The following is a 61,821-nucleotide window of genomic DNA, read 5'->3' as shown; positions in this document are numbered from 1 at the left end:
TAATAATTTAAAGACTTGGAGTGATGTCATGTCTCCAAGTACATTTGGAATCGGACCATACAACATGTTGTAACTAAGGTCGAGGTATTTGAGGTTTGTTATGTTCCAAAACCAACAAGATTCCATAGAGTGGTTAAAATCGTTCTGGGAGAGATCGAGCTTCTCAAGCCGCATGAGGTTTCATTGTGAAAGTGATTGACTTGCACTCGTAAGGTAGCAATTAGAAAGCTGAAGTGTTCTTAGATTGTGATTCATGTTAATGACATGAGGCCAATCGTATATTGTGATTAGGTTTACCCATGATAAGTCAAGGTACCGTAGCCAAGGTAGATGTGATAGCCATGATATATCTGTCGAGAGCATACCTTTTCCATAGGAAAGGTCAAGACATTGCAGCTTCGAAAGATTATCGAGTTGACGAGGCACCATAGTTATGAATGGTACTACAGACAGGTTGAGATATCTCAGGTTCTTGAGAGATCCCATGAACTGCGGCAATCGACCGGCTAGCCCGGTGAGGTAGTTGTAGCTGTAGCTGAGGTCGAGGTGCTCTATATGCTCGAGAGCGTGTAGAGGTGCAGTTATCTAGCCAGCCAAGGCCGTCACATCAAGATGTGAAGGGTCAGCGTTATCATTCTGAAGGTGGAGGGCGAGGGCATGGCCGGTGAGGTTGCTGCACCGGACTCCCCTCCACCAGCAGCACTCATGGTCTTGTTTTTGTTGGTGTTAAATTATCTAGTAAAGTAAATTGGAAGCAAAGGGAAAAACCAGATTTATTTGCTTAGTGTTTTGTGGAGAGAAAAGTTTGTGGTGTACTCTATTGTGCTTTATATGTTGGGTGTCATTCACTTGGATGCAATCAGTCTTTCACTCACCACACACGCATGGGACTGCATACTACACAACCGACATAGCAAGAAGTCTCAAGAAAATACTACTACCTCCTGGCTAGCCATGATTACTACTAGTACTAGCATCTATTAGACTTGGGAGGCCATGGTCTAGCTTAGTCTAGAATTTTTAACCTTATACAGATGTTACTACTTTGAGAAACTACATTAGTAGCTATCTAGAACTACAAGAAATTAATTAACTCCAACAAACTCCCCCTTAATTCATTTTTTGCAGACCCTGATCAACTCTCTGTTGCAGATGAATTTTTCCTTCTATAGAGCTTTGGTAAATATGTCCGTCAATTGTTCATCTGTGCGACAAAATTCCAATTTAGCTTCTCGGCGATCCATTGCTTCTCGAATATAGTGATACTTGATAGCAATGTGTTTTGTCTGATCCACTTACTATCGCAATAAATAATTGTTGTCTCATCCTGCTTTTCGTCTAGGTCTTTCATAATTCTTCTTAGCCAGATAGCTTGTGATATAGTTTTTGATGCCGCTACATATTTTGCTTCTACGGAAGATAAAACAACAATATTTTGTTTCTTTGTAGACTAAGAGCACATACTTGAGACAAGTGAGAAAGCATAGGCAGATGTGCGACATCCAACCCAATCACTATCGGTATCGGTATCGGTATAGCCAATTAATTTTGATTCTTTGACTGGCTTATACCATATGTCATAATCTGAGGTCCCTTTGATATACCGCAAAACTCTTTTTGTAGCGGTAAAATTTAACCGACTTGGGCTATATATATACCTTGATAATAAGCTGGCGGCAAACATAATATCTAGCCGTGTTGCAATTAAATATAAAAAAATTCCAACTAAGCTTCTATAAATTGATGGATCTGTCTTTTCAGGTCCATCTTTTACCATTTGCTTTTCATTTGGTAACAAGGGGGTTGTGACTGATTTGCAATTCTCCATTTTAAATTTCTTCAAATTTTCAGTATAATTTTTATGATATAAATATTCCTTCGTTACTTTGATATACTTCCATGCCTAAGAAATAATGCAGTAAGCCCAAATCACTCATTTCATATCTATTCATCATGTCTCTTTTAAATTCTTGCATCATCTCCTCACTATTGCTAGTATAAATTAAATCATCAATATATAGTGAGATAATTAAAATACTCGTACCTGATTTCTTGACATAGAGAGTGGGCTCACTTATATTCTTGGCAAATCCTTTCTGAATAAAGTATTTGTCAATTTGACTGTACCATGATTCTGGTGCTTATTTTAATCCATATAATGCTTTCTTTAGTCTGTATACTTTATTTTCTCCCAAAAAACTTCTGGTTGTTGAACATAAATTTCTTCTTCAAGATAGCCATTGAGAAAAGCAGATTTAACATCAAGCTGATAAATCTTCCATCTCTTTTGGGCTGCGAGTGCAATTATTGTAGGAATTGTCTCTAGCCTTGCAATAGGAGCATATGTCTCATGGTAATCAATGTCAGGCTTTTGCTTAGAACCTTTTGCCACGAGCCTTGCTTTGTAATTTTGAACTGAGCCATTCGGATTTAATTTTGTTTTATAAATCCATCTAACTCCAATAACTTCTCAGACGATCAACCAATTCTCAAGTATTATTTTTCTCAATCATATAAATCTCATCTTGCATTGCTTTTACCTATTTTTTATGTTTTTCAGCCTCTTGATAACTTTATGGCTCAACAACAGAATAATTGCAAAACTCATGTTGTTCTAATCCTTTTTTGTTGAGAATTAGATTGTAATAATTCAATCATACTTCTTACCCGTCTTGGAGGTGATTCTGTTGTAGATATAAGTTCATCACTGACTGGGGTTGAGTGTGAACTAGAGCTTGAACTTGACCTTGGACTTGATAACCGTGGACTTGGTGTATGGTCTTCTACTTCATGATTATCATGCATATCTAGTTGGCCTAATGTGATGGTAGTGGTTGGCAATGATGTATTACTAGCATCTTCTAGAGCCTTCCAGTCACATCTAGTATTTTCATCAAAAATCACATCTCTATTGATAATAATTTTCTTTTTTCTTCATATTATAAAGTCTATAGTCGTTGATACTATTAGCATAGTCAACAAATATGCATCTATCACTTTTATTACCAAATTTTACTCTCTTTTGTGCTGGCACTTGAGCATAACAAATGCAACCAAATATTCTCATATGACCAATGATAGGTTTTTTGCCATACCAAGCTTCAAATGGTATACGATTTAATACTGCGTTTGTAGGACTTCTATTTAAAATGGTAGACCTGGTATTATCAGTACTATTTAGTATCAGATGATACCAAAAGACACTATGAGATACCAATGATACCGGAGGTCGGGTGCAGCAGCAGGTCGAGGAGAGCAACGCGGGGAAGCCGGCGCCGACGACGAAGCAGGTGGATGGGAGCAACACGTGAAGATGCCTGCGAGGAGGGGGCAGAGCAGGAAAGGTTGACACCGATGAAGCAAGCGGATGGGACGGGGTGCATATATAGCTGGAGGGGAGCGGCGCGGGGGAGGTTGGCGCTGGCGGCGAGGCAAAGCGGAGGGGATGGAGGCGGAGCCACGGATAGAGAAACAACGGAGGGGCGGCATTACTTGATCCTGTCGGAAGAAAGGACGCTCCGTAGACTTTGTGTACAAAAGAAATCGCCCCGTTGATTTCCTGCCTCCGACACGGCCCAACTCTTCACCCCCTAATTGATGGCCTACCGGCCTCATGATTTAGGCCCGGAACAGGATTGCCGGATCGTGTTCGGACTATCATAGTTGGGCCACAAGGTTAATAGCGGTCTTGGCAGGACCATGCTAATATGGATTATCTAAGGTTTTCTTTCTTTTTAAAAGCGTAAGCTTAACGCTCTAATGGGTCCCAAAGGTACCACCGTATAAATCAGACGTGTACAGCCAATGTGCAGGCGTGAGTGTGTGCGCATGTGCGTCCTTTTCACTCCTAAAACTAAAAGTAGATAACAAATATTTCAAAAGAAAAACAGAGAAGAGCATTCCATTCGATAGGGAAAAGAATCCAAAGGAGAGTTGAAAAATGCACCGATACATACGGTGTTCCGGTATCTTTGGCAGCTAGTGAAGACTACCTCTGGTCAGGTTTATTTGATGTTTCGGATAAATATTTTAGCTCGATTCCTCTATAATTTGTTTGACCTAAACGATAGTTAATTGTGTCCGAAGGGAGCAATAGCCGAGAAAACGGAAAATATGTCAGTTTGTACCATTTTATTTGCAGTTTTTTTTTATTTTCTTCTCTCCCTCGCACGCGAAATGACCTAAATGTCCCTGGATCAGATCGTTACTTTTGGCTGGCATAGACGCGCACTGTTTCTCTCACTTGTTCCTTTGCCGAGCCTTGCCAGCCGCAGCCGATGGTCGCCTCCCAGCGCTCCCTCCCCCTCTCCACCTGCTGGCGGGCGCCTCCATCGTCGGGCTGCTTATTTTTTCTGCTCTTATTTTTGTGCACTCATTGGTGAGAGAGAGAGTCGGCTGCACGCGCAAACCTGAATGCCTGATACATTTGATCTGTTTAGCCAAAAGCATCGATATGATCCAGGGGCATTTAGGTCATATCACGTGCGTGGGAGAAAAGAAAACAAAATTGCAAATAAAATGTCGTAAACTATTTGGAGTGATAAAGTAACCGGATAGTAATATATCAAGTGACGTTTAATTCGGTTCAATCTACTAAGTGTCATTTTATCTAAGCTATATGTAGGATCAAGTATGCTGACTAGAGGGGGTGAATAGGCATTTTAAAAACTTTTGGCTAAACCGAGATTTATATACGGAAGCGTAAATCAAAACAGTTTTGCACGATTCAAAAACCTAAAACAACTAGTCTTAACTAAGTGCACCAAGAAGCTATCCTATGTCGAGGTTTGCAAGCCTAAGGTGATATTAGCACAAATAATCTCTAGTATGTAAACTTGCTCAAAGTAAATACAATAAAGTAAATGAGACAAGAGATAAGGAATTTTTCACCGAGGTTCGGAAACTCGCCGGTTTCCTAATCCCCGTTGAGACGAGCCCAACTCCACCACTCAACCACGAAGTCACCGCACGCCCCCTTCATTAAGGGGTGGGCAAGGTGGGAGCTGGCCCAAGAATAGAACTACCCAAGCATCGATCACTAGGGATAGTTCTTCCTTCACTCCGAAGGTGGTGAACTCCAAACCACTCACAAATCACCAAAACCAACTTAATAACACTTGAACTTGCACTATACGAACTAAGTGATACATTGTCCGTTTTCTTGTACTGGCTGGACTTTTTTTCTCACTTTCCACGGGCTATTGGTCAATATCGTCTTGTTTGTGCCGATGGATGTCTTGTTCTCACTAGGGCCATGTTCGGCACTCTAATGGTGATTTCTATTTTAAATAGGTCTCTGGATAACACTACCGTGATACAAGGGTTGTTTAGATGGGGCTAACCTTTTTAGCCACATGTCATATCAGATGTTTGAATATTAATTTAAAGTATTAAACATAGACTAATAGAAAAACTAATTTCATAAATGAGAGCTAATCCGCGAGATGAATTTTTTGAGCCTAATTAATCTATAATTAGCAAATGTTTACTGTAGCATCACATAGGCTAATCATTGTTTAATTAGGCTCATTAGATTCGTCTAGCGAATTAGTCCAATATTATAGATGAGTTTATTAATAATCTATATTTACTGTTTATACTAAGTGTCCAAACATCTGATATAATTAGTGATTAAATTTTAGTCTCTAAAACAAACACCCCCCGTAGTCGCATCCTCTAGATAACCTATCCCCGGGGCGGACGCGGCCCGAGACTCAAGCTCGATTAGCGGGACGAACCATGACAAAATGGAGCCGGCCATTTGCTCTCACATGTGTTGTGTGAAAAGGTGGTCTGGATTGGTTATTTTTGACCAGGAAAATGTAAATTATAATTAAAAGCATAAAGCATGAGTTATAATACAATTACGAGGGGAGAACTGATCCCTCAGTTGCGTAGCAAAACAAGGAATAGAAGGATGATCTAGATGAACATCATTCTGACAAAGAAAAGTGGCATTAGAGTAGGTCGATTTCCTTCCTTCCTTGGCAAGATTATCCGCGACTTTATTAACCTTCCTCGAGATCCATTTAACCTGCAAGGGCTCAGGGAGATTTTGTTCCATTTGGAGTAACAAAGGTCTTAGGCTCCAGTGACCTGGTTCTTGGTCAAAATTTCTTTTCTCCATAGTGTTAGCAATTATTTCATTGTCTATGAGGAAGATAGTATTGTCTGGATTGGTTAGGTCTTGATTAGTTTACAAAAAAATTTTACAAAAATATTACATCAAAATTTTAGACACACATTTGAAGTATTAAATATAGTCTAATTACAAAACAAAATTTCAGATTTCGCCTGGAAATTGCGAGACGAATGTTTTGAGTCTAATTAATCCGTCATTAGCACATATTAGTTACTATAGTATTTATGACTAATCACGTCCTAATTAGATTTAAAAGATTCGTCTCACGATTTTTTCCATAATTATGTAATTAATTTTAATATTTATATATATATTTAATACTTTATTTAGATATTTAAAAATTTAATGTAATATTTTTAGAAAAAGTTGTTAGAAACTAACCATGGCTTTAGCCATTGGCAGGCTTGGCAGCAGGGCCTCCCGCTGCAGCGGCACACATGGAGCATAGCGCCAATCAATGCACAGTCTGCTCGTCGCTGGCTCATCGATCGGTTGGTTGCTGACGGGCACCAATCAATCCTCAGTCGTCGCCGCGTCACTTCAATTGCTTTGACTTGACGTCTTCAGTACGAGACAAAAGATGACTGGTTTAGCACTCCCAACGTGGGCAGATTATACCGGATTTTGATTTTTGATTTATAATGTTCAACTACTCGTCTTATTAAAAAAAATTTAAAAGTATTATTTATTTTTATTATTTTCTTTATTATTAAAAGTAGTTTAAATATTACTTATAAATTTTTATATTTACACTAAATTTTTAAATAAGACGAATAGTTAAAAATTATAAGTGAATAGTCTAAATCCCTTATAATCTTGAACGGAGGGAGTACTAAGGTGGTGTCTGGGACATGAGACTTTTTTTTGTCACTTGGCCTATCAAATATTTAGACACTTATTATAAATAGTAAACATAAACTATTAATAAAACTCATCCATAATTTTGGACTAATTCGCGAGACGAATCTATTGAGCCCAAATTAATTTGATTAGCCTATGTGATGCTACAGTAAATATGCTCTAATTATGGATTAATTAGGCTTAAAAATTTCGTCTCACGGATTACCACTCATTAATAAAATTAGGTTTTTTTATTAGTCTATGTTTAATACTTCAAATTAGTGTCCAAACATTCGATGTGACATGGTGCTAAAAAGTTTAGCCCCATCTAAACAACCCCTAAACCTTGCTCCTCTCTCCGGCCCACAATAAATCAATCTTTCAGTTTTTATATGTACTCCCTCCGTCCCATATAATATGGGTCGTCCCATAATAAATCAATCTTTCAGTTTCAGTTTTTATATATATATATATATATATATATATATATAGTAATGTTTAACTTTGGTTCTTATTTATAATTTTTTTATGATTACTATTTTATTTTATTAGATGATATAATATAAATAGTATATTATGTGTGACTAATTATTTTAATTTTTTTAAAAAATTAGATAGATAAGGCTGGTCCAATATTGGACATGAAAACCAAAATTCTCTTCCTGAGACAGAGGGAGTATGCATCATGCACATTTGATGTAGTATATGTAGGCTACGTCCTTTTGTTTGATGAATTGAAAAATAAATATTATCTAATTTTTGTTATAGTTATTTTATAGTATAAACAATAAAATTAATTATTGTAAAGTTGACAATATACTTTAGTAATAAAAAATTATAGAAACCTTTCATAAAAAAAGTACATCGTTTAGTAGATCGCTAATCTTACGCAAAACCCGAAGAATAATCTCAGAAAAAGAATATAGCTGTAGTTGTGCCCATAATGTACTAAACGTGATTGCTAATTAATAAGATTGGAACTAATGATATTTCTGTCAGGGCGTTAATTTGTTCCCCAGTGCAATACTACTCGCTCCAATTCGATAATTCCTATTATTTTAGAATGAGCGTGCAGCCAGCAACAGTTAAGGGAGTTTTTGATTTACGGATGAGATTGGATGGGATATCCATATTACTAGCACAAATACTTATATTTGTAATATGTCATCTATGATATGCATGGATAGCCGTTACAGATAAATATAAATATAGTTGTAACGCGTAAATGATGGTTAGTATAGATAAATATAGTTGTACCTGCCTAGAGCGGTCACTGATATGCACTTCTCTGTGACTGCTAAAAGGATAAGTCTTTATACATATGACTCTAATCATCTCTAACGACACTTAATATAGAGCTGTTATAGATGTGCCCCATAAAAAAGAGATTAGCACGATATCGTCTTGATCCCTACCATACGAATCTTTTCTCTCCCCTCATGGCCAACTCTCTCTCCTCTCTTTCCATCGGTTGCTTCCTCGGTCGCCACCGTCACAAGACCACCACCTCATCTCAACGTCGACCCTCTATGCCTTTTCCTCAGTACTGCCAGCACCACTGTGCCTCTTCCTTCGCCGCGCACGGATCTAAAGCTCCTGAGCTTGAGGCACTCAAATCTGAGAACCCTTGAGCTCAAGGCAGCTGGATCAGATAGACCTCTTCACTGAATGCTGAGATCCAATGTTCCTGAGCTCAAGGCACTCGGATCTGGGGACCTCCGAAATTAAGGTGGCACCATGTGTGTTGCCATCACCAATGAAACCCCATTATAGATCACCTGCATCTATAACGGCTAGGGAGACATTATATAAGACACCATATCTATGACTAATTGATTGTAACAATTGTTACAACTATGGGTTTTGAGCCGTCGGGATGAGGGGATATGTGCTATTATCTTTTATTGGATAGGATGTTCAAGTTGGTTGTTTGGTTAGGTGGACAAATCATATGGGTTAATCCAATCACTTGTATCGTCTCCTATTAAGAGAGTTTCTATGGAAATAAAAAAATATGTACTTGCTAATTTGAGACCGTGCCGCTGCCGTCGTCTCCTGGCCGAGTCGAGCCTGTGCCACCGCCGTGGCCGAGCCGGACACCGCCCGCCGCCCGCAACCACCACCGCCTAATCCGTCACCGTGGGAGACCCGGTCTCCAACTGTCGCCCCGCCCTAGCCGGCGCTGACCCCCTATAAAGCCTCGGCCTCTCCGCGCCGCCACCGCCGCCTTTTTCCACCCGCCGCTGCGCCACTGTCGCCTCCATCGCCGACCGATCTCGCCGCCAGACGCCGCAAGCCGCCGCTCGCCCACGTCACCCCCTGTTCTGCCTCCTCGTTGATCTCCCACTGCCTTCGCAACCGCTGGTGAGCGCCCCCTCTTCCCTATCTCCCTCTCCCTCATCTTCGTCGCCGCCGCCGGGTTACCCCTGCCGTCGTCGAGCGCCATGGGACGCCGGTCGTCGCAGCCGAGTCGCCACCTGCCCCCGCCATTGTCACGCCGCCGTTGCGCCGCTCCCGCCTTCCCACGCGACCACTTCACGTCGTCCCCTCCACCGTGCGTCGCCTCCCGCTGTCTCGCGCTGCCTTCGCTCGGTCGCACGCCGCCACGTCGGTCGCGTCGCCTCCGCGCCACCGCACCGACGCCCTCGCCCGCATCGCCTCCCCTCTGCGCGTGGGTCGTTCGCCGTCGCCTCCGTGTGTCGTGCTCAGCCACCGCTCTCGCTCCGCCGGCCGTCGCCATCGGTCGCCGTCGCCGCCGTCGCCGGAGTCACCGTCCACACCACCTCTCCTGTTCTCTCCCTTTGCCAGGCAGGTCCCGCCTGACAGCCGGCTGCACCCTCTCTCACCCCTCTCTCCTCCCTCTCAGGCCCACCTGTCACCCTCTCCTCTTCCTCCCTCACCAGCCGACAGGTGGTCCCCACTCGTCAGCCTCCTTTCTCATCCGCTGACGTCAGCAGCCCGCTTTATTATGCATTAAATGTTATTTAGGACTTTCTATTTTGTTAAAAAACCCAGAAAACTTCTAAAATTCATAACTAATTCCGGTCTCCGTTTAAGTCCATTCAAATTTCATTAGATTCATAAAATTGTCAAGAATCCATTAATAATACTTTCTTTTGCTGTTTCAATAGAGTGTGTGCATGTTAATTTATTTTTGTGCTTTGTCGCTTAGATTCGAACCTCGTCGAAGCGCCGGTTTACTTTGAGATCGTCGCTGAAGTACCCCAAGGACCAGAGCAAGGCAAGTGGCACTCATCTTGATCATATTGAACCCATTATTGTAAATTTCCTGCTTTATTTATTCAAACGTGCATTGTTTTAATTAAAGTATTTATTGTATTTATTTTACGGGTAACCTTTATTATACCGTTGTTTATCCATCTTTATTCATGTTATACCAGGGGTAACTTGAGTAGAGTGAGGCCTAGGTTAATGCTTAGCTTTGCTTAGAACAAGTAGCTTATGAGATCACACTTTAATCATTACTAGTTCTGAATACTTGTTAATTATGATTCATTATCTGGTTCGAGTTATTGCCAACTAAAATATTGATAATGGTGGGTTGTGGGTGCATGGTTTTGAGAGTCGCAGCCATGGCAATTAAGGACCGGGTCATGGAAAACCCTGAAAGTAATTTGGTGCTAACCACATGTCGAAATATTGATAAAATACTGACTTTCATTTGGGGGCTACTGCAACATGGTGTAACGTTGAGTAGTGGTTGGGCCGGTCGCAGCGTGGTGTAACGCTGGACAGTGATATGGTATTTTACAGCTGTTATCTATTTATTCTTTTATTTATCCAATTATCTTTATTTAATTTAATCTCTGTTATTTATTAAATGTTGCTTTGTTGCAACTAAACTTAGCCTACCCTTGATGATCCCTTGCATCATTTATTACCCTCTTTTTTGTGCTACTTGTTGAGTACGGTGGTTTGTAGTCAGCCTTGTATAATTTCCCCCTTCAGAGCTAGAAGTTGAATCCGATGAAGGTGACTCTCAGGAGTGAGCTGTTCCGCCGTTAAAGTGTTGCTTGTGGACTGGAGCCATGCCCGCGGGAGCTAGTCTATGTTATCTTTTCCCCTGCATTTTTGTTAGATTAAATGTTATTTCAGTTGTTTCTAAGAATGAATGGTTATGTAATCAATATTGCTTTTTTGTGTATCCTAGCTGGTCCTAGATAGGGAATTTTAGTACTTAGTTAAGTTCAGAAATTCGTGTGAGAAATTTCTAGGCGTGACATGACAGAGACCAAGCTATCTCCAACTTGACTTATTGTTAGCAAAACACTGTACACTATACCCATACGTTAAAAAATAATCTAGAAGTCAAATCCACGAAAAATAAATTCGAAACTAAAAAGATCATCTAAACCGAAACCGTCGGTCAACCCTGCTAGTCTGACCGTCTACATACTCGACCGCAGGTGTCTGAACGTGGTCTGACTGTCCATATACCCGTGGTCTGACCGTCCGGTCTATTTATCCCAAAGATATTTATTCATAAACACAATTCACCAATTGTTTATTATTAAAACATACAGAGCACTCCTTGATCTTACACTTATATGTTAAAATTTAAATTTTTAGCCTTAAATTTAAATTAGTGTTTATTTATTAATATTTACTTTTAGATGGTTAAGGACAATTTTATTCACAAAATATTTTTTATTTACAAATATATTATTTGATAACTCCCTCCGTCATTCTTTTCGGTCAAAGAATCAACCGACGAGTCCAGGCAAAATGCAATTTGAAGAGCACCAACTTGCAGTTGCATTTTATATAAGCAAGATGAGTGCCAACTTTCGGTTAATAATTGGCTCCATGTTGATGTATACTACGTAACACTCCGATCCTAGCGAGCAAGCTACCACACTCGTCGGAATGCAGGGTTCAGCTGTCCAATCGCTCGTGCTGCTCGTCACGGCCGCAGCTGCTGCTGCTTTCACCGTCTCCTCGCCGTCGCCGGCGGCGGCCGCCGCCGATGCCGCGGCGGCAAGCTGCTCGCCGCGTGAGAGGGACGCACTGCTGGCCTTCAAGCAGGGCGTCACCAGCGACGACGAGGGCCTCCTCGTGTAGTGGCGCCGACGAGGAGGAGGAGACTGCTGCCGGTGGAGAGGCGTCACCTGCAGCGGCAGCGGCAGCCACACCGTCACCGGCGGCGGCCGCGTCGCCGTCGTCGTCGAGCTCCGTCTCAGCAGCGCAGGTCTGGGCGGCCACATAAGCCCGTCCATCCTCTCCCTCGAGCATCTGGAGCACCTCGATCTCAGCCGGACCAGACTTTACGGCACAGATGGTTATGCCATCCCAGAGTTCTTTGGTTCGTTCAAGAATCTCAGGTACCTGAATCTCTCGCACACGTCCTTCACCGGAGCACTGCCGCCTCAGCTGGGCAACCTCTCGAGCTTGGAATGCCTCGACGTCTCCGGCACGTATGGGCTGTGGGGTGAGGTGCCTCCTCAGCTTGGTAACCTTTCAAACCTGCGCCGTCTTAACCTCGGTTCCATGTACGCCACTGAGAGGTACAAGTATGCAGTAGATCTGTCATGGTTATCGCATCTGCATCTGCTTGAATATCTAGACATGAGTAATGTGAATCTAAGCATGGTGGTTGATTGGCCTCGTGTGTTCAGCTCCATGCCATCTTTGCAGGCACTCCATGTCTCTTCATCCTCACTTCCCGGCACAACCCGGTCACTAGCACAGGTAAACCTCACAAATCTTGTGGAGCTTGATGTCTCCTTCAACAATTTTGGCCGTCCAATTGAAACCAGCCTTGTCCCAGAGTGGTTTGGTTCAATGAAGAACATGAGATATCTTGATCTTGCTCAGACATCCATATTGTCAGGTAGAGTACCTCCTCAGATCGGTAACCTTTCAAATCTACGACACCTTGACCTCAGTTTCATGCATACCGATATGTACTCCACAGATATCTCATGGTTAACCCATCTACATCATCTTGAGTACCTTAACCTGAACAGTGTAAACCTGAGTGCAGTAACTGATCAACTACCTCTTGTGGTGAACACAATTCCATCCCTTAAGTTTCTCATTCTCTGGGGTTGTTCACTTTCAAGTGCAAACCAGACGCTAACACACATAAACCTCACGAAGCTCGAGGAGCTTCATCTCTCTGGGAACAACTTTGGCCATCCCATCGCATCAGGATGGTTTTGGAAATTAACAAGCATTGAGATTCTCGACCTTGCTCAAACCTATCTCTACGGCCCATTTCCTGATGCACTAGGAGGAATGGTATCTCTTCGGGAGCTTTATTTTGACGGAAATGGTAACGCAGCTACAATGACCATAGACCTGAAAAATCTGTGTCAATTACGATACCTGACTCTTGATGGGAGTCTATCGTCTGGGACTATAGCGGAGTTTGTGCAGAAGCTGCCACGATGTTCTCCTAGTCCATTGAAATTCTTGAGTTTGCAAGGCAATAACCTGACCGGAATGCTACCAAATGATTTGTCTCGCTTAAGCAATATAGGCATCCTTGATCTTAACAACAACAGCATTAGTGGAGCTATACCAGTAGGTCTACAGAATTTGACTTGGTTGGATGCTTTTTTTGTCAGTTCCAACCAACTAACTGGACAGATACCAGAGCTGCCAAAAAGACTCCGGGCATTGGACGTCTCCATGAACTTCTTGTCAGGGAATTTGCCATCAAATTTTAGTGCTCCTAATCTTGAAGTACTAATTATGTCCTACAACCACATTGCTGGCCAAGTTCCTGAATCTGTTTGCCAGTTGCAAAACATCAAAATATTTGATGTGTCAGATAATTTTCTTCAGGGAGAATTTCCCCTCTGCTTTAGGATGTCAAACTTACACTTCCTAAACTTAGGTGGCAATGGATTTTCAGGAGAGTTCCCATTATGCCTCCAAAGCATGCTGTCATTGACTTTCCTAGATCTTGCACAGAACAGTTTCCACGGAACATTACCAGAGTGGATTGCAGACTTGGAGAACTTGAGGTATCTGCAGCTAAGTCACAACATGTTCTATGGGGATATTCCAAGCAATATCACAAATCTTGACAGCCTTCAGTTCTTGCATTTAGCGGACAACAACATATCAGGATCAATTCCTGAGTCTTTGGTAAGATTAAAATCCATGACACTGAAACGTCGGTCGAGAATTGAAGTTGGTTGGGGTGAAGATCTTATAGGAGAATATCTGCCCACAGAATATTTCTCTCTAGTTATGAAACATCAGGAACTTAATTATGGTGCAACTGGGATATCTAATATGGTCAGCATTGACCTATCACTCAACCACTTAACTGGTGGAATTCCAGATGAAATTACTTTTCTTGACGGACTGTTAAACTTAAATTTATCATGGAACCACTTGAGCGGAAAAATTCCAGACAATATTGGTGCCATGAAATCATTGGAATCACTTGATCTATCAAGGAACAATATTTCTGGTGAAATTCCAGCAAGCTTGCCAGACTTGACATACTTAAGCTCCATGGATTTGTCATACAATAATCTTGTAGGGATAATACCATGGGGAAGCCAACTTAGCAGCTTATTTGCAGACAATCCATCCATGTATGATGGCAACAATGGTCTATGTGGAATTCCTTATGAGAGGATTTGTTCAGACAATAATGCAGAGGAGGTTGGCAGTGAAAAGAGAAGTGTAAAGGAAATCATGTTCTTCTATTTTGGACTTGTGTCAGGGTTTGTGGTTGGTCTCTGGGTGGTGTTCTGCACCTTGCTGTTCAAAAGATCATGGAGAGTTTCTTATTTCCGCCAATTTAACAAGTTATGTGACAAAGCATATGTTTTTTTCTGGTGTTACTTGTGTCAGGTTAACTAACCAGGCATGTGGAATAAACTAAGTAGTCGATCGAGATCATATGCTGGTTAATTCTGCTTCCACTGTTGTACTAAGTAGTATACTGTTGTGCATGAAGAAATCACTATGGAGAAGCATTCGAAAAAAAATGTTGTTCTTTACATGTTTGCTTATTGTACGGTGATGATGAGATGTACCAATGGATGTTGTCAATGGTTAATCTTTTACATTATCAAGATAGCTTTAAAAATACCATCATATTTGCTGTCGAGACTAGAAATTAATTACCCTATAAATCGAAGAACTCCCATGGTTTTTGTGATAGTAAATTTTTATCAATTCTATACTTGTAATTAATATTTTCCATGGTACATTTATAGGCCCTATTCGGATTACAGGATTTCCGTTGGATTTTTGAAGGAATACTGTTCACAGAAAATTTTCCTTTTCATATCATTCGGATCACACTAGCTGCCTAGAGGAAAAGCAAAGGAAAGTTTTCCTCGTGGTTGGTTTCACGGGAAAACCACAGGAAAATTCCATCCACTCCAAGCTCTTTTTTCCAAGTTCCTTTGCATATGCCCGAGGCAATCAATCGATATTAACAACAGTATGCCAGTGTATTTATTTGCATACCTATTCAAATGATTATTAATAAGATGTTACTGTATATTTCCTATGTCTGTTCCTATGTTCATCCAAATGATTCTTCCTTCTAATCCAAATGATTCTTCCTTCTAGTTCCTGTCTTTTTTATTCCTATGTTTTTTCACATAAATTCCTTTTTTATTCCTGTGATTTTTCTATCCTATGTTTTTCCTATCCTGCATTCCGAATAAGCCCATAGTATTTTAAAAATATATAACTGGTATCCCATCCCAGATACATTATGCGATCCCAGACATGACATAGGCCCCGTTCAGTAGGGGACATAAGTTAACTTATGCGCTGACACGGAAAACGTAGTAATAGACTAATACATGATTAATTAATTATTAAAAAAATAAAATAGATTAATATGATTTTTTAAACAACTTGCCTATAAAAACTTTTTATAAAAAATACACTGTTTAGCAGTTCGGGAAACGCGCGTGCGAAAAATGAGAGAGACTTAGTTAACTTGTGGTATGGCCGAATACTCAAGTTCATGCTAACGAATCAAGTTCAAACGAGTTACGCACGTTGGATTTGTGGAGTTTGTTGATGAATAATTAAAGAGTTTTTTTACCGCCCCTAAAAAAAATATCTAAGATATCATGTTTTTTATTGTAAAATTTAGTACCCTTGAAGTATGGATATACTTTAAGATATAATAATTTTATATTTAAATTTTTAGTATCGTATTTTTTAAGGATGGTTTAAATCGGTCATTAAATCTACAAATTCATCATGTGTGTGCTGGATGAATTTCTTTTGTTGATTATATGATGTTCTAGATAGTGGATGTTCCTGATTAATATGATCTGGATGTGGATCTCACGGGCACCTATGAAATCCCTTTTGTTTCGAATCATCAACATCAATAAGTGACCGGCACTGATGACCGATGTAGTACAGTAGGTGCCGGCTGACAATATAAAGGGCATCTATATGGGAGTTCTTGACCCAAATATTACTTTCTTCATATTTTTTATACGAGGTCATTAAATTTTACGTTCATGTTTATCATTCGTATATAATTACAAATTAGTTTGTTATAATATAATTTATTATTGTAGGAATTTTAAGTATGTCTTATAATTTTGCATATTTAATATAAACTTTAAATAAGACAAATAATTAAATATATATTCAAAAGATAACAGTGTCATATGAAATATATGGAGGGGGTAGATGTTTGTATAACGGATTGATTTCATATAATTGGTACTTCAATTATCAAGCGTATGTTGAAGGGGTGAATGTTTGTGTGTTTTATAGAAAAAACAAAACGAAGTATTTGTAAATAAAAGATAACTTATGAGTAAAAAATTATATACGTATTCTCAGCGATCTAAGAGCCAAAGCTGTCAACTAAACTTCGGTGGGAAAACCCTAACATCATCTCTAAATTTAAAGGTAATAATTTAAATTTGGTTTATATACCAGAATAACGCGTGACAGTGACAAAATTCTGTAGATATATCATATACACCCACGCATAGATTATATATGAGTTTTCTCCCATCCAGTATATTGTATCCGTAGGTACTTGGTACTGAGGGTATAGAAATAAATCCATCTGTCCATCGTCAGAGGGGTACGATTGGGAGAGAAGCGAAACCATCTGGGGTCCATGAATTTTTACAGAAAGATATTTTTACTCGACATCTATATGTAACCAGATATATGCAACCATTTTTTATAATTCAGGAACTAGCCTAAGTAGGGAACTTAGCCCCTCAAATCATCCAATCTAAAATTCATGTTCCTAGAACCTTAGATGCTACTCAGATCACTGCAAGCACCAGACTACCTTCCCCTTCCCTCTTCTAGTCTAAATGGGGCTAACAATCTAGGATCCATCGCAATCTTCAATAATTAATTGTAAGGTAAGTCTATGTATTTTAAGTTCATTAGTCTAGCAAGGTACTCTCCGGTAAGCGCCACATCAGACTAAACCATCATCTAAACCAACGAGAGTATCTCGTATGCACCTTTACTAGTTTTAACAGTTGATACACCCGTTGTACCTGGTATTGTGGTTCAGAGACAAAAATAGAACCCGCTGTCAAGTTAAGGGACCTTAAATGAACTTATTTCAACTTGTATCAGGTGGGCTTAGCTGTACGGGAAATGGGCTTCTCTAAGGGCCCAACTCCCGTGCCGTCATCACGCGGCTTCCCTCGTCCCTCGGCCACTCCTCCATTTTCTGAGGAAAAGAAGAAATTTCTTCATCGAAGGCAATGGCGGCGGAGGCGGAGGCGGAGGCGGAGGAGGAGGTGCGGCAGGAGGTGGAGGCGGTGGTGTCCGTCTACGGCGGCGACTGCCGCGTGGTGCGCGGGTCCCCTCCCCACCTCGTCGTCCACGTCCGCCCCCGCACCGCCGACGACTCGTCGCGGCAGGTTCGCCGCTGGCCTCTTTCCCTCTCGGCCCCAGACCTCGCCTCCCTTAGCTCCGGCCACGCACGAGTAGCTTCGCGGCATCCGATCCCTCCCGATCTCGGTGTTCTGTTCCTGGAAATGGAATCCGTCGGTTCGCGCGGTCGATTGGCCGACCAGACGACCAGTACCTGCGTGCGGGGCTAGTAGACGGAGATGGTGGCGGCCGTGCTGCCTCCTAACCCTAGATACCGGAGAGGAGGATGGGATTAGTGGGTGACTTAAGTAGTTCATGCCTTGTGTTCAGCATTTGTGGTGCTTTTAGTTTGGTTGCCGGCTGAGTTGCTGATCAATTCTAGGTGTTTGCCTGTGATCCATTATTAGTGTGCGCTTGGTAATTTTGTTATAGTTCAGTTCAACCATCATAAACGAGCGTCAGCACAGTTGTAGAGGGGTCAATTTGGTACAACATACTTTGGAGAGTGAAATTAGTTGTTTCCTTTAAGACACAATGTGATCCATGGGACCATCTGGGCTGTCATTTCTGCAAAACTGGAATGGTAACAAAATGGCTGCTATGGGCGGCATAGCGAACGTAGAGTAGTATTTGATAACCATTTAACTGGTGATTGAAGAAAACACTAGTTTGTTGTAAACCTTGTGGGAAATGAGATGATGACCCTCTTTTTTGTAAGGTAGCTATGCTGCTGCTACAGAAATTTTTGTCCCCACTGTTACATCATTAATAATTTTGGGCCAGTCAACATATAATGGCTACAACTCTACAAATGTACAACCAATTTGTTGGAATGACGCATATAGCAACATTTGTGATACATAATATGATATGGGATGATTACACAACCACATGGAATGCATCTACATGAGAACCGCCTTGACATGTGCACATTGGTGGCAAGAGAGTGTCTTTTTTTCGTGACAGTTTCTTTTCTGTGTCTATATTCTATGAAATGGCATCCAGTAACTGTAACGTGACCATGAGTGCAACTGAAGTGGTTGTAATTGTAGCATTAGCATTTCCTGGGTGGTGTTCAATGTGATTGGAGGTGTTGAGAATGAGATATACCTGCTCTTCATATGCTCTAAATTTCAGTTGCTTCTATTAAAAGGAGTTCTATGCACTATGCAGATTTATATGTTGTAATGACCACATTCACTTTTGCAGTTTGTGGAGCTATTTCTTGGAATTAAAGCATCTTCGCAGGTATGTTTACAAACTTCTATTGATTCCCTGGGTTATCAATTTATCATCCATCCACATCTGAATTCTAGGAATGTCTTTATATGGAAAATTGTTGTCGAAAGTAATTGTTTAACTGATTGGCTTGAATATCTTTCCTGGTGTTGTAGATGACTGTTTATTTCGTTAGTGTCTTTTAGAACGCCCTCCAGTTTCTACCTCACTATTGATCATCAATTGCATGAATGCCCCTTGTATTGTCATTTACCATGAACTTATAAATATCTGTACACACAGCTGATAAGCATGTTAAAAATATGCTATGTTAACTTTAAGACATAACTGTTTCTGTACACCTGGCTCATTCTTATTTATTTAAACAGCTGCTATTCTTTGTGGTACATGAAGATGACTTGTCTTGAAAACCTACTTTGTTTCGGAATGGTGTAAACAATAGCTCTTTGTTTGATCAGCTTGCAATTATAATGTCTTGTAAGCAGTAGAGCAGTTTCACTGCACTGAGGGAACTCTCTAATATTTGTGTCCTTGTTTGATCGGTTCACAACTATAATGTCTTGTAAGCAGTAGAGCAGTTTCACTGCAGTGAGGGAACTCTCTAATGTTTGTGATACCATAAGTTGGAAACAACAGGAATTTAGTGTGGATGATAAGAAACACCACTTTTTGCAGCAACCAACTTATGATTCTTTTATTCTCTATGTCACAACGTGTAAATCTTTCTAATTTGAATATTTGCTTGCCATGATGTGCGGTATGCTTGTAGATTTATCATGTGTTGCTGTTTTATATCCTGCTCCCCATTTACCTTTGCAAGCTCACCTTGCTTAGAACATTTATAGCTTGTTATGTTTTAGCTCAGTGTTAATACATTACATTTCTATCATTCTATGGCATTGGAATTACAGTATCCAAAAGAACCACCTCATGTTTATTCTGTGGAGAGTAAGGGCCTTGATGAGAATCGACAGATATATCTTATTAGCAGCATCCAAAACAAGGCAAAAGAGCTTTCCTGCTACCCAATGCTCGTGACTCTGTGCGAGGTACTTTTCCATATTTATCTTATTTCTTTCTATATAGGATAGAAAAAGGCATCTTTCGTGTAGTAATGATCTTGATGATTTTGCATACTTATGTGTCATGCTGTTAATTTAAAAAACCTGTGTATCCCCAATTGCTAGTCTATGGCACTTGTTAGAAGTGGTAGTCAGTTTAATTTATTGTCTACTCGGCTTTAATGTCAGAATAGCATCGCTCCACCAAAATAGTTTTATACTGACTGCTGCTATTCGAACTATAACAGTGCTTTGAGAAATTCTAATAGGTTGAGAAATTCAAAATTTTGTAAGAATACCTATGCTCTGGACTTACTGCATACCATGTTCAGATCCACTTTATTAGTTGGTATTATGGAATTCTGCTGTAACAGAAATTCTCTCATACTATGCATAGTAGCACTTTGCTGTCGAAGATGGTGGATATTGATTTTTATTAATTGACATATGTGACTTCTCATGCAGGAAGCTGTAGAGATCCTCTCTAATATGAATCATCCAGCTGGTGATTGCCCACTTTGTCTATATCCTTTAGTCCAAGAGGATAAGGATGGTTCTACTTTGCCATTTATGAAGTTAATGTCATGCTACCACTGCTTCCACAGGTTGATTACTTCTACAACATACTGATATGTGTAACTGTAAGTAATGCTCTCATGTGGCGTCTTATTATTTTGGCATTTCAGTGACTGCATTATGAAATGGTGGGAATGGCTGCAAAATGTTGACACCGATTCAAAGAAGAGTAATACAGCAGTAACTACTGAAGGTCTGAGAATTTCTTCCTTTTTCGGTTTTTCACTTTTGTAAAATTTCATTATCACTTTAACATCAGTTCATCTTCTTACAATTGCTTCATGCACATTTGGATGAATGATGCTTATGATGATAATTAGGTCGATGACAGAGATTCAAATTAAAGCTCCTTGTATGCTGCCTTTTTTTTAAAAAAAAATCCCTAATTTTCCAGTTTGTGCGATGAAAATAAAAAGTCATGTTCTGGTAGAATTATGTCAGAAACCTGCTGTTGTAATGAAACTGAAGCATAGTATAATATCACCTGAACTGTTTAGGTTTTTAGGTGCCAATTTACTTTCTTAATAGCATCATATATTGGCAACATGAATAGCATGCATTGTTTGGCACAGATATTAGCTTATGTACATTGGCTTCTTCCAATTTAACCTTTCACTCTAGCACTTTTAAATTCCCATCCAAGCAAATGAAAATATTTGGATTCTGGAGTCCTCGTCAGTCAACCTCGCCCTCTGCCCTCTGCCCTTATCAGTATATTAGCTTCAATCTTGTATCAGTTTTTGTGTGCATCATGACTTCACATGTGAATGCGTTCACATTTTGTTTGCCATCAACCATGCTATTTTATTGGAGACAAGTGAAGTTCACATCATCAATGTCACTTATTGACAATGTAAATATGTTTGTATGGTTAATGTTTTTGTTTGTTGGTGTGTTAATCATTGTTAATCTTGACTGCTGCTACTCTAGTTATTCATGCTTCTGAAGGATTGGATTTGTCCAGCTCAGCTAAGCATCACAATGTAAGTCAGCACAAAGGACTATGCCCAGTTTGCCGCAAAGTGTTTGATGAGAAGGATATTGAGCATGTCAGTGATCTGTTGGGTGCAAATACTTCTAAACTGGTATGTAAAAGCACGCTTACATCCTTGTATGATTCTTGGTTCACTTTATATAAGCCCCTCAGAGATATTGTACTACTCAGCAGAAAAAGCTATAATTGATATTTACCCTTCCACCTATAGGCATCTTTAACAATTGATCTGGATGAAGATGAAAAAGAACTGCTTCATTCTGAATCAGAGAAGAACAGGCGAGAGAAATTTGCATCACTGTTTAATCTACAACAACAACGAAATGGCCTGATCGAACCAAAGAAAGACCTTTCCATACAGCCTGGAATGTACATCCCTCGTCCTCCCAGCATGCCTACTGCTGCAGAAGAAGCCACCATTGATGACTCTTGTAAGGACACCACAACTTCAACCTCAGAAGTGGAGCCGCACAGCCAGACAAACAGCACTGGTAGCACCACCAAGCACAACAGCAATTCAGGTCATCGAAGGCGACATCGATCTCATGCTTCAAGAAGACAACCACCACATGGCCAACCTGTTAGGCAACAATGGCAGAGGAAGGGTGGTGGCACTTCACAGCAATAGCATCACATTAAAGAGGAAGGTTGAGGAAGTGTGTTTTTTGTTGTCAGTTGCAATAGTATAAGCCTAGTGTTCTATCTTTCATGCCTCACCAACAGATGGATCGTAACAAGGCAGAACTATCACATGCTGTTTATGACTAGGAGTAGATCGTGCATAGTGATACACTCGGTTCCTACGAATGCTGCTAAACTGAAGCTGCTACCTACTGTCGTGAATATACTCCAATTCGTTGCAGATCACCAGAGTTACAGATCTGGCAAGCACTTCTTTTCAGACAAAATTGCACTGAATTCAATTTGAGGTGCTTCGTGCTTACAAGAATCGTTTTGTGTGATTGAGAATTTGAGATCATTGCCTTGACACTCTTTTTGTTGGATTGACGGGTCACCTGCTCCATGCAAATTGACATGAGCTTGGATGCCATGATTCCGGCCATCTGACCTAGCTGCGTGCAGCGTCCGCCCGGCAGGGATCTTTGTAGTTCAGTTCTGATTTCAATTAGAAGTTCGGGAATATTTGTCCCGTTAACTAATACCTCTCCTCCAAAATATAATCATTTCTAGGTTATTTAGTATAGATTAATAAGATATTAAAAAATTCCTTTTGTCACCTCAATAGTTAATTTTTAAATTTTGAATTGATTATGTTCCCTTTCTAAGCATCTGATTGTCTCTGAAATTATTGGAATGATTCAAATCAGTGCAGAAATATTTATATTATAGTACAAAAGTTGAATACTAGAAATAATTATATTTTAGGACAGAGGAGTACTTGCTAATTGCTAACTATTTTCTTATCAAATATAATTCAGTTGTGAAACATGGACATGTAACTAGTTTTTAGTAATACACAAGTATACCATGCCACTCAGTTCTATAATAACTGAACCGGCCATATCTGGAGCACTTAATTTGCCGTTTCCTGTAGGGGTGGCAATTTCCCCCACGGGGATGGGGCTAATTTTCCACCCACGAGGAATCGGGGTTCGGGCCCCAGTTTTGAGCAGGGGCAGCGGGGAAGGAAATATACCCGCGGGTGGCCCGCAGGGCCCTAGGGAGGCTTCATACACACTAAATTCTAGGCTCATATACTAAAGCCCACTTGACTCATCATATATAAATGAGGAGAAATCAATACCCTAGCTAACCAATACCCTCTCAATCTCTCTTCTCTCTCCAGTCTCCACGGGTGCGGTGCCTGGGGCCACCTGGTGGGCGCGCGGCGGACGGTGACAGCGCCACGGGCCACGGCGAGCAGGGAGCGTGCGGCCGGTGGCCGCACGTTGCGGGGAGGCGGCGCCACGTCAGACGGGGGAGCGGGCGGCCACGCCTTACGGGGAGGTAGAGCCACGGGAGAGGGAGCGGGTGGCTAGAGACTTTATTTCAGGCACAACCCCAGAGACTGACTATATTATTACCCGTCTTCTTCTTCTTCATGGCAATTAGGGAGGGCAATGGGTCAGGTCAAGAAGTGGTAGAGCAAGTCCATGCTCAACCTGATACTCGCTTTTGTCCATACAATTGATACCCGGTAGGATTGTCAGGTAGAACTTTATACCTGTGCCCATGCCCATCGGACACGGGTATACCTGGTGGGTACCTAACGAGTTTCACATTATTAATATCTTAATGGAAAAGTAAATAAACAAAGAGCAACAAAATCAATAAATTATAAAATTATCATCAATGGTTTAAAAGACCAATGCAATTATAAACAAGCTAGCATAATTTCACTAAAGTTTAAGATTTTAATGAGTCAATGAAAAAATAGATACGAGAGATAGATCAAAATCAACCTTGTCGCTCCATCGTCCGTAGAGAGCGCAGACAGGTCGAGCAGGGTTTCAATTGCCAGTACAAGCCAGCGAGCTGAGAGTACCTTTCGGGGGCAACCGCACATGTACTTGTCGACTCGACCCCCTTCGATCTCTTGAGGCTCCATCCAGGTCGCCGTTGAGTCGGAGGGAGAAATTAATCATCAACCCACTCCCCGTCGTTGAACTCGATGCTCTCGTACTCGTTCCGGACCCGCTGCGCATTGGCCTTAATTATGCAGACGATCCATGTACGTCGTCTTGATTGCGTGCCACGCTCCCTTCCTAGCTTCGTCGTGGCGAGAGTGGCCGGGATCATCGTCTCAGGAGGGGCACCGCGCGAAGAATCGCCTCGAGCGCAGTTCTGTCCTCCTCTCCTCGATCAACGTCGCCGGCCGGCTGTCGATCGACTGCATCCCAGTCGCTGTAGTTGTTGGTATTGGCCAGAGCCTCCGACTCGATCCCCTCCCTTCACGGTCCGGTGGTTGCGCGTGCGCTCGCACCGGCGAGGACGACGTCTGCGCGGGCGGTTGCGTACGTCGAAACCTCGCTCGGAGGTTTGCCGGAGCAGACATGCATGCTAGCTCTGGTATATACGTACGTACCAAACTGTCTGTCAGCCCGGCCGCCGCCCGTAGCTCTACACATGTACACTCACGCGAAAGAGGAACTGAATCAGGAACTCGACAGAGAATAATACTTGGACCCATTAGTTTTTGGTGCCGCGCGGGTCTCGAGTGCTGCCTTTTCTTTCTCGATCGAACACCAAACAGTACGTAATTAGTCACCGGTACGTGTTGACACGCTCGCGTGCGTGTCCGGCCGCTACGTCCGGCCGGCTTGTAGGCCATCGCGTGTGGCGTACCGCCTACGTGTAGACAAAAAGGCACCTGCATGTTAATTTTCTATCTGATATCATGGCCTGCATATGCGTGTTGCACTACCATATATACGGTCGAACAGGTACTGTTGCTGAGTTTTTTTTTTTTGCCGGTACGTTCTTAATATCTATTTTCGTTGTATATATACGGATTCGGTATGATATCCCTGGCACTAATGAGGTAGGTCACCAGGTATAATACGTACCCGGCACAATTAGGATATATATATATATATAACACCTGTTGATGCCGTCACCGATGAGTGTTACATTTGTATTGGGTATTTAGATTAACCAGTACAACGGAGTACACATCATATCGGACCATCCGACATGTAACCCCATTTTATTGTATTCATTACGCGTTAAATTAATTGACTCCATGGTCTTCACGTGTGCTGGCGTGATTTTCGCATCAGATTGGTGCGAAGTTTGTGTCCACACTCCATTTCTGCAGGTCCTGAAGAATTGGCTCCTCTCTAATGGCCAAATGATGCTCAAGCATCTCAATTCTCAAGGTTGAGCAACATTGTGCTCTTCCACTTGGTGTAATTTGAGCCATCAAAGTGCCTCAACTTCCCTAAGCTTACCGAGTGCTGAAAAAATTCATGAAATATACACAAGTTTAAATGTGCATGCATTTAATTTATGTTGGTAAAATTAATTACACAATCATAATAGAAAAAACCCTTAATTATATCACTGTTGGTCAGGAAATAATAAGGAAATTAATTAGTAAAATTCTTAATCATGAATTCATAATTAACGTTGGTCAAATTACAAATTACATAATTTTTCAGCAAATTTTGCATACAAAATATCACTTAAACTAATGGTAGAAATTAAAATACATTAAAACGAAAAGTTTAACTAAATAAAAAGGTAATTAAGCCCGAAAGGCCGAACCAGCCAATTAGCGGAAGCAAGAGCAGAACGGGCGAGTGCGAGTGCAGGATTGTACTTGTTGGGAATGAAAACGGTGAAAGTGAAAGGAATGAACAGTAGTCTTTACTGTTACCTGGTAACAGTACATGTATATATAGGGGACCAAGGGGTGGGACCCACGTCCGTACGGATCCCCTGCAATGTTGGTTGCCCCTGTACAATGTCTTTTAATCATTCTACTGATTACAATTACTAAACTAATTGATCATTTAAACTTCTGTTTGCAACACTCCCCCTTATCAATTGAACCTTGTAATTTGTAGTCGAATTCTCTTCATAATATTCCTGTAAAGAAAATTATATAATATATAGTCTCCCTCTAAAAACCTAGTTTTTAGTAAACGAGGAGAATTATACGATGTACCGTTAGATTATATTATAGGTATTTATATAATTTAGTTATTGAAATTTCTTAAGTTGTCTCATACCTATTCCGTAAACATATTTCCGGAATAATGTTGTTGGTAGAGACTTTGTGAATAAATCTGCAAGATTATCATATGATTTTGTTTGCTATATTTGTATTTCTCCATTTTGTTGTAAATTATGTGGGTAAAATAATTTAGGAGAAATATGCTTTTTGATATTGCTTTGTATATAACCTGTATTCATTTGTGCAATACATGCATAATTATCTTCATAGATAATTGTTGGTTCCTTGATAGGATCAATACCACATGACTGTTATATGTGATTAATCATTCAACGCAGCCATATGTATTTGCATGAGGCCTCATATAATGCAATTATTTCAAAATAATTTGTGGATGTGGCTACTAAAGTTTGTTTGGATGATTTCCATGATATAGCCGTTCCACCATGTAAAAATACAAATCCAGTTTGTGATCTTGCATTGTGTGGATCGGATAGATATCCAGCGTCAGTATATCCAATCAAGGTTTTACCTTGGTTAAATTTATGGAACAAACCAAGATCCTTAGTACCATGTAGATACCTGAAAATATTTTTAACTCCTGCCCAATGACGTTTAGTCGGGGCTGCACTATGTCTAGCTAGTAAATTTACTGCAAACACAATATCAGGTCTAGTGCAATTTGCAATATACATTAGTGCTCCAACGGCACTTAGATATGGAACCTCAGACGGCAGAGAAATCCTAACCCTAAAATTATTTCCGATCATCTTAGGTCATGCATAAGACATTAACGTGGCGAGTGGCCACAACCCACCACGTCGGCGCAGGCTTGACAGCAAGTCATGGACCTTCTCCCCCGTAGAGCCGCACGTGGCCTGTAGAGGGCACCGTTGTCTTGTTGAACGTGGGTCAGAAAGTAGGAGGAAGGAGAGTGAGGCGCCCAAGCCACGTACGTCGCCGCCTAGATCCGTCGCCACCGAGGTCGCCTAGAGCTCGATGGCCCAAATCCACCACTTTGTCGTTGAGCCCCGCCGCCCAACCGCCGGGCTCCTCTGGCTAGCTTGACCACCTAGATCCTCCTCCTAGACTGGTCGCCCGACCGCCGATCTCCGCCACGTTGTCCGGGGGACAGGCGTTGCCCGAGAGAGAGGGGTGAGGGGCGGCCGTCGGTTCACTCAACAGAGACCGGTGATGGTTCGCTAGTTCCGGTCTCACTCTGAACCAGTACATTGTAGGTAGCGTGTCATACCAATAGCTTTATCCTACATAGAAGATAGGGATCCTCGTTGAGGGTCATGCATCGTTCACGCCTAACTCTCCCTCTCTGTTGGCGAAGACTCCCAAGGCGGTGACGACAGCGCGCAAAAAAAACGGAGCGGCGCAAGGCGATGTGCGCGGACGCGACAGCCCGGAGGCGACGCATGGATGTGCCACAGGCTCGGGCAGCGAGCGGCTTCTGATGCCGTTCGAGGCTGAGGTGCATCACGTTTTCTTCCTCGGCTCTGTGTGACACATGAAGCACAAGCACGGAGCCGGTCCGAGCAGCAGTGGAATCAGGCGAATTAATACTGGTAAGCCCCCAATTATTTTTTTTGCACTGATTTCGGTTTGGAGGGGATTAGGGTTTGGGGATTTTGGGGAAAATTGAGGATTGTACTATCCGCCGAATTCCTCTCCTTCTTATTTGTACCTAAGCCTTAAAACATTAATCAAACATATTAATGAAACTAATTAATCATAATCACAACATGAAACATTTATAAGCTGATAGAACTTTACACTAATTAACATAAAAACAAGGTTAATAAAACCCGAACCTATTAGGCACTAAACCGACTATTACATGGGGTCAGCATGCAATTTTCAGTTTCTAAAACCGGGATGATGGGATCTAAGATGGGAACAAAACGTATATTTTTTTATATGATTTTGGTTTTTGGTTTTTTTATAAAATTTTGTTGTATAAGATGAGAACAAAACATATATAGTATTTTTTTTAATTTGTGTTGCCTTACCATGCACAACTAACATGTCCCATTACCTATATATTGTCTTACGTACGGAACAAATTCTACGACCAATATTCATCTATCTCGCTCTTGAACATTTGCAATTGTCACCATGTTTCCACCTGCCATGTACTGCTCCTAAATCAGTGGTTTCTCCTTAATTTCTTTATCTCAGGGGGACATGGTGCAGCCTATGCACCACGTCTCCATCTTAGGGGGACACTGCACCATGTCCTCCTAAGATGTTGCTTATATTAAATAGATCTATTTTATAACTATAAGATGGATAAAAACATGAAATTTGACAAGAAAAATAGCAAATATTATGTGGGATTGATTTTGTACACACATAAATATCACATGATCTAAGAATTATCTACATAGTATTTCCTTTTTCTACATACTAAAGGTGGTCGACTGAAAATTAATTAAGCATTGGGCAACATTTATTTTTACATCACCAAAACGAAATCATACAATTACTATACGGTCTAACACAGTACAATATTTTAATGCTTCTCCAGCTTGAATTATTCATATATATTGGCATATATACCACTCATCAGACTAACAGATTAAGAAGATTAATTTGGATTATGTAATTTGTGGTAGCCTGATCTCTAGCAAGCGTAGTTGGTGCAACAGGAACAAACATACACTGTATCGTATAACATTTCAACCTGACGGAAATAAGCAATACTTTGTGATCTTTTGAAATAGTATAGCACAAAAATCCATCCAAAGGCCAACGACCAATCCTAACACAAGTCAGGACCGGTCCTGCGTACAACAACATATCATGGCTTAATTAGCTGCAGATATCCTAGAACATGGCGGAAGTTCTCCCTCGAGAAAATTATTTGATAAATCCAACCTATGCATGTATTGGAACATGCAAATAGATCCAGGAATGTGTCCACTAATGCTGTTGTTCGAAAGCAAAAGGTGGCTTAAACTGTCCAAGTGTCTCATCACATTTGGCAGTGTTCCAGTCATGTTATTGTCACGTAAACTCAAGTAGTCCAATTGATTTGGAGAACATCGTGGCATTTTGTGCATAAACTCTGTTATGTTCCCTGATGATAGACTCCCATCAAGAAATAGCCATTGCAGTGCACATAGATTTTTCAAGTCTACCGTCATAGTGGCAGCATTACCGTTGTCATGAAAATATAGCACCTCAAGGGATGTCATCCCTCCTAGCGCATCAGGGAATGGACCATCAAGATATGTTCCACTGAGCCCAAGCATCTTAATGCTACTCACTTTCCAAAACCAACATGACGCAATAGGATGGCCGAAATAGTTCCAATCAAGTAGAAGAATCTCAAGTTTTGTAAGGTTTATGTGTGCCAGTGTCTGGTTTGCAGTTGGAAGAGAACAATCGTTAAAAAAGAGATAATTAAGGTGTGGGATCATGTTGACAACGACAGGCCAATCATGCAAAGTGCTGAGATTTACAGAGCTCGTGTCAAGATATTCAAGCAAATGTAGACGGGTTAACCATGAAATATCTGTTGAGTACATGTCGGTATGCATGAGATGGAGGCCTAGGTGTCGTAGATTTGAAAGGTTACCGAGCTGAGGAGGCACTCTACCAGAAAATATGGATGTTTCAGAGAGGTCGAGATATCTAATGTTCTTCATTGAACCCAAAAACTCCGGAACATTATTGGTACTAATCGGGTTGCCAAAATCATTGTATGAAACATCAAGCTCCACAATTTCCGTGAGGTTCAGTTGTGTCAGTGCATAGGATGTGCCTGGAAGTGAGCAATTAGAGAGATGAAGAGCTTCCAGACGTGGAAGGGAGTTGAAGAGATGAGGCCAATCGACCGCCATGCTGAGGTCTATGTAACTCATGTCAAGATATTCAAGCAAATGTAGATGGGCTAGCCAGGAGATACCTCTGATCATATTATACATATATGGCATGTCGTTGGCCTGGTAGAAGAATGGCGTCTGGCTGAGATCAAGGTGACGTAAGCTCGACAGGTTACCAAGCTGACGGGGCACTTGCAACAAATATGTGCGAGAGAGGTCAAGATATTCCAACTTTGAAAGATTGCCAAGCTGAGGCGGCAATCTTGTAATAGAATTCATGTATGAGAGATCGAGATATCTCATGTTCTTGAAAGAACCCAGGAACTCTGGGACAGAACCATTAATCCCCCTCAACCCAGTGTTGCTGAGATCGAGGTACTCCAGATGCTCAAGAGAAACCAAACACGGACTTATCTGGCCTTCCAAACCTGTAAAACCAAGATCGAGCTTGACGACATGGCCGGTTTTCCTGCTGCACCTGACGCCGCTCCACCGGCAGCAGTCTTCTTCCCGCCCCCCTCGCCGCCGCCATGAAACGAGGAAGCCGTAGTCGTCTCGGCGATGCCTTTCTTGAAGGCTAGCAGCGCGTCCCTCTCATGCGGTAAGCACCTCGCGCCAGTATCTGCTAGCGCATGGGAGGAGAAGCTGGTAGCAGCAGCAGCCACGGCAAGCAGCGCGAGCTTGGCTGCCGCAACATGCATCTCGCAACACTGAATCGGCGAAGAAAATTGAAGCACTTCAGCATATCATATATAGATCGATCTGTGATTATGCATCACGACGTACATTAGTTACACAGCACGAGTAGCAGTCGGTCTCCGCCGAGTCTTGCACGATGAAACCCCCAAGCACACGCTGATCATGGAATTTTGTTGGGGTCGTAGTCTATAACTCTGTATCGTCAACGATCGATCAACAAACATGCTGTACGTCACAAAAGGTGGCTGCGCGCACTACACTGATCTACGAGGACGGCACTGCATGTGTGTGTGGAGCAACTGTTTATCTAAACTGTAATGGTCAAGAAAATTATTATTCGCATCACGAGTGGTGAACATGCATGCATGCTACCAGGTTGATTTTTATTTTAGTAAAGAAAAGGTTTATTTTGTCTCTCCAATTGTTTCGTTATATCAACCAATCATGGTTTGTCTCTCCAATTCTTCTGTAGGCTTAAACATTACCATATTAATAGGAGAAAGTACAGTAGAAAATTTACAGCGTTAATCATGGTTGGTCAAGATTATATATAATAGTGCATATTGATACCAACAAAAAATAAAATTTCATTTATAAAATAGAAAATGTTATTGAGAATAATATTATATTTTAAATATGGTAGTGATATTTTATAATAAAGATATCTTTAAAAGGAACCACCATGTTTGCTCTGAGGCTACAATTTCTCAAATTAATGAAAGAAAAAGAAAAAGATTTAAGCCATTATATCAGAGTGGGTCTAAATTATAGGGGTGTAATATAACTGCATCTCAATTATAGAAGTTCAAAGTTGTATACCAAATATAATTTTAATTAAGTAAATTAAAATATGTTTTGAAAGTAAATTGAGCGTCCTGTCGAGAATTGCGGCAAATTTGGAAGGAACAACGTTGGCGCCCGAGTTAGAGCCGGCGGGTTCTCGACGACGATGGCGAGGATTCCGGCGACGGTTGTTGTAACGATGCAACAGTGTCGGTGCGATGCCCATGTGAGCCTGGGCTGGCCTAGCTAGACAGGAGATTTGAGGATGTTTGGAAATTATTTGACGAGTATTCAGTTAGGTCCCTCTGTATATAAAAAATACTCGCTCCTTTTCTAAATATTTGATGTTATTGATTTTTATATACGTTTGATTATTCATCTTATTAAAAAAATTAAATTAATTTTAAGTGGTGGAAGGGTAGATTTATCTTTTCACGTAGGAGTGTCCGGGGAAATCAGATCCGATCCGTCGGAGGAGGCGGCGGCGAGGTGCTCCGTGGGAGGCGCGGCGTCAGGGCGCTCAGTGGAGGGGAGGCGGCGGCTGCGGCGGCGTCTAATCTGTAGGAGCGGACGGCGGCGAGGTGCTCCGTGGTATGGCGCCGGCCCCCACCGGCACCGGCCTTGACGACGATGGTAACGTAGACGCGCCACTGCGCCGATTGATCCGGCGATGAACTAATTAATGACGTCTGTCTGGCCATTGTGTAAACCGGTGTGCTTGCGTTGATGCAGGCGGTGCTTGCGGGTTCAAGAACGTGAACCAGTACCCGTTCTCGTACGTCCATGGCGTCCTGCGCCAACGAGCCACTCTTCAAGGACGGCAAGGGCTGCGCCTCATGCTACCAGGTGGTACACGATTTGCAGCTCAAGTTTGCATACTGATCGGAGCAGTTTAATTCCAAGACAGATCGATCGATTCGAACGAACGTGTAGGGTATTCACAGCGTTGTTGACTGTTAGTTGCTTGCATTTTACTCCCTCCGTTTTATAATGTAAGACGTTTTAGCTATGCTTAGATTCATCGATTAATCAATGTATATTGTTTATATATATGTCTAGATTCATTGATATCTATATGAATTTAGGATATGCTAGAAAATCTTACATTATAAGACGGAGGTAGTAGCAGATAAGACGTGTCAACCAACCTGCCTGCTCTGCTCCGGCAACCCAGGCGAGGGGCGAGCAGATGCGGGGCGAGAGCCTGCGTGCGTGCAGCTCAGGCGGGCTTGCTTACGAGCGGCTCAGGCGTGCGCGCGGCGCTGTGCTCGGAGTAGGCCTGGGCGTTTGGTCTTTGGTTCGGTTCGGTTCGGTCTCGGTCTTCGGTCTAGAGAAAATTCGGTCTTTTAGAACTCGGGCCTGATCAGTCTTGAAAAAAACACAAGATCGAGAAATTCGGTCTCGGTCCTGACCGTAGTGCCCAAAATTTCAGTTACCAGGAGGCCGGCGGGAGGACGCGGGGAGATGGGAGGAGGCGGCGGAGGAGAGACGGCGAAATTCGGTCTTTTTGGGTATTTGGTTACTCGAGACCTATACTCGAAGACCAGACCGAATTTTTCGGTAAATCGCCTCCTCCACCTGAGACCGGGACCAAATTTCTCGGTCTCGGTCTTTTTGGTCCCGGTCTCGGTCTATTCAGTTCGGTCTCTCAGTCTCCGTCCTTTTATGCCTAGGCCTAGCTCGGAGGGAGGAAAGAAAAAAAAGAAGATAGCGCCGACGCGCGGAGGGAGGAAACAGAGAAAGAGTGAAAAGGAGAGCGGGGTCACGACTACTCTCTGTTTTCCAATCGTACCATTCTCGCATGGACGAACGGATTCATCTCTATACCGGTACTAGAAACAGCCGGTACAGGATGCTGGATGGGAGCAACGCTCTATTAATCCGGAGATATCACTGTTTTCTTAGGTACCAAGAGCTACTAAATTTTACGTAAAAATAGCAGTACCTCGTGATATCTTTTTAAGGATGGGAAAAATGCTTATTTTATAGTCTTTGAAGCAGTACTAAGTATCAAGAAGTATCAAATCATAGCCGTTGATTGTGTTTGATCGGAGGGTTCTGATTAATTGGTATAACCTCCGTTTTATATTGTAAGTTTTTCTGGCTTTGCCTAAATTTATTGATGGATGAATGTATATACTTTATATATATGTCTAGATTCATTAGCATCTATATGAATCTAGGTAATGCTAGAAAAACTTACATTATGAAACGGAGGGAGTACCTTAAGAAATCCACCCGTGGTAATTTGGATTGCGCCAGCAGAAGAGAAATTTCACTTATTTTGGATTGGAATGCAGTGACCACCCAACTCCTCCATGCCGTTCCTCCTCGCCACCATCACGGTGAGCAGCGTGCCGAAGCTGCATACGAGAAGGAGGAACCTCGGAAAAAATTTTAACTAAAGTTTATAAATTTTCATCATATATTTATTCTTTCGATTTAAATTCAGATACCCGTGACACCTTATCTATTTCGCTCTAGCTCCGCCCCCAGTGAGCAGGTCGATACCAAAAAGCCTGATAGCCTTCACGGCGGGGGCCGTTGGCGTGGCGACCATCGCGCGGAGGAAGGCGGACATGGCGGACTGCTTTGACCGGATCTTGCAGTCGATGAAGAGCTGCACGTCCTTACCGGCGGAGTAGTAGAAGCCACCGGCGACGCCGGCGTGGAGTCCCTTCTCCTTGACGAAGCGGCTCCACCCCTTGGTGAGGACGTAACTCTGGCTGCTGTTCCAGTAGGAGTACCGGAACCTCCACACCTTCCCGGGGAGCTTGCGGGCTGCGGCGGCATCGTCAGGGTTGGGGTCCACGGTGCCGAGCTCGTGGGAGGCGCGCTGTCGTCGTCGTTGCGCCGCATCTGCCGTCAACCGTCGGTTGCGCCGACAAGAAATAGATGAGTTTTTTCTTATTCCATTCGTTTTTCCTTCCAATCATACTCTAACGAATTAATAGTTAGATTTATTTGATACCTGCTAATACTTGATATCTCATAGTACCTACACAAGAACCGCAAAATTACTCTTCACATAAATATATGGTCAACCTCTTATACACATATAGTCTTTTGGAGCTTATGTTGTAGATGGCTATAAATCTATAGCCCGTTTTTTTTACTTTCCTCCACCTAAGTATAAATATAAGATATTTGTTCCGGTCTAACAAAAAGCACCTCAGGTACCGGTACCTCGAGGTACCAAATGATTTCTTACCATTGGATTTAGCTGAGTAGGATATACGCTGTTAGATTCAACGATCCAAAACGATTTTGTATCACGAAGTATCGGTAACTCGAGATACTTTTTGTTACTTTTTATTGTACCGTAAAATTGTTGTAAATATAAAGTACATGCCCTGAGACCACAGCAAAAATCGTTGCCGGAATCCTCGCCATCGACGTGGCTATTAAGAAGAAAGATAAAATAAAGATTGCGAATGGTTGAAATGAAGAAATAGATCGATTGTAAACTAAATAATAGATGGGTTTGATTGGTTGATATAACGAAACAATTGGAGAGAGAAAATGAATTCTTTTTTCTTTAATAAAATAAAAATCGACCTCGTAGCATGTGTCACCACCCGTGATGCGAATAATAATTTTCTTGACAATTACGGTTTACTACAAAACAAGAAGAACAACTTTAAAACATTTTCACAAAAAAGACTTCCTAAAAAAATCTAGTATTTGACGTAACATTAACATTTCATAAAATTTCCCTTTGCTCTTGTTGTTTGTCTATCATCAGTTTGTGCCTCTGTGGTCAACTGGGGGCCGCTGAGCCGAGGGCAGGTAGGGCTGGACAAATAGCTCGGGCTCATGAGCTCGGCTCGGGCTCACATGGCTCTACTCAAATCCTAAAACAGCCGAGCCCAACCCTAGGTTTTAGCTCGTCGCTAGACCAAGCCAAGCCCAAGCCAACTCGCGTGCAACGCACGAGCTTAGTAGGCTCGGTTCGAATTGATCAATTTTGGCCCAAACCCAACAAATCCCATGATTTCTGGCCCATTACTTATAAAGTTCTAGGGTTGTGTCACCATATTGATCCGTCTTCTATCCTCTCCCCGTTCATCTCCCGTTCTCGTATAGCACTACACGTTAGGGCGGGCGGCACTCCGAGGCACCAACACCGCCGACTGCCCGTCCCATCCTTTCCTGTACAGCGGCGAACGTTGCCGGCGACGCCACCCGGCCAGTCCCCCACCCTCTCCTGTACGCCAGCACCGCCGACAGGCCCACCGGCCGCCCTCCCACCTACACAGGGAGACACCGCGTCACTGTCCCACCACTTGTGCCTCGGCAACCGCCCCGCCACCTATGACTACTAGAGGTTTTTTTTTTGCAAAGCTCACGAGCCAGCTCGAGCCTATGCACGAGCCAAGCCGAATCTGTTTTTAAGCTCGGTTGGAGTACTGAGCTGAGCCAAGCCGAGCCTGGCTTTTGGCAAGCTTCCACGAGGCGAGTCGAGCCTCGATTCCACCCCTAGAGTGCAGGGGTGGCTGGCCGGATGGATGGAAAAGGAACACAGCTCCTTTGACTTTAAGTCAGAGGGCCGTGGGTGGCTAACAGGTGAGCTCCACCGCCCATGGGTCCATATGTCAGTCACTGTGACTTAAGTCACAAGATCCCGTTCCATGGAGAAGACAGAGGGAGGCGCTCCTTGTACAGAAAAGGAACAAGAAAATTTCGTATTCGGTTAGGTTAGGTCCCTCTGTATTTAAAAAAAATAATCTATTGGGAACCTAGATTAAAAAATAAGACAGAAGGAGACTCTCCTTGTACATCCACCGATGATCCATCCGTATTTAAAAAAAATCAGGGTTTAGACAATGAATAATCTATTGGGAACCTAGCAGTAGATGTCAAAAGTGAAAATTTTACAAATTTATTTTTTAAAATACTCCATAGGAGTTTCTTTAGGACAACGACATCGTACTATAATTCTTTTAATATGGCTAGTCACTTATGTCAAGTTTCCCCTATGTAAGTCTAAGATGTTACACAACTTCATGTAAGTGAGAAACTATATTAAAGAAAATATCTAAGAAATATTGAGCTCATCATATATTAAAGAAAATATTGTAGGTTCTGAGATAATTTTGTTCATAATAGTCGGACTTAAAATGATTTTACTACAAATTTAAATGGTTTCCCTTTTTCAAAGAATAAGTGAAAGAAATATATGAGACCTTATCATGAATGTTTGAGGCCCTAATGATCGACCTACAAGGTTCTAGATTTCATCTGGCCTACAAATTTAAAAGTTTTCCATTTGCAAACAATAAGTAAAGGAAAACATGTTACTAACCGTTGGAAGGAATTTTAGAGGCAAGACCAGGGTTAAATCTTCAATGCCAACCACGAAAAATTGCAAAAATTGCCTCCCCTCCTGAGCAGATCAGCCTCTGCTGACTTATGTTGGGTTATATATAGGAAAAATTATCGGTGCCAGTTTAGAGTAACCCAACAAGGATATGCATATATCACTGTCAGTTTACTACAAAACCTGGCACATATACCCATCTCACACGTTCCGTTGCTAAATTGGCACTGATGGACAGCATATCAGTGCCGGGTTTAAGGAGGAATCGGCATTAATGTTGTTTTGTACTCATAAGTAGGCCGTCGGTGATGGTTTTCTATATTATAGGGGCGGACACACTACGGGACGAATTTTTTTTATTTTTTAAACCTTTTTAAGAAATAATATTATTACTGGGAAAATATTTTCACCGTATTAATCTTTTGGCCACGCCACCAATATTGACATGGCCAAACGGCTTGCCACGTCATTGTCGGTGGTGTGGCAGCATTGTCTTGCCACACCATTGACATTGGCGTGGCAAGACCGTCACGCGTGATTAGGCTACGTGACAGTGTTGTCTTGCCACGTCATTGTGGGTGGCGTGGCCAAAAGGTTTAGATTTGGAATTTACAATGGCGTGGCCAAAAGGTTTAGATTTGAAATATTTTTCCCGGAGGTTTAGTAATAAAATTATTTTTTTAAAAGGTTTAAAAAGTAAAAGAATTGAATTTCGTATGGGACAAGGGGTACAGCTGTACCTTCAATTTTTTTGGCAAAAAATTCACTTCATAACATGTATATTAGGCATATATACCTTAAGTTGGGTCAAAATTGCAGCTTAACACCAAAAATAGTTGACTCTTCACTGCTGGGTGCAGTCGTGTCGGTGGCCACATCTCCAACTATTGATGCTAGTAACGGTGGCCATGATGTTTGAGGAATTTAAAAGTGCTCAAGAGACAACTGCAGTTGATGGCTATATATTATATTTAGAGATTTGCTTCCAGTACCAAATCATTTCTAATCGTTGGATCTAATAATTCACATCCTACTCAGCTAGATCTAATGGTGAGAAATAATTTAGTGTCTCGAGTTAGTTAGCTGTGATGACCCTAGTCTTGTGTATCAGGTTGCTAGTTTGATCGTTCCTTACTACTGAGATTGTCCAACTACGGCTCCGTTCATTTGGCATTAATTTTTTTAGTTAGTTTTAAGGTGCTCCTTTTAGAGGTTGGACTCTGCGAGCTCGAGGCCAGCAAACCTACGGTTCAGCATCTTGGACAGTGCCATGGAGAGGCACAGGTCCTTGAGCCGATCGCCGTCACCGCCGCCTCCATGGAGCAAGCTCCCACGGCATCCTCACACCTTGTTGACGGTGACGAGCTTGGCAAGACGATTGTGGTCGTACCTCAGAAGGTACTCCGGGGCTTCCGCCCTGGGCTTGTTCTTCTTCTTCCTCGGCTCGCCGTCGACGATGTACCGATACCCTCGCATGGTGACGGGATCCTGGTCACCGGCGGCGGCGGCGGCACAGAGCTCGTGCTCATAGCTGATGTAGTCGGCAACCCACTTGGTGCTGTCGGAGAGCATGCAGCCCCTGCTGGCTAGCCTCAGCGACCAGAACCGCGTGCCGGACTTCACCATGGTGACGGCGAACATCGCGGCAACCGGCCAGCCGAAGTCGGAGCCCATGAAGACGCTGCCTTCTATCCATGGCAGGAAGCAGATCTGGATGAAAACCTGGAGGCAGATCGTGACGTAGTCGTCGTTGTCCTTGTGGCTGAACGCCGAGAGGGAGCTGGAGCCCCCGAGGAAGAGGACGAGGCTGATGGCCCAGACGGAGAAGAGGCTGTTCTTGCAAGGGTACGACTGCATCGTCCCCAGGGTGTAGCTCACCATGGGGATGCAGGCGGCGTACGCCACCCAGGTGGTCGCCCTGACGGCGGCGGAGCTCGACCGGCGGCGGTAGGAGCCGAGGACGACGAGGACCAGCGTCGCGGTCACGCTGAAGAGAGAAGAAAGCTCGATCAGGACCATGTGAGCCGCATCGCTCACTGACAGTGAGCATGAGTTCACCATGATCCGGCTCGGACAAGCTCCAAATGTTTAATTAGCTCAACATGCATCTGCTCCTCCTCCTCCTCCTCCTCCTCCCTGCACTCTCGTTCTCCCTGGCCTTCAGTGTATAGATTCTTGAGTAAATGGGTGAGATTCTTGACAAGGAAACCTTTGGTGTTTGCTGCTTGAGCAGCTGGGAAACCAGCAGCAAGGAAGCAACCTGCCATGTACCATTCATCGAGCCCAGGCAGGAGCAGACTGCCGGGCTGGCAGTAGACATCAGTTGCCAGTTGGAGTCCTGGGGATTTTGGCTTTAAGAATATTTATAAAAAATATTGACTCCGGTGCATTTTACTAGTAATAGAATTTTATTCAATACCGTTGATCTATTTTTATTGGATAACTATGATTAAATTATACTACCAAAATTTTAGGTGCGGTACAAATTTGAAGAGACAATATCGTCCTTTGTATTATGATCTTTATTGCCAAAAAACAAAATTACAAAATACTGCTAATTAATTAATTAACAAAGTATAAAAATACATATTTTTAATTAATTAATATAATACTATCATTAAAATACACTGAATAGTTGCCCTTATAAAAAAAGAAGGGAATTAAAGACACCAGTATCATAGAGTTGTAGATTTGGGGATTTTGATCGGTCTACTTAGCACTAAATTGAATGATTGATTAGGTGGACCAAAGCCCTCATCGAGCAAAAAAAAAACAATATGTTTATAATCAGAAAATAATTTATAACTAAAACTTTTATATATGTGTTATTAACTATTTAAAAGTAAGAGCTGAAAAATAAACTACGATAAAAAACCTTAAAATTAATACTAAATTTAAGGTTGAAAATTTAAATCTTAGCTTATGAGCATAAGCAGGAGAGAAAAGTTTATTTTTCAACCATGACTTTTTTATATCGCTAAAAACACATATTTAAAGTTTTCATTCACAAATTGTTCTTCGTTAACAAATACGTTGTTTGTATTTTTCTAAAAAGCGAAAAGATGACCTCGTATCCACCTACTATAATTTGATATGGGTCCCTCTCCGACCAGTAGAATTGAGTTAAAAATGATATTTTTACACATTGTTAAATAATTAATTAGTAGTATTTTATTATTTTGATTGTTTTGGCAATAAAAAATGTATTACATATTGCTTATGTGTCGTACGGCTTGGCATAGTAGATCGGTGTGCATGACTGGCGATTTTTTCTGGCAGTCAAAAAATATATTACGTTATGCTCCCTCCGTCTCGAAATATTTGACGTAATTGACTTTTTTATACACGTTTGACTCTTTGTTTTATTCAAATTGTTTTGTCAAATATATAAAGTTATACTTAACAATAAATGAGATGATATAAAAATAAATAATAATTATGTAAATTTTTTAAATAAGACGAAAAGTCAAACGTGTATAAAAAAGTCAATGACGTCAAACATTTAGGGACGAAGGTAGTATGATAGAAGAGGCAATGCTCACGATTAAAATGATTGTATTACACCTTTAAATTTCTACTGCTCTTAATTTTGTTGATAATATAATTTAATCATAGTCATTCGATAAAAATATATAAATGGTGTTGATTAAATTATACCACCAGTAAAAGACACTGCAGACGTACGTGTCCAACTCGTGTGCACGTACGCACGTACTCGTCTTTGCAGCGGTTGGCCCCGAAGCGATTACACGTGTCGGATTTCAGTCCAACCAGTGTGTATCCGCACACTTTTTTGTTGCGTGCTTCCCCGTGCGTGTCTTCTCACTCGCGCGTAACGTATCAGCGTGACGCCAGATGGATATATATATATCGATGCTTTATGCTTAACCCAACAAATTAAGCAGGATAGCAGGAGTTCAAGATTGATCTGTCTTGCACGATGCATTCGGTGGCACCGCTCACCCCACGTAAACCAATAGTCATGGTTTCAATACACTCCATGTAATAAATAAACTCCATATAATAAATAAACTAATACTAGACATTCATCATAAAATGCAAACGCTATTAATTCACATATAAATTTAATGTTACCCATCTCACATTATTTCTTAGGTGTTATATAGGGTGTTATACAGAAATCATGTCTCAAAGCATTCACAGCGTAACAACTACAATAGTTTTCATATTATTAAAAGAACTGAATAAAAGATGATGTCTTAAGTGAGTAAACGAAGAAAGAAAGAAAACCATGTCTTGTATGAGACATAATTTTTGCACTACCCTCAATGCCCGATAACAGATGGGTAACATTAAATTCACATGTGAATTAATAGTGTTTGTATTGTACGTAAAAGTGATGTCTAGTGCTAGTTTCTTTATGACGTAGATGCTATAGAAACCATGAACAGTGTCTTGCATAAGGATGGCTCTCATACAATACATGAGTTCTTTCTCTTTTTCCATTAATTAACTCATTTGCTACATCATTTTTTATTCTATGTGGTAGCTTATTTAACTCTATGAAAATCATCCTAGTCATTGCATCACCAATGCTCTAATGAGAAAAGTCTCGCGCTAGACCAATCTAAATTCCCAAATCTACCTCTGTACGATACTGGTGTCTTTCCCTTCCCTTTTATAAATCTTCTTACAGCCAAAATCCCCAAAACTAAAAAAATCCCCAAGACTGCAACTCGCAACTGATGCCTACTGCCCGACCGGCAGTCTCAAGCAGTAAACACCAAAGCTTTCGTTGTCAAGAATCTCACCCAGTTAGCCAGGGAGAACGAGTGCAAGGAGGAGACGGAGCAGATGCTCATCTGATAAACATCTGGAGTCCACTGAATTTCTAGTCTCTACCATATATACATGATCATGGTCATGGGTCCGAGCCCGAGCAGGATCACGATGAATTCATGCTCACTGACAACGAGGGATGCGGCTCACATGATCCTGATCGAGCTTTCTTCTCTCTTCAGCGTGGCCGCGATGCTGGTCCTCGTCGTCGGCGGCTCCTACCGCCGCCGTCAGGGTGATCACCTGGGTGGCGTACGCTGCTTGTATCCCCATGGTGAGCTACACCCTGGGGTTGATGCAGTCGTACCATTGCAAGAACAACCTCTTCTCCGTCTGGGCCATCAGCCTCGTCCTCTTCCTCGGCAGCTCCAACTCCCTCTCGGCGTTCAGCCACAAGGACAACGACGAGTATGTCACGGTCTACCTCCAGCTGCTCATCCAGGCTCTCTTCCTAGGATCGATAGTAGGCGACGCCTTCATGGCGTCCGACTTCGGCTGGCCGATCTACGGGATGCTCGTCGTTGCCATGGTGAATTCCAGCACGCGGCTCATGTCGCTGAGGCTGGCCAGTAGAGGCTGCATGCTCTCCGACAGCACCAAGTGGGTTGCCGACTACATGAGCTATGAGCACGAGCTCTGCGCCGCCGCCGCCCCCGGCGACCGGGATCCCGTCACCATGCGAGGGTACCGCTACATCGTCGACGGCGAGCCGAGGAAGGTGAAGAACAAGCCCAGGGCGAAAGCCCCGGAGTACCTTCTGAGGTACGACGACGATCGTCTTGCCAAGCTCGTCACCGTCGACAAGGTGTGGGGATGCCGTGGGAGCTTGCTCCTTGGCGGCGACGGCGGCCGGCTCAAGGACCTGTGCCTCTCCATGGCGCTGTCCAAGATGCTGAACCGTAGGTTCGTCGGCCTCGAGCTCGCGGAGTCCGACCTCCAGAAGACCCACGACTTCCTCTTCCATGGCCGCCTCCACGGGGGGGACGACGACGACGACGACAGCCGCTGCGAGCGAGCCTTCCGGGTCATCGAAGAGGAGCTAGCCTTCGTGCACGACTTCTTCTACACCAAGTATTCGCCATCCACCGCCTCGCCCGTCACGACATCTTGCTCTCCTTCCTCATGATCCCCTTCTGCATCAACCTAGCGTGCATCATGTTCCATCATTTCCTCACGCCGAACGACGCGCTAAACATTGGCATCCTCATCGACGATGATCACCGGAGGAACTACGACGCACTCCTCACCTTCGTGATTGCGGTCGGCATCGCGCTCGTGGAGTTCTTCCAGGTCTTCTTCTACCTCGCCTCCGGCTGGTGCAAGCTGGCCCTCGTCTCAAGATACGTCGCGAGAGAATCATGGAACAGCCGCAGATGGGTCGGCGAGTTGATCGGACGCATCACGAGGCTGAGTTCATTCCGATGCTGGGAACGCAGGCTCGGGCAGTACACGCTGCTCATGGATTTCGACTACAGACCGATGAACCCTATGAGCAAAAGGGGTCGCAGGCGAGGCAACCCCGTCGAGATCTCCATGGACGCGAAGCGGGCTCTCGTGGAAACCCTGAAGCGCAGCAATGGCGTGCTGACGAACGGGGTCACGTCGCTACGGGCCAACGGCGTGGAGCTGGAGCTCTCGTGGTCGTGCACCACGCTTCCCACCACGATGCACACCATACTGGCATGGCACGTCGCCACCACCATCTGCGAGGCGCAGGACAGCGGCGACCGGCGACGAGGAGGAAGACGAAGACGCAGCGGACTGTCCGAACAAGAGCAGGACATCGACCGGCTCGCTTCGCTGGCCTGCAGCCTATCCAAGTACATGGCCTACCTCGTCGCCTTCGCGCCGGACCTGTTACCGGACCATGGCTCCGTCTCGGGATCCCTCGTCGACGCCATGGTCGCCGAAGCCGGGGAGCTGCTCAAGGGCGAGAGGAAGACGAAGAAGAAGCTCAGGGCGCGGTGCAGCAAGCTGATGGAGATGGTGGCGGAGGCGGAGGACGACGACCACCGCCTGATCGTGACCGGAGCTCGGCTGGGCAGCCGCCTGATGGTGAAGATCCGGGAGGCGGAGCTGAGATGGAAGGTGGTGAGCGATTTCTGGACGGAGATGCTCCTGCACGTGGCGCCGTCGGATGACGCTAGGGCGCACCTGGAGACCCTCCCCCGGGGAGGAGAGCTCATCACGCACCTCTGGGCTCTGCTTACTCATGGAGGCATCTTGGACAGAGTCACCGGCCCGACTCACCTTAATGTCTGATTAAGGCCACAGTTACGGTATATTTTTGCCAATAGTGGTAGGTCGCGTTCGGCTATCAAATGTATTATAGAGATTTACTCTGGTCCAACAAAAAGCTGCTCGAGATACCGGTACCTCGATATACCAAATTATTTCTCATCAATAGATCTAGCTGAGTAAGATATGCAATGTTAGATCAAATGATCAGAAACGATTTGGTATTTCGAGATACTGGTACCTCGAGTTACTTTTTGTTGGACTGTAAAATTGTTCAATCTTATAACCCTAGATTTTCTCATTTTTCACACACACGTGTCATGATCTGGTAAACAGTGTTTTTTTTTGCAAAATTTTGTATAAGAAAATTGTTTTTAAAAATCATATTAATCCATTTATAATTTTATAATTAATAATTATTGACATGTACTAATCTATTATTATGTTTTCGCACTATTTGTCATGTCAAACACGGCCGTAGTGGTGTAGTAAATTTTAGATCTAATTGTGTATTTTTATAAGTATAATAAAAATTTATTCAAAACTTTGGTAAAGTATATATTTATCAATTTATCTATTTTAATATGATATGTGACACCCAAATTTATCCCAAAGTTATATATTTTAGTTCCAATTTATCCTTATAGAATTACTACTACATTTATATTTATTATCGGTGCAGTATAATAAAATCAGATTCGTTGGTCATTGTGACTCACGATTATTCGAGAGTATCTTAAGAAATCCTATTTAGTAGTTAGCATGTTTCCATTTTCAGTCGCTAGCTGATTCAGCATTTCTGCCTATCGTCGGATGGCGCAACGAGGGCAAGTCTAGCTACTTGTTTGACCACTTCCTGCACGTACTCATCAGTTGGTCGTTTTGCAAACTGACAAAGCAGAATATAACCCCAGAAAACCTGACGAAGTTTGCAGAGTAAAACCTCTGCTCCAGCTCTGCTTGGTCTGTTTTCAACTCTCGTTAGGTTACCGTAGCTGCCCGACAAAATTCAGAACAGAGGTAAACTGATAGGAAAATGTGAGTTCAGAGTTCGATGTGAAGGGTACATTATGTACATCAATATGAGTACAAACAGGTACACTGTATCCGGTTTTTTAGTTGATACTGTTGACATTTGGATCTAAGTTTAACTTTGTCTTATTTAAATATTTTGTGTAAATATGTATAATAATTAATAAGTCATTCTTAAAGTTCCAGAGTAATAAACATGGACGGAACTCGAAAATTAGTTTATCGGGGTCACCGGGATCAGAATAAATAATCTTGCTTAATTCTTAGTATCATATTAGCTACCTGAACAACAATAGAACAATGGATTTCATCGGGGGTCGGCTGACCCTGACACATGATTTATCTCCGCCCCTGGTAATAAATCAAATCATAACAAAATAATTACTAGTTGTATACATATTTCTAGTAAGATGAATGATCAAATTTAATATTGGCTCATAAGTCAACGCCGCGGAATAAAAAAAATGTTTGTCTTACTTGTTATCTTAACACTACCAGGCTACCTACATGACAAAATACACATAACCCAACTTCAGCTTCTTCATCTTCGTTCATTCACAGTACTCATCAGTGTCGATGGACGAGTTAGGACGACCACGAAACCTGCGACATCCACAATCCTTCACCTTCCCTTCCTGTCACTTTTTCCCAGCCAACAACCACCATCGCACAAACCTCATCGTACATCTTGTCCAAGAGGCAGAAGTAAGCAACCCTCCATGATTTCTTGAACAAAAGAGCATAGAAGACCATCCAGAGACCCGCCATGAACCCCATCACAACTCCGACAGAAAATGGCAGCGCGTCGAAACCTGGTTCACCTCTCGTCGTCAGGTGACCTTGCTTCGAGGCAGCACCATTGCTGGAACAGCTCTTGGGGAGAGGAGGCCCACAGAGACCGTCGTTGCCGTCGTATGGATGCTGGTCAATTAGGGTTCCAAGCTGTGTCCCTGATGGTACTCTCCCAGCAAGATTGTTGCAAGAAAGGTTTAGGAAGCTTAAAGACGTTAAGTCAGAAATGCTTTGTGGGATTTCACCATCGAGCCTGTTCTTCGAGAGGTCGAGCGATTCCAATGACCTCATATCCCCAATCTTGAATGGAATCTTGCCGCTCAAATAGTTTCTCGATAGATTCAGATTTATCAGTCCACGAAGAAAAGTAATGTTTTCAGGGATGACACCGGTCAAGAAGTTTGAGGACAAGTCAATGGTCACCACTGTCACATTTTCTTCATTGTACTCAAGCTCCTGGCCCTTCATGATCACAAGAGATTTGTAGTCACATCCAGATAGCCTCTCTTCACGCTCTTTGGTATAATATCGCCTTTCAAACATTCCTGTCAAATTTGCCAAATGCTGAGGCAGTGGACCTGATAAACTATTGCTGGAAAGATCCAAGTGAGAGAGATTTCCAAGTTTGGTGATGCTGGCAGGAATATTTGCAGAAAACATGTTATGCTTAAGCCGCAGAATTTCGAGCTTGCTAAAGTTTCCAATCCATGTGGGCAAATTGCCTGAGAATTTATTGGATGATAGATCCAGGAAGTTTAATTCTGTCCAACCCTGAAGAAATGATGGGAAGCCTCCGGATAAGCTATTGTTACTCAGACGTAAAAATGACATCGTGCTCATCCCAGAACATTGAGGAAATTCACCATCAAGTAGATTGTTGGATAAGTCCAGCCCTTTTAAATTCTTTAATTCACAAATGGATTGTGGAACAGGACCAGTGATATGGTTGGATAACAGGTTCAACTCAGATAATTTTGGAGATCCAATATTTGGTGGAAGAAGTCCTGACAAAGAGTTGTTTGATATATCTAGTACAGTGAGGTTTGTTGGCATGAGAGGAATTTGGCCTGCTATTTGGTTCGAATTCAGATAAAATTTCTCCAATGACATGTTTTCCATATTTGTTGGCAATGCACCCGTAATTTGATTGCCTGGGAATTCCAGCAACTTGGCCTTTGAAAATGTTGTGGAGAACCACTCTGGAAATGTGTCATTTATTCCAGCATCATTCATAGCAAGTGCAACAATATCCACCTGTGACTGAAGCCATCTAGGAAATGAGGGACCCATCCAAACAGATGCAAAGTAGGCCTTCTCTAGTTTGAAGGGAGGTAACCATTCAGGATCTATCATGATCTTCAAGTCATTGTAACACAAATATAATGACTTCAAGCTCATTAGATGCTCAAAATGCTTCTCTGTGATAGCACCTGTCATGTGATTGAAATGCAGGTACAGATTGGATAGATTTTTGAGCATACCTACCTCAGGAGGGACCTCTCCAGTGATTTTGTTTTTGTACAGGTCAAGAGTGACTAAGCTTGTTAGCCTCCATATCCAGTTTGGCAGCATCCCTGTTATATTGTTGCCAGCTAAATGAATCTCCTTCAGTTTGCTGGGAATACACTGTGGTAAACTCTCAAATATCTCTGTAATATCCCCATATGCTAGTCTGTAATCAAGGTCTAGAAACTCCAAATTGCATAGCTTTTTCAAGTTTGCTTTCATGCTGCACATGTTGCCTTTCCTTGAGACACTCATGCCCATGCTATCCTCATGAACATCATTGTATGAGAAATCAAGAACTTGGAGGGACATCATGTTTCCTAGCTTATCCGGTATATCACCGTACAAACTAGTCGAACTGAGATTCAGATACTTGAGAGATGTTAAGTTCCAAATCCAACTAGATTCAGCTGTGTGGATAAAGTAATTGTAAGAAAGATCAAGCATCTGTAGTTGTCTGAAATTAAACTGTGGGAGAGACTGGTCTGCAGTTTGAAGTGAGCAAGAAGAAAGACTAACAACCTTCAGTGAAGGAATCATGTTCAGAACATGAGGCCAATCAAGTACTGTGCTAAGGTTTACCCCATCAAGGTTCAGATATTGCAACCTGGATAACTGTGCTAGCCATGAAACATCCCTGGAGTACAGAGATGGCGCCATGCTAGCGCTGGACAAGCTCATGCCGGAGAGATCAAGATATTTCAGGTTCGAAAGATTACCGAGCTGAGGTGGCACCACGCCGGAGAACATTGTGCCGGAGAGGTTCAAACATCTCAAGCTCTTCATGGAGCCCAAGAACTCCGGGAGACGTCCGGTTGGACCTGCCAAGTTGTTCATGCTGAGATCAAGATACCTCAGATGCTCCAGTGAGATCAGAGAACGGCCTATCTCCCCGACTAGAGCCGTTTCGGTGTCGCCATGATCGTTGCGCAGGTGAAGCTTGACGACATGGCCGGTCCGGCTGTCGCACCGGACGCCTCTCCATCGGCAGCAGTCCTGCAGCTGCCGTCGCCATGAGCGGAGGAGGCCTGCAGGGTCTCCGACGATGCCTTCCTTGAACGCCAGCAGCGCGTCCCTCTCGCGTGGGTTGCATCCGATCGGAGTCGTCGTCGCCTGGCCATCGGTGGTGGCGGCGACGAAGAGGAAGGAGGCGGCGGCGGCGATGATGATGTGCGCCGTAGCCATGGGTGACCAAGCGAGATTGATTAGCTGCTGCTGTGTGTTCTCTGTGAATTAATGTTACTTCACATGCACTGCCAGTTTAATTAATGAAGTTTTTACTTCCATCATTTTTTTTTTACTTTGAGGTACCAAATGATGTGCAGCGTTAAACTTAACGATTAAAAACGATTTAGTATCGCGAGGTACCGATACCTCGAGATATAAAAGAAATGATGTAAGTAAAATTCTTAATTAATTGCTCCAGTAGTACTTACTGGGGGGATTGATCCATGCATGTGTTGCTCTGAACTGGTTGATTCCATGGTGATTAATAAGTGTTTCAGACTTTCAGTAGAACTGTAGAAGCTAGGTCAAGTCGTCGGTGGTTTGGCCATCTCCTCTCCTGCGCAAGTGATCAGCTGATGTACTATACTACCACCCCATCTCAAAAGGAATTTATTTTTCTCTATCTTGTTTGTTATGCAAAGAAGTTTATCTTTAGAGCAATTAATGTTTTAGAGTTTGTCAAAATGGATGACAAATATATTTATGCAAAAGTGAATTAAAGAGGATTTTATTTTTTTTTTAATTTTGTACTGGTATATTTACTGGCTACTGGCTTGACGAGAAAGAGGCCTTAATTTACATTATCCCTCCATTTAGTATGCAGTGGATTATGACAATATTGTTTGGTCGATCAACCTTTACTCCCAAATTAAATTCCATTTTCAACTTTTGGACAACTGAGAAAGACAGTCAAGTTTCATAGTAACATGCATGCTTTGTCCAATATTAATTTATTATATAAAATTTGGTATAATGAGTAAAATTATTTGTCTTCTTAGAATAACTTAAAAAGTACAACACACGTAAAAGTCATGTCTATGTAGGCAACCTATGATTATGTTAAGTCAAAATTTAAATTTTCAATCTTATATTTGAAGTGCACTGCTACGTGCTAGGAGAAAACATTATTAGTCTAACACCCTACCCTTTTCTTTCACTGTGTTTATGAATATAAGTTAAAATTTAGATTATAAACCTTAATTTTGGAGTCAATTAATTCTGGGCTTTTTTATCCTGATTTATTTTTCAACCTTACACATATATAAAATTTTTATTTAGAAATTACTTTTCGTTTGTAAATATGTCATTTCAATGGTAATGAAGTGAGACTTGCTATAGTCCAATAAAAAGTATCTCGAGATACCGGTAGCTCACGATATTAAATTGTTGGATCTAACAATGCTTATACTGCTTAGCTTAGCAAGATCCAATGGTAAGAAACAATTTAGTATCGTGAGATACCGATACCTCAAAATATTTTTTTATTGGGTCACAGCAAATCTCTAATGAAGTACACACACAACACTGAATGAAATTCACGGTGAATGAAACCTATTCCAGATATTTATAAGTAAAAGGCTCTTAGAAGCCATGGATATAGTAGACGAGATCAACGACGACTTCATGTGGATGTGAGTATGTTGCTTGTTTTTCCAGAAAAGCTACAGAACGGCATTCCGTTCGGACGGTGTGGCGTTGCTGCGGCAAGAGCGCGTGGAGGCAGGCGACGCCCGGTCGCTGGCCGATACGTTTTAGTTATCCGTAGCGAGATTTGGTAGGGTAGTCATTCTCTTGTTTTTTCTATGCATAAGTCACTTCGAGGAAAGGCTTATGCTAATAAAGAGACAGTGAGATATAACACTTATCTTACTTTTGTTTATACTTATATGTTTAAATTTAAAATTTCAACTTTTAAATTTTAAGTTGATTGTAAGGTTTTTCTCGTCCTAATTTATTTTTAATATTAATTTTTGGATCGCTACGTACGCAATATTTTTCGTTTGTACAGATGTAGTTTGGTTCTTTTCGCTGAAAAAAAAAAGAGTAAACAATCACCACCGTATACTACTTGGTCGTCGGAGGCTCGGAGCGACATGACATGAGTGACGCGTCTCCAAAGGCATGCTGTCATGGTCACCTATGACCTACCCAGTCCACTGATTGCAACTTGGACACTGTATATCTATTAGTTGTGCTACATAAAGCAATAATCTTTTCTCGGTCCTGGTTGCAACTTTGACACTGTCAAGCATTGTTTCACTTATGGTTTTATTGATAAGGAAATGATTTAATTATAAAACTTAATTTTGAGGTACTTTGGTTTATTTTATAATATTTTCTATTTAATTGCCAAGAGCGAATATACAAAAGGTTTACTTGTAAGTTATTTTTTATTGCTAACAAGCCGTATGGATAGACATAAGCATAAGCAAAACGATAATAGTTTTACTTGGTCCTGATTGCAATTTGGATATCATATGATTTATGCTAGCTACAAAGAACCGCTAATCATTAAGGTAAAGATTTGTTTTTGTCCTTCATGTTTAGATTACACTTTTATCTTGCATGACTCTTAGTATATTCTTAAGATACTTTCCTCTACCAAAAGTCCAGAACTCAAGATCGATGACGATAAACCAGCATGTAAAGGCACTTTTCCAGAGACGTATTTTAGAAGTATAAATAGATACTTTTTAGAGGTATTTTTAAAATCATCCATGACAGTTTATATTCTAGAGACAGCTTTGTAGCCCATGACTTATTACTAAGTATATCTTGTATAGACATCTTTTTGGCACTCTATAATTTGCCTTATATATGTAAAGACATTTTCTTCAGATGTTTTAACCTTTGTAGAGGCACTATTTCGGTAAGTTTGGTTATGTTCTTTTTCAGATAAAAGATACAAGATAAAAGATTATATGATTTTTTATATCCATTTAATGGTATAAACAATGAAATTAACTAATAAAAAGTTGAAAATCTACTTTAGAAAGATAAGATGATAGAATTGTATATAAACACTTTTGCAAAGATATAAGATAAAAGATTATCTGATTTTTTATAATCATTGTATGTAATAGTATAATTTAATGTCTTTATCTAGATGGCTCTACTCTGTTGTAGACATAAAAAAGATGTTTCTACCAAAAGGCCACAAGGCAGATATATTTTATAAAAATACATCTCCATTTATAGACAATGCAATCACAAGGCACTTTTAAAAATGTCTCTACCATATTGTAAAGACATTTGAAATATATATCTTGTAAGATGATATGCATGATTAATATTTTGTAATAAACAATTGGCTTGTGATTTGATTTATAGAATTTGGTTTGAAACTATTTAAAGCGTTGGTGTGAGTGTATATGATTGATATAGGCTGACAGGTCAGGTTGTGATATCTGCGCTCAGAAACGGTTGGTCTATTTCTATGTATACAGGTGACTTGGAGGTCAATATCGGTTAACTGCGGTGGGATCATGACTAGGCTTAGGGAGAAGCTAAGATCTAGACAATCAAGTATGTCGGGTGATGATATTGAATAAATGAATACAAGGTAATAAATGGTGGAGAAACACCGTATGAGGATAGATTTGTAATGGGCTTTCACATATTGTGTGCGCGAGCCTGGAAAAATTATAAGGAAAATTAGATGAAAAATTCGAGACTAGTTGATGAAGAAATAAAGAAAAAAAAATTGCGCTACAGTATCGTCGAGCACTGTAGCACGCGCGGGCTCTATACGTGCGTACGTACCGGTGTACTGGTGCATTTTTCATTCGCGAGGATTCGATGGTTTTTGAGTCCATCGGTGCAACATGAGTTTGTTCTTGATAGATTGGAGATAATTTTAGAGAGATGAACTAGGACAAGAGTATTATCCTTTAGTAGAGATAGATTTATTTGCTATAAATAGATATCAAGGGATATGTCACCAGTATGTCTCTTGGTGAGATTTAGAATTAGAAAATTAGAAGTTTAGAATAATTTTCGATTTTAGATCGAAAATTTTGATAGAAGTGTTGTTGGTGCATTTTATAAATATTTACTTGATGCAATAAAGTCGAGCTCGTTCAATCTACATCTTCTGCTTTCGTCTGCTGGTGTTTTTCTGGGTTTCGACAGTTCATACTGGTGTTTTTATGGGTTCCGACGGTCTGACCGGTGATGCAGGAGCGATGTGATTGGAGGTAGCAAGATTCCATCAAGTTCGTCGCTAATGGTAATCTTTTATTCCACAAGAAACTTTTGGATTTTGGTTTTTCCATTCATTCACCCCTTCTCTGATATGTTGTTTGATCATGTTCGATCCTACGTATCTGCCATTGTAGAAAAATATTTTTATGATGCATTACCAAAGTAGAGATACACATTGCAACGAAATATATGATGGCACACTATTAGAGTGTGCATGTGCGCGCAAAGAAAATTGCATTATTGCATCATAAGACACTATTATGAGTTTTGTCGTTTGGACTGCAGAACATTGATCAATCGCCTGCTACATTCTGGCAGATCATCGATCCAACACTGTAGACAAGGGAGAGAGTTCATGATTAACTGGGCAACCATGCAGCTGATCCCGAAATCATTCTATAGGCGACATCTAAAATCGTCGGAGATCAGTAACCAGGAGATTAGTTGTTGCAAGCATCTTACAGATGCCAAACATCAAGTACTATTCTACTAGAAATATGAGTTCGACATTAATCCTCGCTAGCAAGAAAAGTCCTATTATGGCCCTACCAAGTTCAATATGGACCAAAATAAGCTGAACCTGCTCATCTTTGGGAAAGTTAATTTTGCCTCCCTCAAATATACCTTCAGTTTAACAGCAATTTTACGATCCTTGAGAAGATACAAGTACTATTTTTTTTCTATATAAATTTTGGTATCTCTTGATATTTTAGGTACTTGATATTTTAGGTATGGTACCAAATTTTATACTAAAATTTTGATATCTCCTGGTACTTTCTCAAGGACCGTAAAATTGCTCCCAGTTTAATGTCCATTAACCATAAAACCAAATAAGGTTCCCAAACTTGCCATAAATAGTCACACCGTTGTCCAAACCGAGAGTTAATCGCGGTATGCGACGCGACGATGGTACACACTGCTTACTTAGAGAGGATGCGACTCAAGAGGCGTAATAACCTGCTTAGGTCGATCAAGTGCAGAGGGAAAACAAAGAAAATTTTGCATCTACGGTAACCTCTTGGAAAAATTGATATGAACCGATGTGTACCTACATTCTTATTCATACATTTTTCCTATTCCTATTGGTTAAAATTTCTCCAAGCCGAATAAGCCCCAAGCTTTTTGGATTAGATTATGAATTTTCCTCTTGAATTTAAAAGGCAGGGCTCAGGCCTTTGATCTTAAAAGAAAAAGGTCCCCTTGAAGTTTTGCACATTTATGGGGCCGACTCTCGTGCATATTACTTGTAGTATAATTTATTCCAGACTGCTGATCTAATTTTACTGGACGGCTGTGATTAAATTATACTGCTAACAATTTTAGATGTAGTAAAATTCTAAGGGGGCAAAATCATCTTTTGTGATAGTAAGTGGGTCTTGCAGAGCTTTTTCGATCGGTGCATGATGCGCCGTCGCACCCTCTGTCTCCGCTCCAAATCAGAGGGATGACGGGGAAGAGGAAGAGCACCCTCTGTCCGACCGCGCGAGGCAGGAGAGGAGGACGAGGAGTCGGCTGACTGGAGTCCTGGATGATGCAGATTCAAAGGGAAGAACGAACGATGCAGATCTAGATTAGGATAATATTCGAAGTGATAAAAAAATAATAAACACAAATCAAATATTAATCAAAGTGTGAAAATACCCTTTTAAATCAATGGACGAGATTAGTTCTACTAGCAGTATAATACTACAAGTAAAATACACCGATGCGTTGCCCTTCATTCATATATTTTTGTTCTGTTGAACGCACAAGTTTGCGTCGAATCAGGTCATGGATGACCCTACGACAGAACTCTAGATGTATGTAACATTAGTATGAGCTTTCACAAGCTCCAGCACTAAACCAGCACAGTTTCTGTTTTTACATCTAGAGACATGCCTTCACTCTTGAATCATGATTATTGATATGTACTCTAATTCCTTCTCAGTAATGTTGATGAAATTCATAACCACATGGTTCTGTTTCACCATCACTGTTTAGTTCCCATTTTGGCATCCTTGTACAGCTGATCAATGCGATCCTGCATTAAAAGGAGTTCTTATTATGATCCAGAATAATGCCTTGAACAACTTCATGCACATGATTGCATTCCTGATAGAAATCATAAGAATAAAACCGAGGACTGAAGGACTTCCATTTGTTCCTCCTAACCTTGTAATATTTGAGCAACTGGGGTCTCTTGAGCTTAAAAGTTGGAGTCACCAGGTCCTTCTCTATGCTGAATGGCATTGTCTCAAGGTGAATTGCCTTCAGCATCTCAAAGCCTCTCAACTGCATGGCACAAGATTGATGTCTTATGAATCATGAACAGTCATGAAAGCTGATTTCAAATAACAATTTTCGGTAGCGTTTGTTATCGGCATACCCCTAGTTTTTTGCCGGTTTTGTTTAGCTCGTCCTGAATGTACATTCTTGCCTTCAGATCGTTGCACAATTCTGCAAAGTCACCGGTCTTGTTGTTTTGTGCAGCCCAGTCTTCAATTGCTTGCTTCTCAGGGACAACCACAGCAACAAGGAAGGACTCAAAGCTGTTTCCATAGACCCAAACCTGATTCAAAGATCATTTCTCCATGTAATTTGTGATTTTTCCATTGCATACTACTTTAACTTGATTTTTTTTGTTTCGATTGTCATACCGATGTAACGAGAGGAGACTGCATGTATGCACTTTCCAGGACCTCCACTGCTACATACTCCCCTTGGGACAGCTTGAAAATGTTCTTCTTTCTGTCGATGATCTTCATCGTGCCGTCTGGTTGCCACTCTCCAATATCACCTTCATACATGTGATGTTTTAATTTGTGATAAGTTTCTTCACTTTCTGATCATTCCATTCGGCGTAGAAATGCCAGGAAAATACTTACCTGTATGGAACCAACCATCTGAGAACACTTCCTCTGTGAGGTCAGGGCGCTTGTAGTACCCAGAGAACAAGGTGTCACCCCTCAAGCAGATCTCACCCCTCGGCGCATTTGAGAGCGCGTCGTACCCCATCTCTGGAATGGATTCTAACCGCGCCTCGATCGTCGTCACAGGAGGACCGACTGTTCCAATCATTGAAACCACATTGGCAATTGATGTAAAGCATCCTGAGCAACTCTCAGTTAGCCCTGCATACCAAGAGCATGGTCAGAGTGATCTTGGTTCTCTTGATCAAGTGGAATTCTCTTATGAATTTAATATTAAGATTTCCAATAATAATTTGAGCAGTTAAAGAAATACAAGCATTTTATTTTTGTTTCCATAGGAATTCTAGAACTCTTACCATATCCTTGTACAAGGACACTGCAGCTGGTAACTCGTATGAATTCTTCAATATGTCTTGGCAAAGGTGCTGCCCCTGATAGCAGGAGGCGTATGCGGCCTCCAAGCCCTTCTTTTATCTGCAACATCGATGACGAAAAATTATTTAATAGATGTTTTAATTAAGGAAAGATTGAAAATGTCTCTTAAAAATCTTCACTTACTTTGCTGAAAACTATTTTGTCAAAAAATGGCGATGCTTCGTGCTGTTTCAACCCTTTGCGCAAATTGCCAAGTTTGCTGATCAGTGATGACAAGTGACAGTCTTAATCATACAAGAACTGCAAGCTTGGATATGTATTTTCAATCCTTTTTATATGTAGTACTTACTAGTTGTATGCATACTGGAAAAGGCTTTTAGCTATCATCCCTCCAGACTGGATTTTCTGATTAATACCTTCAATTCATGATATTCCCATATTAGTACCAAATAGAAATCGCAAAAATGTGGTTTGAATTCATACAATTATTTGGTTTTTTTTGTGCATTTTACCAGTGTATATACGGTCATAAACACGAGGAACACCACAAAATACTGTTGGTTTCATCACTTGCACATCCTCCATGAGATACCTAATGTCCTGGTAAGAAAGTGGTATGTGTCAGTGTGAGTCACCTACCAGATGGTCAAAGAACAGAGTCTACAGAATTATTCATCTGTCATTATGCAGCTCATACCCCTTGCCAGAATCCAATGGAGGCTCCTTTAGAAATGCAGTAGTTTCCAATTACTTGATCAAATATGTGTGCTAATGGAAGATAGGAAAAGTAGGAATCATCTTCAGCCACCTGCATACATATTAGCATTAACTATGGTCAGAAAATCAGAACAACCCATGTATAAAGCGATATATTTAATGGACAAGCTATGATCAATTGTTCATTAGTTATTGAAAACTGCAGATATTTGAATCTGGTGATAAATTAGTTCAAATATAACCAAAGAATGCTAATAACAGTTACAGTAATACAATAGAAAGATGCATGTAATAGGGAAATCCAAATTGAGTATACATGAAAAGAGGCTTACCACTTTGTCTGTCACTTTCAGAAGATGTTCTGTGGTCATTACACCAGCAATTAGAGCCCTGTTTGTGATTATCACACCCTTTGGGTCTCCAGTTGTTCCACTTGTATACATGATGGTACAGATGTCATCCTTTTGTTTCTTGGGAAGTTCATAATTTTGTTTTCCCTGTGAAAATAGCTTATGACGTGTCAAGACATATGTTCTTATAATCAAGTCATATTTTTGGCTTGTAATAATTAGCGAAAGAGAAATTCATACTAACCATTGAAGAAAATTCTTCCCAAGAAAAGCAAGATACTCCTAACTGTTCAGCATCCCTTTTCAATTCACTTGCCATATCTCCAAAGCTGACAATGGCTGAAAATTGCACAAATAAAAGAAATGAATCATATAAAACTGCATATAGGCATCATAATAGGTCTGTGTCCAGGGTCCAGATAACTAACCTTTGATGTGAGCTCTGCACTTCTGGACTACAGATAGTACCTGAAGATTGCAATACAAGTACTTGTTAGATGTATGATAAACTGGTGTGTAAGACTGATCTTCTCAACTGGTTACAAGTTCTGCATCTATTGGTACTGAGGTAGCTATTAATCAATCATATCATAAGCTTCAAATTGAGACACATTTGGCTATGGTAAAGAAAAAAAATATTTTTTTCAATGGTAATTTCTTTGCTTACTGATTTTATCTTGCTCTCCTGCACAAATGCTATAGAGATCTCAGCATGATCCATTATGAATTCAACTGCATTTGCACCTGCATTTTATTTGGTTACAATGCATCAGTCAGTGTTATATGGTGAAGTACAATAGCAGATACCAGAAATAATGCTTATTTAATCTCATATTTTTTATAGATTTATTCCAGATGATGCTTTGTTCTTAAAATCTATCCATGCACAAAGCTATTTTTGTTAGTGAGTCAGAATTTCTTAACATGGAGAACCTACCAAGGGTGTCATACAATGGAACATAGCATACTCCTTGGCTGTTGCAAGCCTGCAGAAAAAACAATGAAATAAAAGTAGATCCAACATCAGATTAATTATTCTTGAAAAGAATTCCTACACACAAGAAGAATGATGAGCTCACCTGCATGGCCATAATCCATTCTGGACAGTTGGATCCATATATGCCACAGTGACCACCCTAACCACACAGATCAACATTATCTTCAGTAATTACTCATGGTGGCATTCAGTTCAAGATCAGAAGAAATTCCCACCATATACAGAAATGTCAGTATTATTTGCTCACCGGCTTAACACCCAGGCTTCTTATGGCTGATCCTATTTTCAGGACCTTCTGATTAACTTGTTCATATGTTAGCCAGGCATAGTCGCCGGCCTAATAAAATTATAAAAAAAAATGCGTCATCTCAAAATAATCAAACACGTTGGCATCATATGCTTAAAAGAAAAATTGTTAGTGACTAAAATCTAAGTGCTTCTTGTCACATTTGCAGATTTTGACATACCTTGCCGTCTGAAACTTTGCGCTGGCCCAGCATCTTGTTCTTGGGGTACTGCTTGACTGCTCCACTTCAAGAACAGAAAACAACCCAAATAAAAAATTAAAAAATTCAACATAATTCTCTCAATTCTCAAAACTTATAAACAGAAATACTAGCTTCTCGCTATAAAATTTGCACAAACTTGATGAAAGAAAATTGAATGCAGCTGCATTATCAAAGAGCACCAGCACAATGGCAAGAACCCCAACCTGAAGAAGTCCCAAGGGGACAGGATATCTTCAGGCAGCTGCATGAGGCCGTCCCTGGCGTAGATGCTCCGGTAGACGGGCCCGGCCGACGGCTTGCCGCCGGCGGCCGGAGTTGCTTCCCCCACCTTCACGGTGTACATCTCCTCCATCCTCTCTCTCTCTCTCTGCAGGTACCACTGACAGTGAAAATGCAGATCTTTTCTCTTCTGAATACGGATCGCTGATGAGAGCCCAGTAGAAGACGTTATTGCTTGCTGCAGTGGCCAGTGAGATGAGACTGTTGAGGCAGTTATGGTGCTGGTCTGAAGGTTGGTGAACCATCTAAAGCTTGTGGTAGTACAAATGTATAATGCTGGTACTGACGGATGCGGTTTCCTCCCACGGTAAGAGCAAGTATAATAGCTGGTTACTTACTGGCAAAATGTTTATGCGGAGAAAAGAGGGGAGAAGCAGAGGAGAGACAGGAGTAGTGGGTTATAAACTTGTAATCTTATAGTCATCTTGAACACAAGAACCAAAAAATTACATAAGAGAGACACGTGGATCCTGTATTAATGATAAAGAGCTAACTACTACTATATGAGTGAACTAATAGAAACTAAAAACATCTTATAGCCAGTTTGTTGACTATATTATTAGCCTTGCCCTAAATCAAAGGGACGTTGTCATTGATATATAGTTTTTACCGTGAATAAGCCTATACTATTCAAATTGGAGCAATTGGGTTTGAGCAATTAATTAGCGGAGCAAAAAAATAAACGAAACAACAAAAAATAATTTATAGGTAAAAGTATTATCCATGGTTTAAAGATAAGTTAAAAAAATTAGGAAAAAAAATGAAAATTAAATCTTAAACTTCAAGATTTAGCTGCGGCTGATAGGTTAATAAGAAAATAATGAGAGTATAGTTAATCTAACATTACCGAAATCTGAAGGACAAAAATTATATATAATGTTCCAACTAGCATAAGATTTAGCTTTCCATTAGATATTGAAGATTACGCTTCTTGCTTGCTTAATAACTACAGTTGCTTCGAAGCATGTGCTGTTCTAAGCAAGTGACTTATTTCCGAATGAGATTTATGTGGGATAAATTTCATGGATTAGGATGTTGTTTGTCTGCGGCTTCTGACTTGTTTTTACTCATAACAAAACAGGTAAATAACATAACATTATTAAATGAAAAGGAACAGTATGGCTATTATAAATTAGGGATAACCTTTCTTCTTATATTTGGAAGAATATGGGTTTTACCGTGCTCTTAACTTGTATTAAAACTATTCTCGATCATTTATTTTTTATAATTCAATTGATTAAATCTATATAAACTACCACGTCAACTACTGCTAGTATAATATTTTTGCCCACTAACATTAGAACTTTAAATTAACTGTCAGGGATTCTTGTGCGAACGGTAAATTTTTTTTATTTGATTCTATTAACTTACTTCGGTTTTTTATTTGACTCTATTAACTTTTAAATTTATGTTTGTCTATTTAGCTTGTTAATTTTTTTTGCAAATATATAAAATTATAGGTTATGCTTAAAGTTCCTTTAGTAATAAATCAAATCATAACAAAATAATTAATAATTATATATTTTTAAATAAGATAAATGGTTAAATATAAACCTAAAAAGTCAACGACAATCAAATATAAAAAAGCATAGCGAGTAATATAAAACTGTCAACAGATAGTACCGTAGCCAAGCTTTTGTGAGAAAGACACGGCGACGTTGATAGATAGCCCGAGAGCAAACTGAATACAAGGAGACAATATTAGTAATAGTTCATTTTATACTTGCAAATAAATATATGTAACAAACAGTATTGTTATGATGAATTAGGTGTAAATTTTTTTAAAATCTGTGAGAAAGAGACAGCTACATTTTTAGGGCATACTCAGTTAGGAGAAAAACAAAGGATTTAGATTTCATATTTATAATGATTAATTTATATGAAAGTCATTTGGTTTGTAAAAAGGAAGTATAAAAAACAGTTCCTTTAATACAAGTTCCAGAGAGAAAATATAGAAAAAGTTTCATCTACTCAAACCGACCGATTGAAAAAACTTCTATAGATTAATATATGCATATATTTATATTCATCCACTTTAACTATTTTTATGAGTTGAAAATCCTTCAAATGAAACATGCCCTTATGTCAGTCTCAGTGGAGGTTTTACGGAGTCGAAATCTCATTAGATGATATGTCGCTTAGAAAAAAATTAGTAACATAGCATGGAATTTATGAAAAGATAGTAGTTGAATTTTATGGGGATAAAATTTGGTGTACATGGTTACTAAAACTATGAAACTGGATTGAAATCTTAACTGAGAGTATTTCATTTCATCCTTATATATTTAATCAGTTTCTATTGGTCGCTTGGATACAACATAAGAGCAAGTATAATAGTAGGCTGTAAGTTGGCTAAATGCTGAGGTTGAGGAGAGACGTGAGAATAGAGAAGAGAAGTGGGCTATAAGCTTACAACCGGCTCTGGTACAAGAACCAAAAAACTATGTGAGAGAGACAAGTGGATCATGTATTAGTTATAAAGAGCTAACTACTATATGGATAGATTAAGAACTGTAAGAAAGTCTTATAGTCAACAGGTTAGCTATATTATTAGTCTTGCTCTAAGTGATATGTTAACTATAAAACCGTGAAGTAAAGTTTTACATTATTGACCCTTGTTTTATTCATCCACTTAAATATATTTAAATGATATTACATTATTAAAAATCATAAGAAGAAATCTTACCCCGAGAATGACATTACGAGATTGCAACCTGAACAAAAGGTGAAGCCACCGAATACTACTACTACCAGATCTCCAGGCGTTGGCAGGCGAGTAGAAAATGGCGGCAATTGAAGCCACACTGATTAATTGCTGGTTGGCTAGCAGTGCAAAATGCAGGTGCAGGGATCTAACTACTTTGTGCAGCATTTACGCCTGCTTCTTTAAAACCACCCTTTTGAGCCATATATATATTGCAATGCCAACTTAAAACTTGTTGCTGACCAACTCACTCACTCGCGCAATACCTGATCATTTTAAGGGGGAAAATCACCAGAGAAAACAAGAAAAATTAATTATGAAAAGGCATCTTTTTTTTTCATTGTATGATATGCAATATTCGCCATAAGCATTTATGTCGTTGAATGCCAAATATGTTCTAGTGTATACGTATACACGCACACCGCATTTGTATGATGGGAAGTACGTACGCA

At 41.1% G+C, this 61,821-nt stretch overlaps 4 protein-coding genes and 3 pseudogenes across 4 annotated transcripts; 3 read left to right on the top strand and 4 right to left on the bottom strand.

The window, feature by feature from the left end:
- Positions 1 to 11,953: 11,953 nt before the first annotated feature.
- LOC102704007 lies at positions 11,954 to 15,053 on the top strand (annotated as a pseudogene).
- A 2,612-nt stretch (positions 15,054 to 17,665) lies between these two features.
- Positions 17,666 to 22,902, top strand: LOC102721033 (E3 ubiquitin-protein ligase RNF25). The gene is made up of 7 exons (XM_015842464.1): positions 17,666 to 17,850; positions 19,013 to 19,051; positions 19,954 to 20,091; positions 20,569 to 20,708; positions 20,790 to 20,872; positions 21,610 to 21,764; positions 21,885 to 22,902. The coding sequence occupies exons 1-7, from the start codon at positions 17,692 to 17,694 to the stop codon at positions 22,299 to 22,301; spliced, it is 1,131 nt and encodes a 376-aa protein (XP_015697950.1). The 5' UTR covers positions 17,666 to 17,691; the 3' UTR covers positions 22,302 to 22,902.
- Positions 22,903 to 29,128: 6,226 nt separating this feature from the next.
- On the bottom strand, positions 29,129 to 30,849 carry LOC102720752 (annotated as a pseudogene).
- An 11,051-nt stretch (positions 30,850 to 41,900) lies between these two features.
- On the top strand, positions 41,901 to 44,012 carry LOC121055682 (annotated as a pseudogene).
- Positions 44,013 to 45,378: 1,366 nt separating this feature from the next.
- LOC102720189 (receptor-like protein EIX2) lies at positions 45,379 to 46,454 on the bottom strand. The gene has a single exon (XM_015842209.2). The coding sequence runs from the start codon at positions 46,353 to 46,355 to the stop codon at positions 45,606 to 45,608; it is 750 nt and encodes a 249-aa protein (XP_015697695.2). The 5' UTR covers positions 46,356 to 46,454; the 3' UTR covers positions 45,379 to 45,605.
- On the bottom strand, positions 46,361 to 48,398 carry LOC121055681 (receptor-like protein EIX1; the record flags this gene model as incomplete). The annotated part of the gene is made up of 2 exons (XM_040528559.1): positions 46,361 to 46,446; positions 46,535 to 48,398. Coding segments are annotated over 2 exons (1,950 nt in total), but the record flags the coding sequence as incomplete, so codon positions are not given.
- Positions 48,399 to 54,227: 5,829 nt separating this feature from the next.
- LOC102719908 (long chain acyl-CoA synthetase 2) lies at positions 54,228 to 58,886 on the bottom strand. Its single transcript, XM_006663466.3, has 19 exons — positions 58,590 to 58,886; positions 58,345 to 58,408; positions 58,125 to 58,214; positions 57,960 to 58,016; positions 57,818 to 57,866; positions 57,548 to 57,624; positions 57,309 to 57,348; positions 57,125 to 57,219; positions 56,863 to 57,027; positions 56,511 to 56,621; positions 56,326 to 56,413; positions 56,163 to 56,229; positions 55,997 to 56,072; positions 55,795 to 55,912; positions 55,394 to 55,639; positions 55,166 to 55,305; positions 54,895 to 55,077; positions 54,681 to 54,800; positions 54,228 to 54,549 (listed from the first exon to the last, which is right to left on the bottom strand). Exons 1-19 carry the CDS (start codon positions 58,736 to 58,738, stop codon positions 54,499 to 54,501), a joined length of 1,986 nt encoding a protein of 661 aa, XP_006663529.1. The 5' UTR covers positions 58,739 to 58,886; the 3' UTR covers positions 54,228 to 54,498.
- Positions 58,887 to 61,821: the final 2,935 nt, after the last annotated feature.

This window comes from Oryza brachyantha, chromosome 11 (genome assembly GCF_000231095.2).
Source record: "Oryza brachyantha chromosome 11, ObraRS2, whole genome shotgun sequence".
Lineage (NCBI taxonomy): Eukaryota > Viridiplantae > Streptophyta > Magnoliopsida > Poales > Poaceae > Oryza > Oryza brachyantha.
The sequence above is the reverse complement of the archived record's forward strand: the minus strand, read 5'-3'. Positions and strand labels throughout refer to the sequence as shown.

What these genes read in the sequence shown, in the direction of transcription:
- LOC102721033 (XM_015842464.1), top strand. Translation starts at nt 17,692, where the DNA reads ATGGCGGCGGAGGCGGAGGCGGAGGCGGAGGAGGAGGTGCGGCAGGAG. An exon ending in CCGACGACTCGTCGCGGCAG is followed by an intron (nt 17,851 to 19,012) that starts GTTCGCCGCTGG and finishes TCACTTTTGCAG; the next exon opens with TTTGTGGAGCTATTTCTTGG. An exon ending in GTGCAAATACTTCTAAACTG is followed by an intron (nt 21,765 to 21,884) that starts GTATGTAAAAGC and finishes TTCCACCTATAG; the next exon opens with GCATCTTTAACAATTGATCT.
- LOC102720189 (XM_015842209.2), bottom strand. Translation starts at nt 46,355, where the DNA reads ATGTTTGAAAGGCGATATTATACCAAAGAGCGTGAAGAGAGGCTATCT.
- LOC102719908 (XM_006663466.3), bottom strand. Translation starts at nt 58,738, where the DNA reads ATGGAGGAGATGTACACCGTGAAGGTGGGGGAAGCAACTCCGGCCGCC. An exon ending in CCATTGGATTCTGGCAAGGG is followed by an intron (nt 56,414 to 56,510) that starts GTATGAGCTGCA and finishes CTTTCTTACCAG; the next exon opens with GACATTAGGTATCTCATGGA. An exon ending in AGTCTCCTCTCGTTACATCG is followed by an intron (nt 55,078 to 55,165) that starts GTATGACAATCG and finishes TCTTTGAATCAG; the next exon opens with GTTTGGGTCTATGGAAACAG.